The sequence below is a fragment of the Pan troglodytes genome, chromosome 14, assembly GCF_028858775.2.
Source record: "Pan troglodytes isolate AG18354 chromosome 14, NHGRI_mPanTro3-v2.0_pri, whole genome shotgun sequence".
Classification (NCBI taxonomy): Eukaryota; Metazoa; Chordata; class Mammalia; order Primates; family Hominidae; genus Pan; species Pan troglodytes.
The window spans coordinates 46,855,731-46,927,819 of NC_072412.2; positions in this window are offsets into that span (position 1 = coordinate 46,855,731).

Here is a 72,089-nt window from a genome sequence, read left to right on the forward strand (position 1 = left end):
GGAAATATCTACACCGCGATTTGTATAAACATGGAAATATCTACACCGCGATCTGTATAAACATGGAAATATCTACAAAGCTATCTGTATAAACATGGAAATATCAACACAGCTATCTGTATAAACATGGAAATAGCTACAAAGTCATCTGTATAAACATGGAAATATCTACACAGGCATCTGTATAAACGTGGAAATAGCTACACAGCCGTCTGTATATACATGGAAATATCTACACCGCTATCTGTATAAACATGGAAATAAATACACCGCTGTTTGTATAAACAAGGAAATATCTACATCACCATCTGTTTAAACATGGAAATATCTACACAGACATCTGTTTATACATGGAAATATCTACACCGCTATCTGTATAAACATGCTAATAACTACACCGCTATCTGTATAAATGTGGAAATATATGCACCGCTATGCCTATAAACATGGTAATATCAACACCGCGATCTGTATAAACATGGAAATATCTACACCATGATCTGTATAAACATGGAAATATCTACAGCGTGATCTGTATAAACATGGAAATATCTACAACGCTATCTGTGTAAACATGGAAATATCTACACAGCTATCTGTGTAAACTTCGAAATATCTACACAGGCATCTGTGTAAAAATGGAAATATCTACACGGCAATCTTTGCAAAGAGGGAAATATCTACACCGCTTTCTCTGAAAACATGGAAATATCTACACCGCTATCTGTATAAACATGGAAATATCTACACCGCTATCTGTATAAACAAGGAAATATCTACACCGCCATCTGTAGAAACATGGAAATGTCTACACCGCCATCTGTATAAACATGGAAATACCAACACCGCTTTCTCTATAAACATGGAAATATCTACATCGCAATCTCTATAAACATGGAATTATCTACACCGCCATCTCTATAAACATGAAAATATCTACACCACCATCTTCAGAAACATGGCTGTATCTACACCGCCATACGTATAAACATGCAAATATCAACACCAATATCTGTATAAACATGGAAAAATCTTCACTGCCATCTGTGTAAAGATGGAAATATCTGCACTGCGAGTTGTATAAACATTGAAATATCTACACCGCTATCTCTATAAACATGGAAATACCTACAACGCCATCTGTATATACATGTAAATATCTACACCGCTATCTGTATAAACATGGAAATATCTACACCGCTATCTGTATAAACCTGGAAAGATCTACACCGCTATCTGTATAAATATGGAAATATCTACAATGCTATCTCTCTAAACATGGAAATGTCTACACTGCTATCTGTATAAACATAGAAATATCTACATCATTATCTCTATAAACATGAAAATATCTACACTGACATATGTGTAAACATGGAAATAACTTCACATTCATCTGTATAAACATGGAAATATCTACACCACCATCTGTATAAACATAGAAATATCTACACGGAAAGCTGTATAAACATGGAAATATCTAGACAGTCATCCCTATAAACATGGAAATATCTGTACCGCTATCTGTATAAACATGGAAATAGCCACACCGCTATCTGTATAAACATGGAAATATCTGCACCGCTATCTTTATAAACATGGAAATATCTGCAACACTATCTGTGTAAACATAGAAATATCTACACGGCTATTTGTGTAAACATGGAAATATCTGCACCTCTATCTGTATAAAGATGGAAATATCTACACCACTATCTGTAAAACGTGGAAATATCTACACCGCTCTCTGTATAAACCTGGAAATATCTACACGGATATCTGTATAAACAAGGAAATATCTACACCGCCATCTGTATAAACATGGAAATACCTACACCGCTATCGGTATAAATATGGAAATATCCACACCGCTATCTCTATAAACATGGAAACACCTACACCGATTTCTCTATAAGCATGGAAATATCTACACTGCGATCTCTATATACATGGAAATATCTACACCGCCATCTCTGTAAACATGAAAATATCTACACCGCCATCTTCAGAAACATGGATGTATCTACACCGCCATCTGTATAAACATCGAAATAACTTCACTGCCATCTGTATAATCATGGAATTATCTTCACCGCCATCTGTATAAAGATGGAAATATCTACACTGCAATCTGTATAAATATGGAAATACCTACACCGCTACCTCTATAGACATGTCAATATTTACACCGCTATCTGTATAAACATGGAAATATCTACACTGCCATCTGTATAAAGATGGAAATATCTACACTGCGAGCTTTATAAACATGGAAATATCTACACCGCAATCAGTATAAACATGGAAATATCTACACCGGTATCTCTATAAGCATGGAAATATCTACACCGCTATCTGTATAAAAAAGGAAATAACTCCACCGCTATCTGTATAAACATTGAAACATCTACAAACTATATCTATAAACATGGAATTATCTACACCGCTATCTGTCTAAACATGGAAATGTCTACAACGCTATCTCTGTAAACATGGAAATATCTACACCGTTATCTGTGTAAACATGGAAATATCTGCACCACAATCTGTGCAAAGATGGAAATATATACAACGCTATCACTATAAACATGGAAATATCTGCACCGATATCTGTAAACATGGAAATATCTACACCGCTATCTCTATAATCATGGAAATATTTACACCGCCATATGTAGAAACATGGAAATATCTACAGAGTCATCTGTATATACATGGAAATATCTACAACACCATCTCTATAGACATGGAAATATCTACAACACCATCTCTATAATCATGGAAATATCTACACCGCCAGCTGTAGAAACATGGAAATAACTACACAGCCATCTGTATAAATATGGAAATATCTACACCGCCATCTGTATAAACATGGAAATAACTACACTGCCATCTGTAGAAAGATGGAAATATCTACACCGCTATCTCTATAGATATGGAAATATCACCACCGCCATCTCTATAAACATGAAAATATCTACACTGCCATCTCCATAAAGATGGAACTATCTACTCCGCCATGTGTATAAACACGGAAATATCTACACCACCATCTGTGTAAACATGGAAATATCTACACCGCTATCTGTATAAACATGGAAATACCTACACCGCCATCTGCATGTCCATGGAAATATCTATGCCGCCATCTGTATAAACGTGGAAATATCTACACGGCCATCTGTGTATAGACGGAAATATCAACACCGCCATATGTACAAACATGGAAATATGTACACCACTATCTCTATAAACATGGAAATATCTACACCGCCATCTCTATAAACATGAAAATATCTGCACTGCCATCTGTAAAAACATGGAAATACCTACACAGGAATCTGTATAAAAATGGAAATATCTACAATGCCGTCTATATACACATGGAAATATCTACAGAGCCATCTGTGTAAACATGTAAATATCTACACTGCTATCTCTATAAACATGGAAATATCTACACCGCAATCTCTATAAACATGAAAATATCTACACTGCCATCTCCATAAACATGGAACTATCTACTACGCCATCTGTATAAACATGGAAACATCTACACCGCCATCTGTGTGAATAAGGAAATATCTACAATGCCATCTGTATAAAGATATAAATATCTGAACAGCGAGCTGTATAAACATAAAAATATCTACATTACTATCTGTATAAACGTGGAAATACCAACACCGCTATCGGTACAAACATGGAAATATCTACAAAACCATCTATATAAACACGGAAATATCTACACCGCTATGTCTATAAACATGGAAATACCTACACCGCTATCTCTATAAACGTGGAAACATCCACTCCGCCATCTGCATATCCATGGAAATATCTACAACGCCATCTGTACAAACTTGGAAATATCTACACCGCTATCTGTATAAACATACAAATATCTACACTGCAGTCAGTATAAACATGGAAATATCTACACCGGTATCTGTATAAACATGGAAATACCTACACCACGATCTGTACAAACATGGAAATATGTACACCACTATCTCTATAAACATGGAAATATCTACACCGCCATCTGTATAAACATGGAAATATCTACAGTGCCATCTGTAGAAAAATGGAAATATCTACACCGCAATCTGTGTAAACATGGAAATATCTACACCGATATCGGTAAAAACATGGAAATATCTACACCGCTATCTGTAAAAACATGGAAATATCTACACCGCGATCTGTATAAACATGGAAATATCAACACCGCGATCTGTATAAACATGGAAATATCTACACCGCCATCAGTATAAACATGGAAATATCTACACAGCTATCTCTATAAACATGGAAATATCTACACCGCCATCTGTATAAACATGGAAATAACTACAAAGTCATCTGTAGAAACATGGAAACACCTAAACAGCCATCTATATAAACATGGAAATATCTACACAGCCATCTGTATATACATGGAAATATCTACACCGCTATCTGTATAAACATGGAAATAACTACACCGCTATTTGAATAAACAAGGAAATATCTACACCGTGATCTGTATAAACATGGAAATAACTACAACGCTATTTGTATAAACAAGGAAATATATACACCGTGATCTGTATAAACATGGAAATATCTACACCGCTATTTGTATAAACAAGGCAATATCTACACCGCTATCTGTATAAGCATGAACATATCTACACCGCTATTTGTATAAACAAGGAAATATCTACACCGTGATCTGTATAAGCATGGAAATAACTACAACGCTATTTGTATAAACAAGGAAATACCTACACCGTCATCTGTTTAAACTTGGAAATATATACACAGACATCTGTTTATACGTGGAAATATCTACACCGCTATCTCTATAAACATGCTAATAACTACACTGCTATCTGTATAAATTTGGAAATATTTGCACCGCTATCCCTATAAACATGGTAATATCAACACTGCGATCTGTATAAACATGGAAATATCTACACCATAATCTTTATAAACATGGAAATACCTACACCGCGATCTGTATAAACATGGAAATATCTACACCGCGATCTGTATAAACATGGAAATATCTACACCGCAATCTCTATAAACATGGAAATATATACACCCCTATCTGTATAAACATGGAAATATCCACACAAATGGCATTTTTGTATACACATGGAAATACCTACACGGCAATCTGTATATAGATGGAAACATCAACACCGCCATCTGTACAAACATGGAAATATCTACACCGCTATCTCTATAAACATGGAAATATCTACACTGCCGTCTGTATAAACATGGAAATTTCTACACCGGTATCTGTATAAACATGGAAATATCTACACCACGATATGTATAAACATGGAAATATTTACACTGCTATATGTATAAACATGGAAATATCTACACCGCTATCTCTATAAACATGGAAATATCTACAAAGCCATCTGTATAAACATGGAAATACCAACACAGTCATGTGTAGGAACATGGAAAGATCTACACCGCGATTTGTATAAACATGGAAATATCTACACAGCTCTCTGTATAAACATGGAAATATCTACACCGCAATCTGTATAAACATGGAAATACCTACAAAGTCATCTGTATAAACATGGAAATATCTACACAGCCATCTATATAAACATGGAAATATCTACACAGCCGTCTGTATATACATGGAAATATCTACACCGCTATATGTATAAACATGGAAATAAATACACCGCTATTTGTATGAAGAAGGAAATATCTTCACCACCATCTGTTTAAACATGGAAATATCTACACAGCCCTCTGTATAAATATGGAAATGTCTGCATAGGCATCTGTATAAACATGGAAATATCTGCACCTCTATCTGTATAAACATGGAAATACCTACACCGCTGTCTCTATAAACATGGAAATATGTACACCACTATGTGTATAAACATGGAAATATCTCCACTGCTGTCTGTATAAACATGGAAATATCTACACAGTAATCTGAATAAACATGGAAATATCTACACCAAAATCTGTATAAACATGGAAATACCCACAATACCATCTGTATACACATGGAAATATCTACACAGACATCTGTATAAACATGGAAATATCTACACCACCATCTGTATAAACATGGAAATATCTACACTGCCATCTGTAGAAAGACAGAAATATCTACACCGCCATCTCTATAAACATGAAAATATCTACACTGCCATCTTCATAAAGATGGAAGTATCTACTCCGCCATTTGTATAAACACGGAAATATCTACACCACCATCTGTGTAAACATGGAAATATCTACACCGCTATCTGTATAAACATGGAAATATCTACACCGCCATCTGCATATCCATGGAAATATCTACGCCGCCATCTGTATAAACATGGAAATATTTACACGGTCATCTGTGTATAGATGGAAATATCAACACCGCCATATGTACAAACATGGAAATATCTAAACCGCTATCTCTATAAACATGGAAATATCTATACCGCCATCTCTATAAACATGAAAATATCTGCACTGCTATCTGCAAAAACATGGTAATACCTATACAGTCATCTGTATAAACTGGGAAATATCTACAATGCCGTCTGTATACACATGGAAATATCTACACAGCCATCTGTATAAACATGTAAATAACTACACCGCTATCTGTATAAACATGGAAATATCTACACTGTCATCTGTATAAACATGGAAATATCTAAACTGCCATCTGTGGAAAGATGGAAATATCTACACCACGATCTGTATAAATATGAAAATATCTACACCGCTATCTGTGTAAAGATTGAAATATCTACGCAGCAATCTGTGCAAAGATGGAAATATCTACACCGCTATCTCTGTAAACATGGAAATATCTACGCCACTATCTGTATAAACATGGAAATATCTACATCGCTATCTGTATAAACATGGATATATCTACACCGTTATCTGTATAAACATGGAAATATCTACACCGCTATCTGTATAAATATGGAAATATCTACACCGCCATTTGTGTAAACACACAAATATCTACAGAGTCATCTGTATACACATGGAAATATCTACACAGCCATCTGTATAAACATGGAAATATCTACAGCGCCATCTGTATAAACATGGAAATATCTACACTGCCATCTGTACACACATGGAAATATCTACACAGCCATCTGTAAAAACATGGAAATATCTACAACGCTATCTCTATAAACATGGAAATATCTACACCGCTATCTGTATAAACATGGAAATATCTACATCGCTATCTGTATAAACAGGGAAATATTTCCACCGCTATCCGTATAAACATGGAAATATCTACACCACTATCTGTATAAACATGTAAATAACTACACCGCTATCTGTATAAACATGGAAATATCTACACTGTCATCTGTATAAACATGGAAATATCTAAACTGCCATCTGTGGAAAGATGGAAATATCTACACCACGATCTGTATAAATATGAAAATATCTACACCGCTATCTGTGTAAAGATTGAAATATCTACACCGCCATCTGTGCAAAGATGGAAATATCTACACCGCTATCTGTTTAAAGATTGAAATATCTACACCGCAATCTGTGCAAAGATGGAAATATCTACACCGCTATCTCTGTAAACATGGAAATATCTACGCCACTATCTGTATAAACATGGAAATATCTACATCGCTATCTGTATAAACATGGATATATCTACACCGTTATCTGTATAAACATGGAAATATCTACACCGCTATCTGTATAAATATGGAAATATCTACACCGCCATTTGTGTAAACATACAAGTATCTACAGAGTCATCTGTATACACATGGAAATATGTACACAGCCATCTGTATAAACATGGAAATATCTACAGCGCCATCTGTATAAACATGGAAATATCTACACTGCCATCTGTACACACATGGAAATATCTACACAGCCATCTGTAAAAACATGGAAATATCTACAACGCTATCTCTATAAACATGGAAATATCTACACCGCTATCTGTATAAACATGGAAATATCTACATCGCTATCTGTATAAACAGGGAAATATTTCCACCGCTATCCGTATAAACATGGAAATATCTACACCGCTATCTGTATAAATATGGAAATATATACAATGCTATCTGTGTAAACATGAAAATATCTACACAGCTATCTGTGTAAACTTGGAAATATCTACCCAGCTATCTGTGTAATAATGGAAATATCTACACAGCAATCTGTGCAAAGATGGAAACATCTACACTGCTATCTCTGTAAACATGGAAATATCTACACCGCTATCTGTATAAACATGGAAATATTTATACCGCAGTCTCTATAAACATGGAAATATCTCCACCGCTATCTGTATAAACATGAAAATCTCTACACCGCTATCTGTATAATCATGGACATATCTACACCGCAATCTCTATAAACATGGAAATATCTACCACACTATGTGTGTAAACATGGAAATAACTACACAGCAATCTGTGCAATAATGAAAATATCTACACCGCTATCTCTGCAAACATGGAAATATCTACACCGCTACCTGTATAAACACGGAAATATCTACACCGCTGTCTGTATAAACAAGGAAATATCTACACCGCCATCTGTAGAAACATGGAAATATCTACACAGCAATCTGTATAAACATGGAAATACCTACACCGCTATCTGTATAAATATGGAAATATCTACACCGCTATCTCTATAAACTTGGAAATACCCACACCGCTTTCTCTATAAACATGAAAATATCTACACTGGTATCTCTATATACATGGAAATATCTACACCTCCATCTCTATAAACATGAAAATATCTACACCGCCATCTTCAGAAACATGGATGTATCTACACCGCTATCTGTATAAACATGGAAATATCTACACCACTATCTGTATAAACATGGAAATATCTTCACTGCCATCTGTATAAACATGGAAATATCTACACCGCCATCTGTATAAAGACGGAAATATCTACACCGTGATCTGTATAAACATGGAAATATCTACACCGCCATCTCTATAAACATGGAAATATCTACACCCCTATCTGTATAAACATGGAAATATCCACACCGCTATCTCTATAAACATGGAAAAATCAACACCGCTATCTCTAAGAACATGGAAATATCTACACCGCCATCTCTATAAACATGGAAATATCTACACCACGATCAGTATAAGCATGGAAATATCTACATCGCTATCTGTATAAACATGGAAATATCTCCACTGCTATCTCTATAAACATCGAAATATCTACACCGCCATCTGCATAAACATGGAAATACTTACAAAGTTATCTGTATGAACATGGAAATATCTACAACGCCATCTGTATAATCATGCAAATATCTACACAGCCATGTGTATATACATGGAAATATCTACACCGCTATCTATATAAACATGGAAATAACTGCACCGCTATCTGTATAAACATGGAAATATCTACACCGCCATCTACATATCCATGGGAATATCTGCGCCGCCATCTGTATAAAAAAGGAAATATCTACACGGCCATCTGTGTATAGATGGAAATAGCAACACCGCCATCTGTACAAACATGGAAATATCTGCACCGCTATCTGTATAAACATGGAAATATCTACACCGTGGTCTGTATAAACATGGAAATATCTTCACCGCTATCTGTATAAACATGGAAATATATACACCGCTATCTCTATAAACATGGAAATATCTACACCGTGATCTGTATAAACATGTAAATATTTAAACCACTATCTGTATAAACATGGAAATTTCTACACGATTATCTGTATAAATATGGAAATATCTTCACCGCTATCTCTATAAACATGGAAATATCTACACCGCCATTTGTATAAACATGGAAATACGTATAGAGTCATCTATGGAAACATGGAAATATCTACACCACCGTCTGTATAAACATGGAAATATCTACAATGCCATCTGTATACACATAGAAATACCTATACGGCAATCTGTGTATAGATGGAAACATCAACACCGACATCTGTACAAACATGGAAATATCTACACTGCTATTTCTATAAACATGGAAGTATCTACACTGCGGTCTGTATAAACATGGAAATATCTACACCGGTATCTGTATAAACATGGAAATATCTACACCACAATCTGTATAAACATGGAAATATATACACCGCTATGTGTATAAACATGGAAATATCTGCACCGCTATCTCTATAAACATGGAAATATCTACAAAGACATCTGTATAAACATGGAATTAACTACACAGTCATGTGTAGGAACATTTAAATATCTACACTGCCATCTGTATAAACCTAGAAATGTCTACACAGCCCTCTGTATAAATATAGAAATATCTTCATAGGCATCTGTGTAAACCTGGAAATATCTGCACCACTATCTGTATAAACATGGAAATGCCTACACCGCTGTCTTTATAAACATGGAAATATGTACACCGCTATGTGTATAAACATGGAAATATCTCCACCGTTATCTGTATAAACATGGAAATACCTACACCGCTGTCTTTATAAACATGGAAATATGTACACCGCTATGAGGGTAAACATGGAAATATCTCCACTGCTCTCTGTATAAACATGGAAATATCTCCACCGTTATCTGTATAAACATGGAAATATCTACAGCGCCATCTCAATAAACATTGAAATATCTACAATGCCACCTGTAAAAACATGGAAATATCTACACAGTCATCTGAATAAACATGGAAATATCTACACCACCATCTGTATAAACATGGAAATAGCTACAAAACCATCTGTATACACATGGAAATATCAACACAGACATCTGTATAAATATGGAAATATCTACACTGCCATTTGTATGAACATGGAATTATCTACACTGCCATCTGTAGAAAGATGGAAATATGTACACCGCTATCTCTATAAATATGGAAATATCAACACCGCCATCTCTATAAACATGAAAATATCTACATAGCCATTTTCATAAAGATGGAATTATCTATTCCGCCATGCGTATAAACACGAAAATATCTACACCACCATCTGTGTAAACATGGAAATATCTACACCGCTCTCTGAATAAACATGGAAATATCTACACCGCCATCTGCATGTCCATGGAAATATCTATGCCGCCATCTGTATAAACATGGAAATATCTGCACGGCCATCGGTGTATTGATGTAAATACCAACACCGCCATCTGAAACAAGCTTGGAAATATCTACACCGCTATCTCTATAAACATGGAAATATCTGCAGTGCCATCTGTAAAAACAAGGAAATACCTATACAGTCATCTGTATAAACATGGAAATATCTACAATGCCATCTGTATACACATGGAAATATCTACACAGCCATCTGTATAAACATGTAAATATCTACACTGCTATCTCTATAAACATGGAAATATCTACACCGCCATCTCTATAAACATGAAAATATCTACACTGTCATTTCCATAAACATGGAACAAACTACTCCGCCATCGGTATAAACATGGAAACATCTACACCGCCATCTGTGTGAATAAGGAAATATCTACAATGCCATCTGTATAAAGATATAAATATCTGCACCGCGAGCTGTAGAAACATGGAAATATCTACATCGCTATCTGTATAAACGTGGAAATACCAACACCGCTATCGATATAAACATGGAAATATCTACAACGCTATCTGTAGAAACATGGTAATAACTACAACACCATCTATATAAACATGGAAATATCTACACCGCAATCTGTATAAACATGGAAATATCTACAATGCCATGTGTAGAAAAATGGAAATATCTACACCGCAATCTGTGTAAACATGGAAATATCTACACCGTGGTCTGTATAAACATGGAAATATCTACACCGCAATCTGTATAAACATGGAAATATCTACACCGCTATCTGTAAAAACATGGAAATACCTACACCGCTATCTGTATAAACATGGAAATATCTACACCGTGCTCTGTATAAACATGGAAATATCTACACCGCAATCTGTATAAACATGGAAATACCTACACCGCCATCTCTATAAACATGGAAATACCTACAAAGTCATCTGTATAAACATGGAAATATCTACACTGCCATCTGTAGAAAGATGGAAATATGTACACCGCTGTCTCTATAAATATGGAAATATCTACACCGCCATCTCTATAAACATGAAAATATCTACACTGCCATCTCCATAAAGATGGAAATATCTACTCCGCCATGTGTATAAACACGGAAATATCTACACCACAATCTGTGTAAACATGGAAATAACTACACCGCTATCTGTATAAACACGGAAATATCTACAACGCCATCTGCATGTCCATGGAAATATCTATGCCGCCATCTGTATAAACATGGAAATATCTACACCGCCATCTGTGTATAGATGGAAATATCAACACCGCCATCTGTACAAACATGGAAATATCTACATCGCTATCTCTATAAACATGGAAATATCTACACCACCATCTGTATATACATGGAAATAACTACAATACCATCTGTATACACATGGAAATATCTACACAGACATCTGTATAAATATGGAAATATCTACACGGCCATCTGTATAAACATGGAAATATCTACACTGCCATCTGTAGAAAGATGGAAATATGTACACCGTTGTCTCCATAAATATGGAAATATCTACACCGCCATCTCTATAAACATGAAAATACCTACACTGCCATCTCCATAAAGATGGAAATGTCTACTCCGCCATGTGTATAAACACGGAAATATCTACACCACAATCTGTGTAAACATGGAAATAACTACACCGCTATCTGTATAAACATGGAAATATCTACAACGCCATCTGCATGTCCAGGGAAATATCTATGCCGCCATCTGTATAAACATGGAAATATCTACACGGCCATCTGTGTATAGATGGAAATATCAACACCGCCATCTGTACAAACATGGAAATATCTACATCGCTATCTCTATAAACATGGAAATATCTGCATTGCCATCTGTAAAAACATGGGAATACCTATACAGTCATCTGTATGAACATGGAAATATCTACAATGCCATCTGTATACACATGGAAATATCTACACAGCCATCTGTATAAACATGTAAATAGCTACACTGCTATCTCTATAAACATGGAAATATCTACACCGCCATCCCTATAAACATGAAAATATATACACTGCCATCTCCATAAACATGGAACTAACTACTTCGCCATCTGTATAAACATGGAAACATCTACACCGCCATCTGTGTGAATAATGAAATATATACAATGCCATCTGTATAAAGATATAAATATCTGCACCGTGAGCTGTATAAACATGGAAATATCTACACCGCAATCTGTATAAACATAGAAATATCTACACCGCTATCTATATAAACATGGAAATATCTACACAGCTATCTCTATAAACATGGAAATATCTACACCGCCATCTGTATAAACATGGAAATACCTACAAAGTCATCTGTATAAACATGGAAATATCTACACAGCCATCTGTATAAACATTGAAATATTTACACAGCCATCTGTATATACATGGAAATATCTACATCGCTATCTGTATAAACATGGAAATAACTACACCGCTATTTGTATAAACAAGGCAATATCTACACCGTGATCTGTATAAACATGGAAATATCTTCACCGCCATCTCTATAAACATGGAAATATCTACACCCCTATCTGTATAAACATGGAAATATCCACACCGCTATCTCTATAAACATGGAAAAATCAACTCCGCTATCTCTATGAACATGGAAATATCTACACCACCATGTCTATAAACATGGAAATATCTACACCGCCATCTGTATAAACATGGAAATATCTACACCGCTATCTGTATAAACATGGAAATATCTCCACTGCTATCTCTATAAACATCGAAATATCTACACCGCCATCTGCATAAACATGGAAATACTTACAAAGTTATCTGTATGAACATGGAAATATCTACAACGCCATCTGTATAATCATGCAAATATCTACACAGCCATGTGTATATACATGGAAATATCTACACCGCTATCTATATAAACATGGAAATATCTACACCGCTGTCTGTATAAACAAGGAAATATCTACACCGCCATCTGTAGAAACATGGAAATATCTACACAGCAATCTGTATAAACATGGAAATACCTACACCGCTATCTGTATAAATATGGAAATATCTACACCGCTATCTCTATAAACTTGGAAATACCCACACCGCTTTCTCTATAAACATGAAAATATCTACACTGGTATCTCTATATACATGGAAATATCTACACCTCCATCTCTATAAACATGAAAATATCTACACCGCCATCTTCAGAAACATGGATGTATCTACACCGCTATCTGTATAAACATGGAAATATCTACACCACTATCTGTATAAACATGGAAATATCTTCACTGCCATCTGTATAAACATGGAAATATCTACACCGCCATCTGTATAAAGACGGAAATATCTACACCGTGATCTGTATAAACATGGAAATATCTACACCGCCATCTATATAAACATGGAAATATCTACACCCCTATCTGTATAAACATGGAAATATCCACACCGCTATCTCTATAAACATGGAAAAATCAACACCGCTATCTCTAAGAACATGGAAATATCTACACCGCCATCTCTATAAACATGGAAATATCTACACCACGATCAGTATAAGCATGGAAATATCTACACCGCTATCTGTATAAACATGGAAATATCTCCACTGCTATCTCTATAAACATCGAAATATCTACACCGCCATCTGCATAAACATGGAAATACTTACAAAGTTATCTGTATGAACATGGAAATATCTACAACGCCATCTGTATAATCATGCAAATATCTACACAGCCATGTGTATATACATGGAAATATCTACACCGCTATCTATATAAACATGGAAATAACTGCACCGCTATCTGTATAAACATGGAAATATCTACACCGCCATCTACATATCCATGGGAATATCTGCGCCGCCATCTGTATAAAAAAGGAAATATCTACACGGCCATCTGTGTATAGATGGAAATAGCAACACCGCCATCCGTACAAACATGGAAATATCTGCACCGCTATCTGTATAAACATGGAAATATCTACACCGTGGTCTGTATAAACATGGAAATATCTTCACCGCTATCTGTATAAACATGGAAATATATACACCGCTATCTCTATAAACATGGAAATATCTACACCGTGATCTGTATAAACATGTAAATATTTAAACCACTATCTGTATAAACATGGAAATTTCTACACGATTATCTGTATAAATATGGAAATATCTTCACCGCTATCTCTATAAACATGGAAATATCTACACCGCCATTTGTATAAACATGGAAATACGTATAGAGTCATCTATGGAAACATGGAAATATCTACACCACCGTCTGTATAAACATGGAAATATCTACAATGCCATTTGTATACACATAGAAATACCTATACGGCAATCTGTGTATAGATGGAAACATCAACACCAACATCTGTACAAACATGGAAATATCTACACTGCTATTTCTATAAACATGGAAGTATCTACACTGCGGTCTGTATAAACATGGAAATATCTACACCGGTATCTGTATAAACATGGAAATATCTACACCACAATCTGTATAAACATGGAAATATATACACCGCTATGTGTATAAACATGGAAATATCTGCACCGCTATCTCTATAAACATGGAAATATCTACAAAGACATCTGTATAAACATGGAAATAACTACACAGTCATGTGTAGGAACATTTAAATATCTACACTGCCATCTGTATAAACCTAGAAATGTCTACACAGCCCTCTGTATAAATATAGAAATATCTTCATAGGCATCTGTGTAAACCTGGAAATATCTGCACCACTATCTGTATAAACATGGAAATACCTACACCGCTGTCTTTATAAACATGGAAATATGTACACCGCTATGTGTATAAACATGGAAATATCTCCACCGTTATCTGTATAAACATGGAAATACCTACACCGCTGTCTTTATAAACATGGAAATATGTACACCGCTATGAGGGTAAACATGGAAATATCTCCACTGCTCTCTGTATAAACATGGAAATATCTCCACCGTTATCTGTATAAACATGGAAATATCTACAGCGCCATCTCAATAAACATTGAAATATCTACAATGCCACCTGTAAAAACATGGAAATATCTACACAGTCATCTGAATAAACATGGAAATATCTACACCACCATCTGTATAAACATGGAAATAGCTACAAAACCATCTGTATACACATGGAAATATCAACACAGACATCTGTATAAATATGGAAATATCTACACTGCCATTTGTATGAACATGGAATTATCTACACTGCCATCTGTAGAAAGATGGAAATATGTACACCGCTATCTCTATAAATATGGAAATATCAACACCGCCATCTCTATAAACATGAAAATATCTACATAGCCATTTTCATAAAGATGGAATTATCTATTCCGCCATGCGTATAAACACGAAAATATCTACACCACCATCTGTGTAAACATGGAAATATCTACACCGCTCTCTGAATAAACATGGAAATATCTACACCGCCATCTGCATGTCCATGGAAATATCTATGCCGCCATCTGTATAAACATGGAAATATCTGCACGGCCATCGGTGTATTGATGTAAATACCAACACCGCCATCTGAAACAAGCTTGGAAATATCTACACCGCTATCTCTATAAACATGGAAATATCTGCAGTGCCATCTGTAAAAACAAGGAAATACCTATACAGTCATCTGTATAAACATGGAAATATCTACAATGCCATCTGTATACACATGGAAATATCTACACAGCCATCTGTATAAACATGTAAATATCTACACTGCTATCTCTATAAACATGGAAATATCTACACCGCCATCTCTATAAACATGAAAATATCTACACTGTCATTTCCATAAACATGGAACAAACTACTCCGCCATCGGTATAAACATGGAAACATCTACACCGCCATCTGTGTGAATAAGGAAATATCTACAATGCCATCTGTATAAAGATATAAATATCTGCACCGCGAGCTGTAGAAACATGGAAATATCTACATCGCTATCTGTATAAACGTGGAAATACCAACACCGCTATCGATATAAACATGGAAATATCTACAACGCTATCTGTAGAAACATGGTAATAACTACAACACCATCTATATAAACATGGAAATATCTACACCGCAATCTGTATAAACATGGAAATATCTACAATGCCATGTGTAGAAAAATGGAAATATCTACACCGCAATCTGTGTAAACATGGAAATATCTACACCGTGGTCTGTATAAACATGGAAATATCTACACCGCAATCTGTATAAACATGGAAATATCTACACCGCTATCTGTAAAAACATGGAAATACCTACACCGCTATCTGTATAAACATGGAAATATCTACACCGTGCTCTGTATAAACATGGAAATATCTACACCGCAATCTGTATAAACATGGAAATACCTACACGGCCATCTCTATAAACATGGAAATACCTACAAAGTCATCTGTATAAACATGGAAATATCTACACTGCCATCTGTAGAAAGATGGAAATATGTACACCGCTGTCTCTATAAATATGGAAATATCTACACCGCCATCTCTATAAACATGAAAATATCTACACTGCCATCTCCATAAAGATGGAAATATCTACTCCGCCATGTGTATAAACACGGAAATATCTACACCACAATCTGTGTAAACATGGAAATAACTACACCGCTATCTGTATAAACACGGAAATATCTACAACGCCATCTGCATGTCCATGGAAATATCTATGCCGCCATCTGTATAAACATGGAAATATCTACACCGCCATCTGTGTATAGATGGAAATATCAACACCGCCATCTGTACAAACATGGAAATATCTACATCGCTATCTCTATAAACATGGAAATATCTACACCACCATCTGTATATACATGGAAATAACTACAATACCATCTGTATACACATGGAAATATCTACACAGACATCTGTATAAATATGGAAATATCTACACGGCCATCTGTATAAACATGGAAATATCTACACTGCCATCTGTAGAAAGATGGAAATATGTACACCGTTGTCTCCATAAATATGGAAATATCTACACCGCCATCTCTATAAACATGAAAATATCTACACTGCCATCTCCATAAAGATGGAAATGTCTACTCCGCCATGTGTATAAACACGGAAATATCTACACCACAATCTGTGTAAACATGGAAATAACTACACCGCTATCTGTATAAACATGGAAATATCTACAACGCCATCTGCATGTCCAGGGAAATATCTATGCCGCCATCTGTATAAACATGGAAATATCTACACGGCCATCTGTGTATAGATGGAAATATCAACACCGCCATCTGTACAAACATGGAAATATCTACATCGCTATCTCTATAAACATGGAAATATCTGCACTGCCATCTGTAAAAACATGGGAATACCTATACAGTCATCTGTATGAACATGGAAATATCTACAATGCCATCTGTTTACACATGGAAATATCTACACAGCCATCTGTATAAACATGTAAATAGCTACACTGCTATCTCTATAAACATGGAAATATCTACACCGCCATCCCTATAAACATGAAAATATATACACTGCCATCTCCATAAACATGGAACTAACTACTTCGCCATCTGTATAAACATGGAAACATCTACACCGCCATCTGTGTGAACAATGAAATATATACAATGCCATCTGTATAAAGATATAAATATCTGCACCGTGAGCTGTATAAACATGGAAATATCTACACCGCAATCTGTATAAACATGGAAATATCTACACCGCTATCTATATAAACATGGAAATATCTACACAGCTATCTCTATAAACATGGAAATATCTACACCGCCATCTGTATAAACATGGAAATACCTACAAAGTCATCTGTATAAACATGGAAATATCTACACAGCCATCTGTATAAACATTGAAATATTTACACAGCCATCTGTATATACATGGAAATATCTACATCGCTATCTGTATAAACATGGAAATAACTACACCGCTATTTGTATAAACAAGGCAATATCTACACCGTGATCTGTATAAACATGGAAATATCTTCACCGCAATCTCTATAAACATGGAAATATCTACACCCCTATCTGTATAAACATGGAAATATCCACACCGCTATCTCTATAAACATGGAAAAATCAACTCCGCTATCTCTATGAACATGGAAATATCTACACCACCATGTCTATAAACATGGAAATATCTACACCGCCATCTGTATAAACATGGAAATATCTACACCGCTATCTGTATAAACATGGAAATATCTCCACTGCTATCTCTATAAACATCGAAATATCTTCACCGCCATCTGTATAAACATGAAAATCCTTACAAAGTTATCTGTATAAACATGGAAATATCTACAACGCCATCTGTATAAACATGGAAATATCTACACAGCCATGTGTATATACATGGAAATATCTACACCTCTATCTATATAAACATGGAAATATCTACACCGCTACCTGTATAAACATGGAAATAACTACACCGCTATTTGTATAAACAAGGAAATATCTACACCGTGATCTGTATAAACATGGAAATATCTACACGGTCATCTGTGTAGAGATGGAAATATCAGCACTGCCATCTGTACACACATGGAAATATCTGCACCGCTATCTGTATAAACATGGAAATATCTACACCGCTGTCTGTATAAACATGGAAATATCTACACCGCTATCTGTATAAATATGGAAATATCTACACCGCTATGACTATAAACATGGAAATATCTACAGCGTGATCTGTATAAACATGGAAATATTTACACCGCTATCTGTATAAACATGGAAATTTCTACACCGTTATCTTTATAAATATGGAAATGTCTACACCGCTATCTCTATAAACATGGAAATATCTCAACTGCTATCACTATAAACATTGAAATATCTACACCGCAATCTGAATAAACATGGAAATACTTACAAAGTTATCTGTATAAACATGGAAATATCTACACCGCCATCTGTATAAACATGGAAATATCTACACAGCCATGTGTATATACATAGAAATATCTACACCGCTATCTATATAAACATGGAAATAACTACACCACTATTTGTATAAACATGGAAATATCTCCACTGCTATCTCTATAAACATTGAAATATCTACACCGCTATCTGTATATACATGGAAATATCTACACCGCCATCTACATATCCATAGAAATATCTGCGCCGCCATCTGTATAAACATGGAAATATGTACACGGTCATTTGTGTATACATGGAAATATTAAACCATGATCTGTATAAACATGGAAATATTTACACTGCTCTCTGTATAAACATGGAAATATCTACACCGTTATCTGTATAAACATGGAAATACCTACAACGCCATCTGTAGAAACATGGAAATATCTACACCAACATCTGTATAAACATGGAAATAACTACACCGCCATCTGTATAAACATGGAAATATCTACAATGGCATCTGTAGAAAGATGGAAATATCTACACCGCAATCTGTGTAAACATGGAAATATCTACACCGATATCTGTAAAAACATGGAAATATCTACACCCCTATCTGTATAAAGATAGACATATGCACAACGCTATCTCTATAAACATGGAAAAATCAACACCGCTATCCTTATGAACATGGAAATATCTACACCGCCATCTCTATAAACATGGAAATATCTACACCATGATCAGTATAAACATGGAAATATCTGCACAGCTATCTGTCTAAACATGGAAATATCTCCACTGCTGTCTCTATAAACATCGAAATATCTACACCGCCATCAGTATAAACATGGAAATACTTACAAATTTATCTGTATAAACACGGAAATATCTACACCGCTATCTCTATAAATATAGAAATACCTACACCGCCATCTGTATAAACATGGAAATATGTACACCGCTATCTGTAAAAAGATGGAAACATCTACACCGCTATCTTTATAAACATAGGAATATCTACACTGCTATCTGTATAAACATGGAAATATCTACATCAATATCTGTGTAAACATGGAAATATCTACACCGCTATCTGCGTAAACATGGAAATATGTACACCGCTATCTGTGTAAAGATGGAAATATCTTCACTGCAATCTGTGCAAAGATAGAAATATCTACACCGCTATCTCTGTAAACATGGAAATATCTACACTGCTATCTCTATAAACATGAAAATATCTACACTGCTGTCTGTATAAACATGGAAATATCTACACCACGATCTATATAAACATGGAAATATCTACACCACTATCTGTATAAACTTGGAAATATCTACAACACTATCTGTATAAACATGGAAATATCTACACTGCCATCTGTATAAACATGCAAATATCTACATAGCAATATCTATAAACATGGAAATATCTACACCACCATCTGTAAAAGCATGGAAATATCTTCACAGTCATCTGTATAAACATGGAAATATCTACACCTCCATCTGTATACACATGGAAATATCTTCACTGCCATTCGTATACACATGGAAATATCTACACAGCCATCTGTATAAACATGGAATTATCTACACCACTATCTCTATAAACATGGAAATACGTACACCGCTATCTTTATAAACATGGAAATATCTACACCGCTATCTGAATAAACATGGAAATATCTACACCACGATTTGTATAAACTTGGAAATATCTACAACGCCATCTGTATAAACATAGAAATATCTCCACCGCTATCTGTATAAAGAAGGAAATATCTCCATCGCTATCTGCATACTCATGGAAATATGTACACCGCTTTCTATATAAACATGGCAATATCTACCCCACTATCTGTATAAACATGGAAATGTCTACACCGCTATCTGTATCAACCTGGAAATATCTGCATCGCTATCTGTATAAACATGGAAATATCTACACCGCTATCTTTATAAACATGGAAATATCTACACTGCAATCTGTATAAACATGGAAAATCTACACCGCTGTCTGTATAAACATGGAAAAATCTACATGGCTATCTCTATAAACATGGAAATATGTACACCACCATCTGTATAAACATGGAAATATATCCACCGCTATCTGTATAAACATGGAAATATCTACATCGCTATCTGTATAAACATGGAAATATCTCCACCGCTATCTGTATAAACATGGAAATATCTGCAACACAATCTTTATAAACATGGAAATATCTATACCGCAATCTATATAAACATGGAAATATCTACAACAATATCTGTGTTAACATGGAAATATCTACACCGCTATCTGTGGAAAAATGGAAATATGTACAACGCTATCTGTGTAAAGATGGAAATATCTACACCGCTTTCTGTGCAAAGATGGAAATATCTACACCGCTATCTCTATAAACATGGAAATATCTACACCGTTATCTGTATAAATATGGAAATATCTACACGACGATCTCTATAATCATGGAAGTAGCCACACAGCTATCTGCATAAACTTGGAAATATCTACACCGCCATGTGTAAAAACAAGGAAATATCTACACCGCTATGTGTATAAACATGTAAATATCTACAACACTATCTGTGTAAACATCGAAATGTCTACACCACTATCAGTGTAAACATGGTAATATGTACACCGCTATCTGTGTAAAGATGGAAATATCTACACCGCAATCTGTGCAAAGATGGAAATATCTACACCGCTATCTCTGTAAACATGGAAATACCTACACTGCCATCTGTATAAACTTGGAAATATCTACACAGCCATCTCTATAAACATGGAAATATCTACAATGCCATCTCTATACACATGGAAATATCTACACTGACATCTGTATAAACATGGAAATATCTACACCGCTATCTCTATAAACATGGAAATACCTACACAGCTATCTGTATAAACATGGAAATACCTACACTGCCACTTGTATACACATGGAAATATCTACACTACCATGTGTGTAAACATGGAAATAACTACACCATTATCTCTATAAACATGGAAATTCCTACACCGCTATCTGTATAAACATGGAAGTAAATACATGGTTATCTGTATAAACATGGAAATATCTACAATGCCATCTGTATAAACATGGAAATACATACAAAGTCATCTGTATAAAAATGGAAATATCTACACCACTGTCTCAATAAACATGGAAATATCTACACTGCCATCTGTATAAACATGGAAATATCTACACAGCCATCTCTATAAACATGGAAATATCTACACTGCTATCTGTATAAACATGGAAATAGCCACACCGCTATCTGTATAAACATGAAAATATCTACACCGCCATCTGTATAAACATGGAAATATCTGCCCCGCTATCTGTATAAACATGGAAATATATACATCGCTATCTGTATAAACATGGAAATATTTCCACTGCTATCGGTATGAACATGGAAATATCTACACCGCTATCTGTAAAAACATGGAAAATCTACAACACTGTCTGTATAAACATGGAAATATCTACACCGCTATCTCTATAAACATGGAAATATCTACATCGCTATCTGTATAAACATGGAAATATCTCCACCGCTAACTGTATGAACATGGAAATATCGGCACCGCAATCTTCATAAACATGGAAATATCTATACAGCAATCTATATAAACATGGAAATATCTACAACACTATCTGTGTTAACATGGAAATATCTACACCGCTATCTATGGAAACATGGAAATATGTAGACCGCTATCTGTGTAAAGATGGAAATATCTACACCGCTTTCTGTGCAAAGATGGAAATATCTACACCGCTATCTCTATAAACATGGAAATATCTACACCGTTATCTGTATAAATATGGAAATATCTACACCGCGATCTGTATAAACATGGAAGTAGCCACACTGTTATCTGCATAAACATGGAAATAACTACACCGCCATCGGTAAAAATATGGAAATATCTACACCGCTATCTGTATAAACATGGAAATTACACCGCTACCAGTATAAAAATGGACGTATCTACACCGCCATCTGAATAAACATGGAAATATTTTACACCGCTATCTGTATAAACATGGAAATATCTACACCATAATCTGCACAAACATGGAAACATCTACACCGCCATCTGTAATAACATGGAAGTATCTACACCGTCATCTGTATAAACATGGAAATACCTACACATCCATTTGTATGAACATGGAAATATCTATACTGCCATCTGTAAAAACATGGAAATATCTCCACCGCTATCTGTATAAACATGGAAGTACCTACACCGCTATCTGTATAAACATGGAAATATCTACAACAATATCTGTGTAAACATGGAAATGTCTACACAGATATCTGTGTAAACATGGAATAATGTACATCGCTATCTGTGTAAAGATGGAAATATCTAGACCGCAATCTGTGCAAATATGAAAATATCTACACCGCTATATCTGTAAACATGGAAATATCTACACCGCTATATGTATAAACATGGAAGTATGTACACCGCTATCTGTATAAACATGGAAATATCTACACCGCTATCTATATAAACATGGAAATATCTCCACCGTTTTCTGTATAAACATCTAAATATCTGCATCGCTATCTGTATAAACATGGAAATATCTCCAACGCTATCTGTATAAACATGGAAATATCTACACGGCTATCTTTATAAACATGGAAATATCTACCACGGTATCTGTATAAACATGGAAATATCTGCAGCAGTATCTGTATAAACATGGAAATATCTACACCGCTATCTCTATAAATATGGAAATATCTACACCACGATCTTTATAAACATGGAAATACCTCCACCGCTATCTGTATAGACATGGAGAAAACTACACCGCTATCTGCATAAACATGGAAATATCTACACCGCTATCTGTATAAACTTGGAAATATCTTCAACGTTATCTGTGTAAACATGGAAATATCTAAACAGCTATCTGTGTAAACATGGCAATATCTTTAACGCTATCTTTGTAAAGATGGAAATATCTACACCGCAATCTGTGCAGAGATGGAAATATCTACAACGCTATCTCTATAAACATGGAATTATTTGCACGGCTATCTGTATAAACATGGAAATATCTACACCGCTATCTGTATAATCATGGAAATATCTACAAGGCTATCTCTATAAATATGGAAATATCTACACCGACATCTGTATAAATATGGAAATATCTACAACGTGAACTGTATAAACATGGAAATATCTACACCGCTGTCTGTATAAACATGGAAATAGCAACACCACTATCTGTATAAAAATGGAAATATCTTCACCGCTATCTGTATCAACATGGAAATATCTACACCACTATCTCTATAAACATGGAAATACCTACACTGCCATCTCTATAAACACGGAATTATCTACACTGCTATCTCTGTAAACTTAGAAATATGTACACTGCCATCTCTATAAACATGAAAATATCTACACCGCCATCAGCATAAACATGGAAATAAGTACACCGCCGTCTGTACAAATATGGAATTAACTACACCGCCATCTCTATAAACATAGAAATATCTACACTGCCATCTGTAGAAAGATGGAAATATCTTCACCGAGATCTGCATAAACATGGAAATATCTACACCTCTACCTGTATAAACATGGAAATATCTACACAGCTATCTGTATAAATATGGAAATATCTACACAGCTATCTATATGAACATGGAAATGTCTACACCGCTATCTGTATAAACACGGAAATATCTCCATGGCTATCTCTATAAACATAGAAATACCTACACCGCCATCTGTATAAACATGGAAATACCTACACAGTCATCTGTATAAACATGGAAATATCTACACCACTATCTGTGTAAACATGGAATATTTACACGGCCATCGGTGTAAACACAGAAATATCTGCACAGCCATCTCTATCAACATGGAAATATCTACACTTCTATCCGTATAGACATGGAAATAGCCACACCACTCCCTGTATAAACATGGAAATATCTACACCGCCATCTGTAAAAACATGGAAATAGATACACTGTCATCTGCATAAACATGGAAATATCTACACCTCCATCTCTGTAAACATGGAAATATCTACACCGCTATCTGTATAAACATGGATATAACTACACCGCTATCTGTATAAACATGGAAATACCTACACCACTATCTGTGTAAATATGGAAATATCTACACCGCTATCACTATAAACATGGATATGACAACACCACTATCTGTATAATCATGGATTTATCTACATGGCTATCTCTATAAACATGGAAATATCTACAACGCCGTCTGTATAAACATGGAAATACATACACAGTCATCTGTATAAACATGGAAATATCTACACCACTATCTGTATAAACATGGAAATATCTACAATGTAATCTATGTAAACATGGAGATATCTACACAGCCATCTCTATAAACATGGAAATATCAACACTGCTATCTGTATAAACATGGAAATAGCCACACCACTATCTGTATAAACAGGGAAATAACTACACTGCCATCTGTAAAAACATGAAAATACCTACAGAGTCATCTGTATAAAAACGGAAATTTCTACAACTCCATCTGTAGAAACCTGGAAATATCTACACTGCCATCTGTATAAACATGGAAATATCTACACCGCTATCTCTATTAACATGGAAATACCTACACAGCTGTCTGTATAAACATGGAAATATCTACACCGCTGTCTGTAGAAACATGGAAAAATCTACACCGCTATCTGTATAAACTTGGAAATATCTACACCGCCATCTGTATAAACATGGAAATAACTCCACCGCTATCTGTGTAAACATGGAAATATCAAAACAGATATCTGTATAAATGTTTAAACATTTACACTGCTATCTCTATGAACATGGAAATGTCTACACCAATATCTGTATAAACATGGAAATATCTACATGTCTATCTCTATAAACATGGAAATGTCTTCACCGATATGTCTATAAACATGGAAATGTCTACACCGCTATCTGTATAAACATTGAAATATCTACACCGCCATCTGTAAAAACATGGAAATATCTACACCGCTATCTGTATAAAAATGGAAATATCTACAAAGCTATCTTTATAAACATGGAAATATCTACACCGCTATCTGTATAAACATGGAAATATCTACAACACTAGCTGTTTTAACATGGAAATATCTACAGCGCTATCTGTGTAAACATGGAAATATGTACACCGCTATCTCTGTAACGATGGAAATATCTACACCGCAATCTGTGCAAATGTGGAAATATCTACACCGCTAACTCTGTAAACATGGAAATATCTACACCGCTATCTGCATAAACATGGAAATAACTACACCGCTATCTGTATAAATATGGAAATATATACACCGATATGTCTATTAACATGGAAATGTCTACACCACTATATGTACAAACATGGAAATATCTACACAGTCATCTGTATAAACATGGAAATATCTACACCTCCCTCTGTATAAACATAGAAATATGTATAAAGATGGAAATATCTACACAGCCATCTGTATAAACATGGAAATATCTACACCGCTATCTCTTTAAACATGGAAATACCTACACCGCAATCTGAATAAACATGGAAATATCTACACCGCCATCTGTAAAAACATGAAAATATCTACAGAGTCATCTGTATAAACATGGAAATATCTACCCCTCCATCGGTATAAATATGCAAATATCTACACTGCCATCTATATACACATGGAAATATCTATACTGTCATCTGCATAAACATGGAAATATCTACACCGCTATCTCAAAACATGGAAATACCTACACCGCTATCTGTGTAAATATGGAAATATCTACACCGCTATCTCTATATACATGGAATTGTGTACACCGCTATCTGTATAAACATGGAAATAACTACACTGCCATCTGTATAAATCTGCAAATATCTACACTGCAATCTGTATAAACATGGAAATAACTACACTGCTAGCTGTATAAACATGGAAATATCTACACCGCTATCTGTATAAACTTGGAAATATCTACACCGCCATCTGCATAAAGATGGAAATATCTCCACCGCTATCTGTATAAACATGCAAATATCTACATCGCTATATGTATAAACATGGATATATCTCCAGGACTATCTCTATAAACATGGATATATCTACACCACTATCTTTATAAACATGGAAATATCTGCACCGCTCTCTGTATAAACATGGAAATATCTACACCGCTATCTGTATAAATATGGAAATATCTACACCGTTATCTGTATATACATGGAAATATCTACACCGCTATCTGTATAAACATGGAAATATCTACACCGCTATCTGTATAAATATGGAAATATCTATACCGCTATCTCTATAAACATGGAAATGTTTACACCGCTATATGCATAAACATGGAAATATCTACATGTCTATCTCTATAAACTTGGAAATATCTACACAGCTATCTATTTAAACAAGGAAATAACTACACCACAATCTGTATAAACATGGAAATAACTAAACCGCTATCTGTATAAATATGGATATATCTACACCGCTATCTCTATAAACATGGAAATGTATACAAAGCTATCTGTATAAACATGGAAATATCTACATGGCTGTGTCTATAAACATGGAAATATCTACACCGCCGTCTGTATAAACATGGAAATACCTACACAGTCATCTGTATAAACATTGAAATATCTACACCGCTATCTCTATAAACATGGAAATACCTACACCAAAATTTGTATAAACATGGATATATCTACACCGCTATCAGTATAAACATGGAACTATCTACACCACTATCTGTAAAAACGTGGAAATATATACACTGCCATCTGTATAAACATGGAAATAGCCAAACCGCTATCTGTGTAATCATGGCAATATCTACACCAACATCTGAATAAACATGGAAACATCTACATAGCTATCTGTACAAATTAGGAAATAACTACATCGCTATCTGTATAAGCATGGAGATATCTACACGGTTATCAGTGTAAATATGGAAATATCTAAAGTGCCTTCTGTATAAACATGGAAATAACTGCAGAGACTTCTGTATAAACATGGTAGTATCTACACCACCGTCTGTATAAACATGGAAATACCTAAACTGCCATCTGTATAAACATGGAAATATCTATAAAGCCATCTATATAAAAACGGAAATATCTACACCGCTTTCTGTGTGAACATGGAAATAGCCACACCGAAATCTGTATAAACATGGAAATATCTACACCGCCTTCTGTAAAAACATGGAAATATCTAAACGGTCTTCTGTATAAACATGGAAATATCCACACTGCCATCTGTATACACATGGAAATCTACACAGCAGTATCTGTATAAACATGGGAAAATCTACATCGCTATCTGTATAAACATGGAAATATCTCCACCGCTATCAGTATAAATATGGAAATATCTACAACACCATCTCTATAATCATGGAAATATCTACACCGCCATCTGTATAAACATGGAAATATCTACACCGCTATCTGTATAAACATGGAAATATCTACACAGCCATGTCTATAAACATGGAAATATCCACACCGCCATCAGCATAAACATGGAAATAACTACAACGCCGTCTGTATGAATATGGAATTATCTACACCGCCATCTCTATAAACATAGAAACATCTACACTGCCATCTGTATAAACATGGAAATATCTACACTGCCATCTCTAAACACATCGAAATACCTACACCGCTATCTGTATAAGTATGGAAATATTTACACCGCTATCTTTATAAACACGGAAATTTCTACACCGCTATCTGTATAAACATGGGAATATCTGCACAGCCATCTGTAAAAACATGAAGATATCTACAGAGTCATCTGTATAAACTTGGAAATATCTACACCTCAGTCTGTATAAACATGGAAATGTCCACACCTCTACCTCTATAAACATGGAAATATCTACACTGCCATCTGTATAAACATGGAAATATCTACACTGCCATCTCTAAACACATGGAAATACCTACACCGCTATCTGTGTAAGTATGGAAATATCTACACCGCTATCTTTATAAACACGGAAATTTCTACACCGCTATCTGTATAAACATGGGAATATCTGCACCGCCATCTGTAAAAACATGAAGATATCTACAGAGTCATCTGTATAAACTTGGAAATATCTACACCTCAATCTGTATAAACATGGAAATATCTACACCGCCATCTGTAAAAACATGAAGATATCTACACAGTCATCTGTATAAACTTGGAAATATCTACACCTCCATCTGTATAAACATGGAAATATCTACAACGCCATCTGTATACACATGGAAATATCTACACAGCCATCTGTATAAACATGGAAATATGTACACCGCTATCTGTATAAACATGGAAATATCTACATTGCTATCTTTATAAACTTGGAAATATCTACACCGCCTTGTGTATAAACATGGAAATATACCCACCGCTATCTGTATAAACATGGAAATATCTCCAATGCTATCTCTATAAACATGGAAATATCTACACCGCTAACTGTATAAACATGGAGATATCTCCACCGCTATCTGTATAAACATGGAAATATCTACATCGCTATCTGAATGAACATGGAAATATCCCCAGCGCTATATCTATAAACATGGAAATATCTACACCGCTATGTTTGTAAACATGGAAATATCTACACCGCTACCTATATAAACATGGAAATATCTACAACACTATCTGTGTAAACATGGGAATATCTTCACAGTTATCTGTGTAAACATGGAAATATCTACACCGCTATCTCTGTAAACATGGAAATATCTACACCACTATCTGTATAAGCATGGAAATATCTACACTGCTCTCTGTATAAACATGCAAATACCTACACCGCTATATGCATAAACATGGAATTATCTACATCGGTATCTCTATAAACATAGAAATATCTTAAAGGCCATCTCTATAAACATGGAACTATCTACACCGCCATCAGCATAAACATGGAAATAACTACACCGCCATTTGTATAAACATGGAAATATCTACACCGCCGTCTCTATAAACATAGAAACATCTACACTCTCATCTGTAGAAAGATGGAAATATCTGCACCGAGATCTTCATAAACATGGAAATATCTACACCTCTGCCTGTATAAACATGGAAATATCTATACCACTATCTGTATAAACATGGAAATATCTACACTGCCATCTGTATAAACATGGAAATATCTACACTGCCATCTCTAAACACATGGAAATACCTACACCGCTATCTGAATAAGCATGGAAATATCTACACCGCTATCTTTATAAACATGGATATATCTACAACGCTATCGGTATAAACATGGAAATATCTACAACAACATCTGTGTAAACATGGAAATATCTACACAGCTCTCTGTGTAAACCTGAAAATATGTATTCCTCTTTCTGTGAAAGATGAAAACATGTACACCGCAATCTGTGCAAATATCAAAATATCTACACCGCTATATCTGTAAACATGGAAATATCTACCCCGTTATGTATATAAACATGGAAATATCTACACCGCTATCTGTATAAACCTGGAAATATCTACACCACGCTCTGTAAAAACATGGAAGTGTTTACACCGCTATCTTTACATACATGGATATATCTACACCGCTATCTGTATAAACTTGGAAATATCTACTCTGCAATCTCTATAAATATTGAAATACCTACAACACTATCTCTATAAACATGGAAATTCCTACAACGTTATCTTTATAAACATGGAAATATCTACATGGCTATCTCTATAAACATGGAAATATCTAAACCGCCATCTGTATAAACATGGAAATACCTACACAGTCATCTGTATAAAAATGGAAAAATCAACACCACTATCTGTATACACATGGAGACATCTACACCGCCATTGGTATAAACATGGAAATATCTACACAGCCATCTGTATAAACATGGAAATATCTACTCAGCCATCTCTATAAACATGGAAATATCTACAGAGTTATCTGTATAAACATGGAAATAGCCACACCGCTATCTGCATAAACATGGAAATATCTACAACTCCATCTGGAAAAACATGTAAATATCTACACAGTCATCTGTATAAACATGGAAATATCTACATCTCCATGTGTATAAACATGGAAATATCTACACTGCCATGTGTATAAACAGGGAAATATCTACACTGACATCTGTATACACATGGAAATATCTACACAACCATCTGTATAAACATGGAAATATTTACTCCACTATCTCCATAAACATGGAAATACCCACAACGCTAGCTGTATAAACATGGAAATACCTACATGGATATCTCTATAAACATGGAAATATCTACACCGCCATCTGTATAAACAAGGAAATACCTACACAGTCAATTGCATAAACATGGAAATATCTACACCACTATCTGTATAAACATGGAAATATCTACACTGCCGTCTATATAAACATGGAAATATCTACACCGCCATCTGTATAAACATGGAAATATCTACACAGCGGTCTCCATGAACATGGAAATATCTACACTGCTATCTGCATAAACATGGAAATATCTGCACTTCCATCTGTATAAACATGGAAATTTCTACACTGCAATCTGTATACACACGGAAATAACTACACGGCTATCTGTATAAGCATGGAAATATCTACACCGCTATCTCTATAAACATGGAATTAGCTACACCGCAATCTGTATAAACATGGGAATATCTACACCGATCTCTGTATAAACATGGAAATATCTACACCGCTATCTGTATAAACATGGAACTATCTCCACTGCTATCTGTATAAACATGGAAATATCTACACTGCTATCTGTATAAATATGGAAATATCTACACGGCTAATTCTATAAACATGGAAATGTCTACACAGCTTGCTGTATAAACATGGAAATATCTACATGGCTATCTCTATAACCATGGAAATATCTACACCGCCATCTGTAAAAACATGGAAATATTTACACAGTCATCTGTATAAACATGGAAATATCTACACCTCCATTTGTAAAACATGGAAATACCTACACCACCATCGGTATACATGGAAATATCTACACCGCTATCTGTATAAACATGGAAATATCTACACCGGTATCTGTATAAACTTGGAAATATCTGCACCGCCATCTGTATAAACATGGAAATTTCTCCACCGCTATCTGTATAAAAATGGAAATATCTCCACCGCTATCTGTATATACATGGAAATATCTACACTGCTATCTGTATAAACATGGAAATACCTGCACGTCGATCTGTATAAACATGGAAATATCTACATCTCTAGCTTTATAAAAATCTAAATATCTCCACCGCTAATTTAATAAACATGGAATTATCTACACCGCTATGTTTATGAGGATGTAAATATCTACACCGCTATCTGTATAAACATGGAAATATCTACAACACTATCTGTGTAAACATGGAAATATCTACACAGCTATCTGTGTAAACATGGAAATATGTACGCCGCTAGCTGTGTAATGATGGAAATATCTACACGGCAATCTGTGCAAATATGGAAATATCTACAGCGCTATCTCTGTAAACATAGAAATAACTTCACCGCTATCTGTATATACATGGAAATATCTTCAAAGCTATCTGTATAAACATGCAAATATCTACACTGTTATCTGTATAAACATGGAGATATGTACACTGCTATTTGTATAAATATAGAAATATCTACACCGCTATCTCTATGAACATCAAAATATCTACACCGCTATCTGTATAAACATGTAAATATCCACATGGCCATGTTTGTAAACATGGAAATGTCTACACTGCCATCTGTACAAACATGGAAATATCTACACAGTCATCTGTATAAACGTTGAATTATCTACACCACTATCTGTATAAACATGGAAATATCTACAATGCCATCTGCATAAATTTGGAAGTATCTACACAAACATCTGTATAAACATGGAAATATCTACACAGCAATCTCTATGAACATGGAAATATCTACACAGCCATTTCTATAAACATGGAAATATCTACAAAGCTATCTATATGAACATGGAAATATTCACACCACTATCTGTATAAACATGGAAATATCTACACCACCATGTGTATAAACATGGAAATATCTACACTGCCATCTGTATTCACATGGAAATATTTACACAGACATCTGTGTAAACATGGAAATATCTACACCGCTCTCTCTATAAACATGGAAATACCTACACCGCAATCTGTATAAACGTGGAAATATCTACACCGCTATCTGTATAAACATGGAAATATCTACACCGCTATATGTACAAATATGGAAATAACTACACAGCTATTTCTATAAACATGGAAATGTCTACACCGCTAGCTGTATAAACATGGAAATATCTACATGGCTATCTCTATAAACATGGAAATATCTACACCGCCATCTGTATCAACATGGAAATACCTACACAGTCATCTGCATAAACATGGATATATCTACAACACTATCTGTATAAACATGGAAATACCTACGCTGCCATCTGTATAAACATGGAAATATCTACACAGCCATCTCTATAAACATGGAAATATCTACAACGTTATCTGTATAAACATGGAAATATCTACACCGCCATCTGTAAAACATGGAAATATCTACAGTGCCATCTGTATACATATGGAAATACCTACACAGCCATCTGTATAAACATGGAAATATCTTCACCGCTATCTCTATAAACATGGAAATAACTGCACCGCCATCTGTATAAACATCGAAATATCTACACTGCTATCTCTATAAACATGGAAATATCTACACCGCTATCTGTGCATATATTGAAATATCTACAGCTCTATCTCTGTAAACATGGCAATATCTAAACCGCTATCTGTATAAACATGGAAATATCTACACCGCCATCTGTAAAAACATGGATACACCTACAGAGTCATCTGTATAAACATGGAAATATCTACACGGCTGTCTGTATAAACATGGAAATATCTACATCGCCATCTGTATTAACATGGAAATATCTACACTTCCATCTTTATAAATATGTAAATATTTACACCGCGAACTGTATAAGCAAGGAAGTATCTACACCGCTATCTGTATAAACATGGAAATTACTACACCGCTATCTGTATAAACAGAAATATCTACACCGCTATCTGTATAAACATGCAAATATCTACACAGTCATCTGTATAAACATGGAAATATCTTCACTAGCGTTTCTATAAACATGGAAATATCTACACTGCCATCTGTATATACATGGAAATATCTACAAAACCATCTGTATAAACATGGAAATATCTACACCGCTATCTCTGAAAACATGGAAATATCTGCACCGCTATCTGTAAAAACATGGAAATATCTACATTGCTATCTGTTTAAACATGGAAATATTTCCACCGCTATCTGTGTAAACATGGAAATATCTAAAATGCTATCTATGGAAAAATGGAAATATCTACACAGCTGTCTGTGTAAACTTGGAAATATGTACACCGCTATCTGTGAAAAAATGGAAATATCTACACCGCATTCTGTTCAAAGATGGAAATATCAACACCGCTATCTCTGCAAACATGGAAATATCTGCACAGTTTTCTGCATAAACATGGAAATAACTTCACCGCAATATCTAAAAACATGGAAATTTCAACACTGCCATCTGTACACACATGGAAATATGCACACAGCTATCTGTATAAACATGGAAATATCTACACCGCTACCTGTATAAACATGGAAATATCTACACCGCCATCTCTGTAAACATGAAAATATCTAAACCGTCATTTCCATAAACATGGAACTATCTACATCGCCATCTGTATAAACATGGAAATATCTACACCACTCTCTGTATAAACATGGAAATATCTACAATGTCATCTGTATAAAGATGGAAATATCTACACCGCGAGCTGTATAAACAAGGAAATATCTACACCGCTATCTGTATAAACATGGACATACCAACACCGCTATCTGTAAACATGGAAATATCTACACCGCTATGTGTATAAACATGGAAATATCTACACCGCTATCTCTATAAACATGGAAATAATTACACCGCAATCTGCATAAACATGGAAATATCTACAATGCCATCTGTATAAACATGGAAATATCTACACCGCCATCTGTATAAATAGGGAAATATCTACATTGCTATCTTTATTCACATGGAAATATCTATACCGCTATCTGTATAAACTTGGAGATATCTACACCGCTATCTCTATATACATGGAAATATCTACACCGCCATCTGTAAAAACATGGAAATATCTTCACAGTCATCTGCATAAACATGGACATATCTACACCACCATCTGTATAAACATGGAAATATCTATACTGCCATCTGTATAAACGTGGAAACATCTACACAGCCATCTCTATAAACATGGAAATATCTACACCACTACCTGTATATACATGGAAATAGCCACACCACTATCTGTATAAACATGGAAATATATTCACTGCTATCTGTATAAACATGGAAATATCTACACCGCTATCTGTATAAACATGGAAATGTTTACACCGCTATCCGTATAAACAGGGAAATATCTACATGGCTATCTCTATATACATGGAAATATCTCTATCACCATCTGTATAAACATGGAAATACCTACACAGTCATCTGTATAAATATGCAAATATCTACACCATCATCTCTATAAACATGGAAATATCTACACCGCCATCTGTATAAACATGGAAATATCTACACCGCCATCTGTATAAACATGGAAATATCTACACCGCCATCTGTATAAACATGGAAATATCTACACCGCCATCTCTATAAATAGGGAAATATCTACACCACAATCTGAATAAACATGGAAATATCTACACAGCCATCTGTATAAAGATGGAAATATCTCCACCGCTATCTGTATAAACATGGAAATATCTACACCGCTATCTCTATAAACATGGAAATGTTTACACCTCTGTCTGTATAAACATGGAAATATCTTCATGGCTATCTCTATATAGATGTAAACATATATACCTCCATCTGTATAAACATGGAAATATCTACACAGTCATCTGTATAAACATGGAAATATCAACACAGCCATCTCCATAAACATGGAAATATTTACACCGCTATCTGTATAAACATGGAAATAGCCACACCGCTATCTGTATAATCATGGAAATATCTACACCGCCCTCTGAATAAACATGGAAATATCTACACTGCTATCTATATAAATATGGAAATATCTACACCACTATCTCTATAAACATGGAAATATCTACACCGCTATCTGTATAAACATGGAAATATCTACACCGCCATCTCTATACACATGGAAATACCTCCACCGCTGTCTCTATAAACATGGAAATATCTACACTGCCATCTCTATAAACTTGGAAATATCTACACCGTCATCTCTATAAACATGAAAATATCTACACCACCATCTCCATAAACATGGAACTATCTACAACACCATCTGTGTAAAAATGGAAATATCTACGCCACTATCTCTACAAAGATGGAAATGTCTACACCGCGATCTGTATAAACATGGAAATATCTACACCGCTACCTGTATAAACATCGAAATATCTAAACCGCTATGTGTATAAACATGGAAATATCTACACCACGATCTGTATAAACATGTAAATATCTACACCGCTATCTGTAAAACATGGAAATACCTACACCGCCATCTGTATAAACATGGCAATATCTACACCGCTAATTATATAAATATGGAAATATCTACACCGCCATCTCTATAATCATGGAAATAGCTACACCGCTTTCTGTATAAACATGGAAATATCTTCAGCGTTATCTCTATAAACATGGAAATATCTACACCGCCATCTGTATAAACATGGAAATAACTACACAGTCATCTGTATAAGCCTGGAAATATCTACACCACCATTTCTATAAACATGGAAATATCTACACTGCCATCTGCATACACATGGAAATAGCTACACAGCTATCTGTATAAACATGGAAATATATACATCGCTATCTGTATAAACATGGAAATATCTCCATCGCTATCTGTGTAAACAAGGAAATATCTACACCGCTATCTGTATAAATATGGAAATATCTACACCGCTATCTCTATAAACATGGAAATGTCTTCACCGCTATCTCTATAAACATGGAAATACCTACACCACTATCTGTATAAATATGGAAATATCTACACCGCTATCTGTATAAACATGGAAGTATCTACACCGTTATCTGTATAAACATGGAAATAACTACACCACTACCTGTAAAAACATGGAACTATCTACACCAGTATCTCTATAAACATGCAAACATATACAATGCTATCTGTGTTAACATGGAAATATCTACACCGCTCTCTGTGTAAACATGGAAATATCTACACCACTGTCAGTGTAAACATTGAAATATCTACAGCGCAATCTGTGCAACGATGGAAATATCTACACCGCTATATGTGTAAAGGTGGAAATAACTACACCGCAATCTGAGCAAATATGGAAATAGCTACACCACAATCTGTGTAAACTTGGTAATATCTACACCGCTATCAGTATAAAGATGGAAATAAATACACTTCTATCTGTATAAACATGGAAATATCTACACCGCCATCTGTATAAAGATGGAAATATCTACACCGACATCTGAATAAACATGGAAATATCTACAACGAAATCTGTATAAATATGGTAATATCTACACCGCTATCTGTATAAACATGCAAATATATACAACGCTATCTGTGTAAACATGGAAATATCTACACCGCTGTCTGTGTAAACATGGAAATATCTACACCACTATCTGTATAAACATGGAAATAGCCACACAACTATCTGTATAAACATGGAAATATATTCATTGCTATCTGTATAAACATGGAAATATCTACACCGCTATCTCTATAAACATGGAAATGTTTACACCGCTATCCGTATAAACAGGGAAATATCTACATGGCTATCTCTATATACATGGAAATATCTGTATCGCCATCTGTATAAACATGGAAATACCTACACAGTCATCTGTATAAATATGGAAGTATCTACACCATCATCTCTGTAAACATTGAAATATCTACACCGCCATCTGTATAAACATGGAAATATCTACACCGCCATCTGAATAAACATGGAAATATCTACACCGCCATCTCTATAAATAGAGAAATATCTACACCACAATCTGAATAAACGTGGAAATATCTACACAGCAATCTGTATAAAGATGGAAATATCTCCACCGCTATCTGTATAAAAATGGAAATATCTACACCGCTATCAGTATAAACATGGAAATATCTACACCGCTATCTCTATAAACATGGAAATGTTTACACCTCTATCTGTATAAACATGGAAATATCTTCATGGCTATCTCTATATACATGTAAATATCTATACCGCCATCTGTATAAACATGGAAATATCTACACAGTCATCTGTATAAACATGGAAATATCAACACAACCGTCTCCATAAACATGGAAACATTTACACCGCTATCTGTAAAAACATGGAAATAGCCACACCGCTTTCTGTATAATCATGGAAATATCTACACCGCCCTCTGAATAAACATGGAAATATCTACACTGCTATCTATATAAATATGGAAATATCTACAGCACTATCTCTATAAACATGGAAATATCTACACGGCTATCTGTATAAACATGGAAATATCCACACTGGCATCTCTATACACATGGAAATACCTCCACCGCTGTCTCTATAAACATGGAAATATCTACACTGCCATCTCTATAAACTTGGAAATATCTACACCGTCATCTCTATAAACATGAAAATATCTACACCGCCGTCTCCATAAACATGGAACTATCTACAACACCATCTGTGTAAAAATGGAAATATCTACGCCGTTATCTCTAGAAAGATGGAAATGTCTACACCGCGATCTGTATAAACATGGAAATATCTACACCGCTACCTGTATAAACATCGAAATATCTACACCGCTATCTGTATAAACATGGAAATATCTACACCACGATCTGTATCAACATGTAAATATCTACACCGCTATCTGTAAAACATGGAAATATCTACACCGCCATCTGTATAAACATGGAAATATCAACACCGCTAATTATATAAATGTGGAAATATCTACACCGCCATCTCTATAATCATGGAAATAGCTACACCGCAATCTGTATAAACATGGAAATATCTACAGCGCTATCTCTATAAACATGGAAATATCTACACTGCCATCTGTATAAACATGGAAATAACTACACAGTCATCTGTATAAGCCTGGAAATATCTACACCCCCATTTCAATAAACATGGAAATATCTACACTGCCATCTGCATACACATGGAAATAGCTACACAGCTATCTGTATAAACATGGAAATATGTACATCGCGATCTGTATAAACATGGAAATATCTCCATCGCTATCTGTATAAACATGGAAATATCTACACCGCTATCTGTATAAATATGGAAATATCTACACCGCTATCTCTATAAACATGGAAATGTCTACACCGCTATCTCTATAAACATGGAAATACCTACACCGCTATCTGTATAAATATGGAAATATCTACACCGCTATCTGTATAAATATGGAAGTATCTACACCGATATTTGTATAAAGATGGAAATATCTACACCACTACCTGTAAAAACATGGAACTATCTACACCACTATCTCTATAAACATGCAAACATATACAATGCTATCTGTGTAAACATGGAAATATCTACACTGCTCTCTGTGTAAACATGGAAATATCTACGCCACTGTCAGTGTAAAGATTGAAATATCTACAGCACAATCTGTGCAATGATGGAAATATCTACACCGCTATATGTGTAAAGGTGTAAATAAGTACACCGCAATCTTAGCAAATATGGAAATATCTACATCGCAATCTGTGTAAACTTGGTAATATCTACACCGTCATCTGTAGAAAGATGGAAATATCTTCACCTCTATCTGTATAAACATGTAAATATCTACACCGCCATCTGAATAAAGATGGAAATATCTACACCGACATCTGAATAAACATGGAAATATCTACAACGAAATCTTTATAAACATGGAAATATCTACACCGCCATCTGTATAAAGTTGGAAATATCTACACCAACATCTGTATAAACATGGAAATATCTACATGGCTATCTCTATAAACATGGAAATATCTATACCGTCATCTATATAAACATGGAAATACCTACACAGTCATCTGTATAAACATGGAAATATCTACACCACTATCTGTATAAACATGGAAATATCTACACTGCATCTGTATAAACATGCAAATAGCCACACCGCTATGTGTATAAATGTGGAAATATCTACATCGCCATCTGAATAAACATGGAAATACATACACCGCTATCTTTATAAATATGGAAATATCTACACCGCTATCTCTATAAACATGGAAATATCTACACAGCTATCTGTATAAAAATGGAAATATCTACACCGCTATCTGTATAAACATGGAGGTATCTGCACCGATATCTGTATAAACATCGAAATATCTACAACGCAACCTGTATAAACATGGAGCTATCTACACCACTATCTGCATAAACATGGAAATATCTACACCTCTATCTGTATAAACATGGAAATATCTCCATCACTATCTGTATAGACATGGAAATACCTACACCGCTATCTCTAAAAACACGGAAATATCTACACCGCAATCTCTATAAACATGGAAATATCTACACCGCCATCTCTATAAACATGAAAATATCTACACCACCATCTCCATAAGGATGGAACTATCTACATCACCATTTGTGTAATCATGGAAATAACGACACCGATATCCGTATTAACATGGAAATATCCACACTGCTATCTGTATAACGATGGAAATATCTACATCGTGAGCTGAATAAACATGGAAATGTCTTCAACGCTATCTCTATAAACATGGAAATACCAACACCGCTATCTGTATAAACATGGAAATATCCACTCCGCTATTTCTATAAACATGGAAATACCAACACAGCTACCTGTATAAACATGGAAATATCGACACCGCTATCTGTATAAACATGGAAATATCTACACCACTATACCCATAAACATGGAAGTACCTAAAACACCATCTCTATAAACATGGAATTATACACTACTATGTCTATAAACATAGAAATATCTACACCGCCATCTCTATAAACATGGAAATATCTACAAAGCTATCTGTATAAACGTGGAAATATCTACACCGCTATCTGTATAAACTTGGAAATATCTACACCAAGATCTGTATAAACATAGAAATAACTACACCACTATCTGTATAAACATGGAAATGTCTACACTGATATCTCTATAAACATGGAAATGTCTACACCGCTATCTGGATATACTTGGAAATAATTAAATCGCTCTCTCCATAAACGTGGAGATTTCTACAATGCTATCTGTGTAAACATGGAAATATATATACCAGTATCTCTATAAACATGAAAACATATACAACGCTATCTGTGTAAACATGGAAGTATCTACAATGCTATCTGTATAAACATGGAAATATCTACACTGCCATCTGTATAAACATGGAAATATCTACACTGACATCTGAATAAACATGGAAATATGTACATCGCCATCTGTAAAAATATGGAAATGTCTACAACGTTATCTCTATTAAAATGGAAATATATATACCGCTATCTGTATAAACATGGAAATATCTACACCAGTATCTGTATAAATTTGTAAATATATACAACGCTATCTCTGTAAATATGGAAATATCTACACCGCTATCTGTATAAACATGGAAATATCTACACTGCTGTCTCTATAAGCATGGAAATATCTACACCTCTATCTGTATAAACATGAAAATATCTACAAGGCTATCTCTATCAACACGCAAATATCTACATCAGTGTCTCTATAAACATGGAAATATCTACACCGCTATCTCTATGAACATGGAAATATCTACACTGCTGTCTCTATAAGCATGGAAATATCTACACCTCTATCTGTATAAACATGGAAATATCTACAATGCTATCTCTATAAACACGCAAATATCTACATCAGTGTCTCTATTAACATGGAAATATCTACACCGCTATCTCTATGAACATGGAAATATCTACACCGCTGTCTCTAGAAACATGGAAATATCTAAACCGCTATCTCTATAAACGTTGAAATATATACACCGCTATCTCTAAAAACATGGAAATATCTACACCGCTATGAATATAAACGTGGGAAGATCTACACCGCTAACTCTATAAACCTGAAAATATCTACACCGCTATAAGTATAAATGTGGAAATATCTACACCACTATCTGTATAAACATGGAAATATCTACACCGCTATCTCTATAAACATGGAAATAGTTACAGCGCTATCTGTATAAACATGGAAATATTTACAAAGCTATCTCTATAAACATGGAAATATCTACACCACTATCTGTATATACATGCAAATATCTACAGCGCTATCTATATAAACCTGGAAATATCTACACCACTATCTGTATAAATATGAAAATATCTACACCGCTATCTCTATAAACATGGAAATATCTACACAGTTATCTGTAGAAACATGGAAATATCTACACCGCTATATCTATAAACATGGAAATAAATACACCGCTATCTCTATAAACATGGAAATAACTACACCGCTATCTCCATCAACATGGAAATATATACACCGCTAAGTCTTTAAACATGGAGATATCTACAATTCCATCTACATAAACAAGAAAATATCTACACTGCCATCTATATAAACATGGAAATATCTAAACCGCCATCTCAATAAACATGGAAATATCTACAGTGCCATGTGTAGAAAGATGGAAATATCTACACCGCCATCTGTATAAACGTGGAAATATCTACACCACTATCTGTATAAACATGGAAATATCAACACCGCAATCTGTATAAACATGGAAATATCTACAGCGCTATCTGTATGAACATGGAAATATCCTCACTGCTATCTCTATGAACATGGATATATCTACACCGCTATCTAAATAAACATGGAAATATCTACAGTGCCTTCTCTATAAACATGGAATTATCTACATCGCCATCTGTATAAACATGGAAATATCTACACCTCTATCTGTATAAACATGGAAATATCTACACCGCTATCTGTATAAACATGGAAATATCTACACCGTGATCTGTATAAACATGGAAATATCTACACCGCGATCTGTATAAACATGGAAATATCTACACCGCAATCTGTATAAACATGGAAATATCTTCACCTCGATCTGTATAAACATGGAAATATCTACACCGCTATCTGTATAAACATGGAAATATCTACAATGCCATCTGTAGAAAGATGGAAATATCTACACCGCAATCTGTGTAAACATGGAAATATCTACACCGATATCTGTAAAAACATGGAAATATCTACACCGCTATCTGTATAAACATGGAAATATCTACACCGTGATCTGTATAAACATGGAAATATCTACAATGCCATCTGTACAAACATGGAAATATCTACACAGTTATCTGTAGAAATATGGAAATATCTACACCGCTATCTCTATAAACATGGAAATAACTTCACCGCTATCTCTATAAACATGGAAATATCTACACCGCTATCTCCATCAACATGGAAATATATAAACCGCCATATCTTTAAACATGGAGATATCTACAATGCCATCTACATAAACAAGAAAATATCTACACTGCCATCTATATAAACATGGAAATATCAACACCGCCATCTCTATAAACATGGAAATATCTACACTGCCATTTGTAGAAAGATGGAAATATCTTCACCGCCATCTGTATAAACGTGGAAATATCTACACCGCTATCTGTATAAACATGGAAATATCTACACCGCTATCTGTATAAAAATGGAATATCTAAACCGCTATCTCTATAAAAATGGAAATATCTACACTGCTATCTGTATAAACATGGAAGTATCCTCACTGCTATCTCTATGAACTTGGATATATCTACACCGCTATCTAAATAAACATGGAAATATCTACACTGCCATCTCTATAAACATGGAATTATCTACACCGCCATCTGTATAAACATGGAAATAACTACACCGCTATCTGTATAAACATGGAAATATCTACACCACGATCTACATAAACATGGAAATATTTACACCGCTATCGGTATAAACATGGAAATATCTGCACCGCTATCTCTATAAACATGGAAATATCTACAAAGCCATCTGTATAAACATGGAAATAACTACACACTCATGTGTATAAACATGGAAATATCTACACCGCAATCTGTATAAACATGGAAATATCTACACAGCTATCTGTATAAATACGAAATATCTAAACCGCTATCACTATAAAAATGGAAATATCTACACTGCTATCTGTATAAACATGGAATTATCCTCACTGCTCTCTCTATGAACATGGATATATCTACACCGCTGTCTCTATAAACATGGAAATATCTACACCGCCATCTCTATAAACATGGAAATATCTACACCGCCATCTGTATAAACATGGAAATATCTACTGTGCTATCTGTATAAACATGGAAATATCTACACTGCTATCTGTATAAACATGGAAATATCTGCACCGCTGTCTCTATAGACATGGAAATATCTACAAAGCCATCTGAATAAACATGGAAATACCTACAGAGTCATGTGTAGGAACATGGAAATATCTACACTGCCATCTGTATGAGCATAGAAATATCTACACAGCCCTCTGTATAAATATGGAGATGTCTGCATAGGCATCTGTATAAACATGGAAATATCTGCACCGCTATCTGTATATATATGGAAATATCTACACCGCTGTCCATATAAACATGGAAATATGTACAGCGCTATGTGTATAAACATGGAAATATCTCCTCTGCTGTCAGTATAAACTTGGAAATATCTCCACCATTATCTGTATAAACATAGAAATATCTACAGCGCCATCTCTATAAACATTGAAATATCTACACTGCCATCTGTAAAAACATGGAAATATCTACACAGTCATCTGAATAAACATGGAATTATCTACACCACCATCTATATAAACATGGAAATACCGTCAATACCATCTGTATACACATGGAAAAGTCTACACAGACGTCTGTATAAATATGGAAATATCTACACTGCCATCTGTATAAACATGGAAATATGTACACTGCCATCTGTAGAAAGATGGAAATATCTACACCGCTATCTCTATAAATATGGAAATATCTATACCGCCATCTCTATAAACATGAAAATATCTACACTGCCATCTCCATAAAGATGGAAGTATCTACTCCGCCATCTGTATAAACACGGAAATATCTACACCACCATCTGTGAAAACATGGAAATATCTACAAAGCCCTCTGTATAAACATGGAAATAACTCCACAGCCATCTGTATATACATGGAAATATCTACACCGCTATCTGTATAAACATGGAAATAACTACACCGCTATTTGTATAAACAGGGAAATATCTACACCGCGATCTGTATAAACATTGAAATATCTACACCGTGATCTGTATAAACATGGAAATATCTACACCGCTATCTGTATAAACATGGAAATATCTACACAGCTATCTCTATAACATGGAAATATCTACACGGCCATCAGTATAAACATGGAAATACATACAAAGTCATCTGTATAAACATGGAAATATCTACAAAGCCCTCTGTATAAACATGGAAATATCTCCACAGCCATCTGTATATACATGGAATTATCTACACCGCTATCTGTATAAACATGGAAATAACTACACCGCTATTTGTATAAACAGGGAAATATCTACACAGTGATCTGTATAAACATGGAAATATTTACACCGATATCTGTATAAACATGGAAATTTCTACACCGTTATCTGTATAAACATGGAAATATCTACACCGCTATCTCTATAAACATGGAAATATCTACACCGCCATCTGTACAAACATGGAAATACCTATAGAGTCATCTGTGTAAAAATGGAAATATCTACACCACCATCTGCATAAACATGGAAATATCTACAATGCCATCTGTAAAAACATGGAAATATCTACACAGTCATCTGAATAAACATGGAAATATCTACACCACCATCTGTATAAACATGGAAATATCTACAATACCATCTGTATACACATGGAAATATCTACACAGACATCTGTATAAATATGGAAATATCTACACCGCCATCTGTATAAATATGGAAATATCTACACTGCCATCTGTAAAAAAAATGGAAATATCTAAACCGCTATCTCTATAAATATGGAAATATCTACACCGCCATCTCTATAAACATGAAAATATCTACACTGCCATCTCCATAAAGATGGAAGTATCTACTCCGCCATCTGTATAAACGCGGAAATATCTACACCACCATCTGTGTAAACATGGAAATATCTACACCGCTATCTGTATAAACATGGAAATATCTACACCGCCATCTGCATGTCCATGGAAATATCTACGCCCCCATCTGTATAAACATGGAAATATCTACACGGCCATCTGTGTATACATGGAAATATCAACACCGCCATCTGTACAAACATGGAAATATATACACCGCTATCTCTATAAACATGGAAATATCTGCACTGTCATCTGTAAAAACATGGAAATACCTATACAGTCATGTTTATAAACATGGAAATATCTACAATGCCATCTGTATACACATGGAAATATCTACATAGCCATCTGTACAAACATGTAAATATCTACACTGCTATCTCTATAAACATGGAAATATTTACACCGCCATCTCTATAAACATGGAAATATCTACACCGATATCTGTATAAACGTGGAAATACCAACACCTCTATCGGTATAAACACGGAAATATCTACAACGCCATCTATATAAACATGGAAATATCTACACCGCCATCTGTATAAACATGGAAATACCAACACAGTCATGTGTAGGAACATGGAAATATCTACACCGCGATCTGTATAAACATGGAAATATCTACACCGCTATCTGTATAAACATGGAAATATCTACACAGCTATCTCTATAAACATGGAAATATCTACACCTCAATCTGTATCCACATGGAAATACCTACAAAGTCATCTGTATAAACATGGAAATATCTACACAGCCATCTGTATAAACATGGAAATATGTACACAGCCGTCTGTATATACATGGAAATTTCTACACCGCTATCTGTATAAACATGGAAATAAATACACCGCAATTTGTATAAACAAGGAAATATCTACACCCCCATCTGTTTAAACTTGGAAATATATACACAGACATCTGTTTATACATGGAAATATCTATACCGCTATCTCTATAAACATGCTAATATCTACACCGCTATCTGTATAAATGTGGAAATATTTGCACCGCTATCCCTATAAACATGGCAATATCAACACCGCGATCTGTATAAACATGGAAATATCTACACCATGATCTGTATAAACATGGAAATATCTACACCACAATCTGTATAAATATGGAAATATCTACACCGTGATCTGTGTAAACATGGAAATATCTACACCGCCATCTCTATAAACATGGAAATATCTAGACCCCTATCTGTATAAACTTGGAAATATCCACACCGCTATCTCTGTAAACATGGAACAATCAACACCGATATCTCTATGAACATGGAAATATCTACACAGCCATATCTATAAACATGGGAATATCTACACCGAGATCTGTATAAACATGGAAATATCTACACCGCTATCTGTATAAACATGGGAATATCTCCACTGCTATCTCTATAAACATCGAAATATCTACCCTGCCATCTGTATAAACATGGAAAAACTTACATAGTTATCTGTATAAACATGGAAATATCTACACAGCCATCTGTATAAACATGGAAATATCTACACAGCCATCTGTATAAACATGGAAATATCTACACAGCCATGTGTATATACATGGAAATATCTACACCGCTATCCATATAAACATGGAAATAATTACACCGCTATCTGTATAAAAATGAAAATATCTACACCATCATCTACATATCCATGGAAATATCTGCTCCGCCATCTGTATAAACATGGAAATATCTACACGGTCATCTGTGTATAGATGCAAATATCAACACCACCATCTATACAAACATGGAAATATCTGCACCGCTATCTGTATAAACATGTAATTATGTACACCGCGGTCTGTATGAACATGGAAATATCTAAACCGCTATCTGTATAAACATGGAAATATCTTCACCGCTATCTCTATAAACATGGAAATAACTACACCGTGATCTGTATAAACATGGAAATATCTACACTGCTATCTGTATAAACATGGAATTACCTACACCGTTATCTGTATAAATATGGAAATATTTACAACGCTATCTCTATAAATATGGAAATACCTACACTGCCATCTGTATAAACATGGAAATATCTACACTGCTATCACTATTAACATGGAAATATCTACAATGCCATGCGTAAAAACATGGAAATACCTGTACAATCATATGTATAAACATGGAAATATATACGCCACCATCTGTATAAACATGGAAATATCTACAATGCCATCTGTATACACATGGAAATACCTACATGGCAATCTGTGTATAGATGGAAACATCAACACCGCCATCTGTACAAACATGGAAATATCTACACCGCTATCTGTATAAACATGGAAATATCTACACTGTGGTCTGTATAAACATGGAAATTTCTACACCGCTATCTGTATAAACATGGAAATAAATACACCGCAATTTGTATAAACAAGGAAATATCTACACCGCCATCTGTATAAACTTGGAAATATATACACAGACATCTGTTTATACATGGAAATATCTATACCGCTATCTGTATAAACATGGAAATATCTACACCGGCATTTGTATAAACAAGGAAATATCTACACCGCTATCTGTATAAACATGGAAATAACTACACCGCTATTTGTACAAACAAGGAAATATCTACACCGTGATCTGTATAAACATGGAAATATCTACACCGCTATCTGTATAAATATGCAATAACAAAACCGCTATCTCTATAAAAATGGAAATATCTACACTGCTATCTGTATAAACATGGAAATACCGTCACTGCTATCTCTATGAACATGGATATATCTACACCGCTATCTCAATAAACATGGAAATATCTACACCGCCATCTCTATAAACATGGAAATATCTACACCGCCATCGGTATAAACATGGAAATCTCTACACAGCCATGTGTATATACATGGAAATATCTACACCGCTATCTACATAAACATGGAAATAACTACACCGGTATTTGTATAAACATGGAAATGTCTCCACTGCTATCTCTATAAACATCGAAATATATACACCGCCATCTGTATAAACATGGAAATACTTACAAAGTTATCTGTATAAACATGGAAATATCTACACCGCCATCTGTATAAACATGGAAATATCTACACAGTCATCTGAATAAACATGGAAATATCTACACCACCATCTGTATAAACATGGAAATAGCTACAATACTATCTGTATACACATGGAAATATCTACTCAGACATCTGTATAAATATGGAAATATCTACACCGCCATCTGTATAAAGATGGAAATATCTACACTGACGTCTGTAGAAAGATGGAATTATCTACACCGCTATCTCTATAAATATGGAAATATCTACACCGCCATCTCAATAAGGAGGAAAATATCTACACTGCCATCTCCATAAAGATGGAAATATCTACTCCACGATGTGTATAAACACGGAAATATCTACACCACCATCTCTGTAAACATGGAAATATCTACACCGCTATGTGTGTAAACATGGAAATAACTACACCGCCATCTGCATGTCCATGGAAATATCTATGCCGCCATGTGTATAAACATGGAAATATCTACACGGCCATCTGTGTATACATGGAAATATCAACACCGCCATCTGTACAAATATGGAAATATCTACACCGCTATCTCTATAAACAAGGAAATATCTGCACTGCCCTCTGTACAAACATGGAAATACCTATACAGTCATCTGTATAAACATGGAAATATGTACAATGCCCTCTGTATACAGATGGAAATATCTACACAGCCATCTGAATAAACATGTAAATATCTACAATGCTATCTCTATAAACATGGAAATAACTACATCGCCATCTCTATAAACATGGAAATATCTACAGTGCCATCTCCATAAACATGGAACTAACTACTCCGCCATCTGTATAAACATGGAAATATCTACACCGCCATCTGTACACACATGGAAATAACTACACAGCCATCTGTATAAACATGGAAATATCTACACTGCCATCTGTACACACATGGAAATAACTACACACCCATCTGTATAAACATGGAAACACCAACACCGCCATCTGTACAGACATGGAAATATCTCCACCGCTATCTGTATAAACATGGAAATATCTACACCGCTATCTGTATAAACATGGAAATATCTACACCGCTATCTCTATAAACATGGAAATATCTACAACGCTATCTCTGTAAACATGGAAATATCTACACAGCTATCTGTGTAAACTTGGAAATATCTACACAGCTATCTGTGTAAAAGTGAAAATATCTACAGAGCAATCTGTGCAAAGATGGAAATATCTACATTGCTATCTCTGTAAACATGGAAATATCTACACCGCTATCTGTATAAACATGGAAATATCTATACCACAGTCTCTATAAACATGGAAATATCTCCACCGCTATCTGTATAAACATGAAAATATCTACACCGCTATCTGAATAAACATGGAAATATCTACACCGCTATCTTTATAAACATGGAAATTTTTACAGCGCTATCTTTTTAAACATGGAAATATCTCCACCGCTATCTTTATAAACACGGAAATACTTACACCGGTATCTTTATCAACATGGAAATACCTACACCGCTATCTCTATATACAACGAAATATCTACAACGCTATCTGTGTAAACATGGAAATATCTACACAGCAATCTGTGTAAACTTGGAAATATCTACACTGCAATCTGTGTAAGCATGGAAATATCTACAATGCTATCTGTGTAAACATGGAAATATTTACAACGCTATCTGTGTAAACAGGGAAATATCTACACAGCTATCTGTAAAACGTGAAAATATCTACACCGCTATCTGTATAAATGTTGAAATATCTAAACCGCTATCTGTATAAATGTGGAAATACCTACAACGCTATCTGTATAAACGTGGAAATATCTACACTGCTATCTGTATTAACATGTAAATAACTACACCGCTATCTGTATAAAAATGGAAATATCTACAATGCTATCTCTGTACACATGGAAATATCGACACAGGTATCTGTGTAAACTTGGAAACATCTACACCGCTATCTGTGTAAAGTTTGCAATGTCTACACCGCAATCTCTGCAAAATTGGAAATATCTTTACCGCTATATCTGTAAACATGGAAATATCTACAACGCTATATGTATAAACATGTTAATATCTACACCGCCATCTGTAAACACCTGGAAATATCTACACAGCCATTTGTATAAACATGGAAATATCTACACCGCTATCTCTATAAACATGGAAATATCTACACCGCTATCTGTATAAACATGGAAATATCTACATCGATATCTGCATAAACAGGGAAATATCTACACCGCTATCTGTATAAACATGGAAATATCTACACTGCCATCTGTATAAACATGGAAATATCTACACCGCTATCTGCGTAAACATGGAAATATCTACACCGCTGTCTTTATAAACATGGAAATATCTACAACGCTATCTGTGTAACCATGGAAATATCTACACAGCAATCTGTGTAAACTTGGAAATATCTACACAGATATCTGTTTAAAAATGGAAATATCTACATGGCAATCTGTGCAAACATGGAAATATCTACAACGCTGTCTCTGTAAACCTGGAAATATCTACACCGCTATCTGTATAAAAATGGAAATATCTACACCGCTATCTGTATAAACAAGGAAATACCTACACCGCCATCTTTAGAAACATGGAAATAACTACACCGCCATCTGTATAAACATGAAAATACCTACAGCGCTACCTGTATAAATATGGAAATGACTACACCGCTATCTCTATAAACATGGAAAAACCTACACCCCTTGCACTATAAACATGGAAATATCTACTTCGAAATCTCTGTAAACATGGAAATATCTACACCGCCATCTGTGTAAACATGAAAATATCTACACCGCCATCTTCAGAAACATGGCTGTATCTACACCGCCATCTGTTTAAACATGGAAATATGTACACCACTATCTGTATAAAGATGGAAATATCTTCACTGCCGTCTGTATAAAGATGGAAATATCTGCACTGTGAGCTGTACAGACATGAAAATATCTACACAGCTATCTGTATAAACATGGAAATACCAGCACCGCTATCTGTATAAACATAGAATTATCTACACCTCTATCTGAATAAACATGGAAATACTTGCACTGCTATCTCTATAAACATGGAAATACCTACACCACCATCTCAATAAACATGGAAATATCTACACCACTCTCTGTATAAACATGGAAATATCTACACCGCTACCTGTATAAACCTGGAAAAATCTACACCGCTATGAGTATAACTATGGAAATATCTACACCGCTATCTCTGTAAACATGGAAATGTCTACACCGCTATCTGTATAAACATGGAAATGTCTACTTCGCTATCGATATAAACATGAAAATATCTACACCGACATCTGTATAAACATGGAAATACCTACACAGTCATCTGTATAAACGTGGAAATATCTACACCACCATCTGTATAAACATGCAAATATCTACACGGAAATCTGTATGAACATGGAAATATCTAGACAGTCATCTCTATAAACATGGAAATATCTACACCGCTATCTGTATAAACATGGAAATACCGACACTGCTATCTGTATAAACATGGAAATATCTGCACCGCTATCTTTTTAAACATGGAAATATCTGCAAATCTATCCGTGTAAAGATCGAAATATCTGCACGGCTATCTGTGTAAACATGGAAATATCAGCACCGCTATCTGTATAAAGATGGAAACATCTACACCACTATCGGAAAAACTTGGAAATATCTACACCGCTCTCTGTATAAACGTGGAAATATCTACACCGATATCAGTATAAATATGGAAATATGTACACCGCTATCTTTATAAACAAGGAAATCTCTACACCGCCATCTGTATAAACATAGAAATATCTACACCACAATCTCTATAAACATGGAAATATCTAAACCACTATCTTCATAAACATGGAAATATCTACACCGTTATCTGTATAAACATGGAAATATCTACGCCGCCATCTGTATAAACATGCAAATACCTACACAGTAATCTGCATAAACATGGAAATATCTACACCAGCATCTCTATAAACATGGAAATATCGGCACCACTATATCTATATACATGGAAATATCTACACAGCAATCTGTACGAACATGGAAATAACTTCACCGCTGTCTCTATAAACACGGAAATATCTATACCGCTATCTGTGTAAACAAGGAAATATCTACACCGCTATCTTTATAAACATAGAAATATCTCCACCGCTATCTGTGTAAACATGGATATATCTCCACCGCTATCTGTATAAACATGGAAATACCTACACCTGTAACTGTATCAACATGGAAATACCTAAACCGCTATCTGTATAAACAATGAAATATCTAAAACGCTATCTGTGTAAACATGGAAATATCTACACAGCTATCTGTGTAAACTTGGAAACATGTACACCGCTATCTGTGTAAACATGGAAATATCTACAACACTATCTGTGTAAACATGGAAATATTTACAACACTATCTGTGTAAACATGGAAATATCTACACAGCTATCTGTAAAACGTGGAAATATCTACACAGCTATCTGTATAAACGTGGAAATATCTAAACCGCTGTCTGTATAAATGTGGAAATATCTTCAACGCTATCTGTATAAACGTGGAAATATCTACATCGCTATCTGTATAAACGTGGAAATACCTTCACCGCTATCTCTATAAACCTGGAAATATCTACACCGCTATCTGTATAAACATGGAAATAACTACACCGCTATCTGTATAAACATGGAAATATCTACAATGCTATCTCTGTAAACATGGAAATATCTACACAGCTATCTGTGTAAACTTGGATATATCTACACCGCTATCTGTGTAAAGTTGGCAATATCTACACCACAATCTGTGCAAAGATGAAAATATCTACTCCGCTATCCCTATAAACAAGGAAATATCTACTCCGCTATCTGTATAAACATGGAAATATCTACACTGCCATCTGTCTAAACACGGAAATATCTACAGCGCCATCTGTATGAACGTGGAAATATCTACAGCGCTTTCTCTGTAAACATTGAATTATCTACACTGCCATCTTTAAAAATATGGAATTATCTACCCAGTCATCTGTATAAACATGGATATATCTACAACACCATCTCTACAAACCTGGAAATATCTACAATGCGATCTGTATTCACATGGAAATATCTACACAGCCATCTGTGTAAACATGTAAATATCTACACCGCTATCTCCATAAACATGGAAATACCTACATCGCTATCTCTATAAACATGGAAATATTTTCATCGCTATCTGTATAAACATGGAAATATCTACAACGTCATCTGCATAAACATGGATATATCTACACCGCTATCTCTATAAACGTGGAAATATATACACAGCCATCTCTATAAACATGGGAAAATCTACACCGCCATCTACATAAACAAGGAAATATCTACACCGCCATCTATATAAACATGGAAATATCTACACCGCCATCTGTATAAACATGGAAATATCTACACTGAAAACTGCAGAAACACGGATATATCTACACCGCGGTCTGTATAAACATGGAAATATCTACACCGCTATCTAGATAAACATGGAAATATCTACAACGTTATCTGTATAAACATGGAAATATCTACACCATGATATGTATAAACATGGAAATATGTACAGCGCTCTCTGTGTAAAGATGGAAATAACTACACCGCTATCTGTATAAATATGGAAATATTTACACCGGTATCTCTATAAACATGGAAATATCTACACCGCTATCTCTATAAACATGGAAATATCTACACCGCCATCTGCATATCCATGGAAATATCCACGCCGCCATATGTATAAACATGGAAATATCTACGCGGCCATCTCTGTATAGATGGAAATATCAACAACGCCATCTGTACAAAAATGGAAATATCTGCACGGCTATCTGTATAAACATTGAAATACCTACACCGCGGTCTGTATAAACATGTTAATATCTACACTGCTATCTGTATAAACATGAAAATATCTACACCACGATCTGTATAAACATGGAAATATCTACACCGCCATCTATATAAGCCTGGAAATATCTACACCGCCATCTTTATAAACATGAAAATATCTACACCGCCATCTCCATAATCATGGAACTATCTACTCCACCATCTGTGTAAAAATGGAAATATCTTAACCGCTATCTCTATAAACATGGAAATATCTACACTACCATCTGCATAAAGATGTAAATATCTACACCACGAGCTGTAGAAACATGGAAACCTCTACACCGCTATCTGTATAAACATGGAAATATCTACACCACTATGTCTATAAACATTGAAATACCTACACCGCCATCTCTATAAACATGGAATTATCTACACCGGTATCTCTATAAAGATAGAAATATCTACACAGCAATCTCTATAAACATGGAAATATCTACGCCCCCATCTGTATAAACTTAGAAATATTTACACTGCCATCTGTGGATAGATGGAAATGTCCACACCGCGATCTGCATAAACATGGAAATATCTACACAGCTATGTGTGTAAACATGGAAATATCTAAACCGCTATCTGTATAAAAATGGAAATATCTACACGGCTAAGTCTATAAATATGGAAATATCTAAACTGCCTTCTGTATAAACATGGAAATAACTACACAGTCATCTGTATAAACATGGAAATATCTACACCGCCATCTCTATAAACATGTAAATATCTCCACCGCTATCTGTATAAACATGGAAATTTCTCCACCACTATCTGTATAAACATGGAAACATCTACACCGCTATCTGTATAAACATGGAAATATCTACACCGCTGTCTGTATAAACATGGAAAAACCTACAACACTATCTGTGTAAACATGGAAATATCTACACATCTATCTGTATAAACATGGAAACATATACACCACGATCTGTATAAAAATGGAAATATCTACACCGCCATCTGTATAAACATGAAAATATCTGCACCGCCCTCTGTATAAACATAGAAATATCTACACTGACATCTGTATAAACATGGAAATGCCTACACAGTTATCTGTATAAACATGGAAACATCTCCACCACTATCTGTGTAAACATGGAAATATCTACACCGCAATCTGTGTGAACATGGAAATATCTACACCGCTATCTTTGTAAAGATGGAAATATCTACACCGCAATCTCTGCAAAGATGGAAATATCTAAACCGCTATCTGTGTAAACATGGTAATATCTACACCACTGTGTGTATAAACATGGAAATATCCACATTTCTATCTGTATATACATGGAAATATCTATGCCGCCATCTGTAAAAACATGGAAATATCTACACCGCAATCTGTATAAACATGGAAATACCTACACAATCATCTGTATAAACATGGTGACATCTACACAGCTATCTGTATATTCATGGAAATATCTACACCGCTATCAGTATAAACATGGAAATATCTACAACGCTATCTGTGTAAACATGGAAATGTCTACACAGCTATCTGTGAAAACATGGAAATATCTACACCGCTATTTTTGTAAAGATGGAAATATCTGGACCACAATCTGTGCAAACATGGAAATATTTACACCGCTATCTCCATAAACATGGAAATATCTGCACCGGTATCTGTATAAGCATGGAAATATCTACACCGCTATCTCTATAAACATGGAAATATGTACACCGCTATCTGTATAAACATGAAAATATATACAACACTATCAGTGTAAACATGGAAATATCTAGACAGCTATCTGTGTAAACATGGAAATATCTACAGCGCTATCTGTGCAAAGATGTAAATACCTACACCACAATCTGTGCAAAAATGGAAATATCTACATGGCTATCTCTATAAACATGGAAATATCTGCACTGCTATCAGTATAAACATGGGAATATATGCACCGCTATCTCTATAAACATGGAAGTATCAACACCGCTATCTCTATAAATATGGAAATAGCCACATTGCTATCTGTATAAACATGGAAATATCTACACCACCATCTTTTGAAACATGGAAATATCTACAAAGTCATTTGTATCAACATGGAGATATGTACACCTCCATCTGTATAAACATGGAAATATCTACACTGCCATGTGTATACACATGGAAATATCTACACAGTCATCTGTATAAACATGGAAATATCTACACTGCTATCCCTATAAACATGGATATACCTACACCGCTATCTGTATAAACATGGAAATATTTACACGGCTATCTGCTTAAACATGTAAATACATACACTGCCATCTGTATAAAGATGGAAATATCTACACCGTGAGCTGTATAAACATGGAAATATCTGCACCGCTATCCGTATAAACATGGACATACCAACACCACTATCCCTATAAACATGGAACTATCTACACCACTATCTGTATAAACATGGAAATATCTGCACCGCTATTTCTATAAACATGGAAATACCTACAACGCCATTTTTATTCACATGGAAATATCGACACGGCTATCTCTATAAACATAGAGATATCTACACCGCCATCTCCACAAACATGGAAATATCTACACCGCCATCTGCATAAACTTGGAAATATCTTCACCGGCTTCTGTATAAACATGGAAATATCTGCACCGCCATCTGTATAAACATAGAAATGTCTACACTGCCAACTGTATAAACATGGAAATAACTATACAGTTATCTGTATAAACATGGAAACATCTACACCACTATCTGTGTAAACATGGAAATATCTACACTGCTATCTCTGTAAATATGGAAATATCTACACCGCTATCTTTGTAAAAATGGAAATATCTACACCGCAATCTGTGCAAACATGGAAATATCTAAACCGCTATCTGTGTAAACATGGTAATATCTACACCGCGGACTGTAAAAACATGGAAATATCCGCACCGCTACCGGTATATACATGGCAATACCTTCACCGCCATCTGTAAAAACATGGAAATATCTACACCGCAGTCTGTATAAACATGGAAATACCTACACAGTCATCTGTATAAACATGGTAACGTCTACACAGCTATCTGTATAGTCATGGAAATATCTACACCGCTATCAGTACAAACATGGAAATATCTACAATGCCATCTGTGTAGACATAGAAATGTCTACACATCTATCTGTGTAAACATGGAAATATCTACACCGCTATTTGTGTAAAGAGAGAAATATCTGCACTGCAATCTGTGCAAACATGGAAATATTTACACCGCTATCTCTAGAAACATGGAAATAACTGCACCGCTATCTCTACAAACATGGAAATATCTACAACGCTATCTCTGTAAACATGGAAATATCTACACTGCCATCTGTATAAACATGGAAATATCTACACAGTCATCTGTATATACATGGAAATATCTACACCACCATCTCTATAAACATGGAAATATCTACACTGCCATGTGTATGCACATGGAAATACCTACACCGCTATCTCTATAAACATGGAAAGATCTACACTGCTATCTGTTTAAACATGGAAATATCTACACCGCGATCTGCATAAACATGGAAATACCTACACTGCCATCTGTAAAAACATGGAAATATCTACACCGCGAGCTGAATAAACATGGAAATGTCTACACCGCTATGTGTATAAACATGGAAATATCAACAACACTATCTGTATAAACATGGAAATATCTACACCGCTATCAGAATAAACATGGAAATATCTACACCACTATCTATATAAACATGGAAATACCTACAACACCATCTCTACAAACATGGAATTATCTACACCGCTATGTCTATAAACATAGAAACATCTTCACCGCCATCTCTATAAATATGGAACTATCAACACCGCCATCTGCATAAACATGGAAATATCTACACCGCGATCTGTAAACATGGAATTATCTACACCTCTACCTGTATAAACCTGCAAATATCTACACCGCTATCTGTATAAACATGGAAATATCTACACTGCTATCTGCATAAACTTGGAAATATCTACACTGCCATCTGTAAAAGGATGGAAATATCTCCACGGTCATCTGTATAAACATGTAAAGATTTCCACCGCTATCTGTATAAACATGGAAATATCTAAAACGCTATCTGTATAAACATGGAAATATCTACAACACTATCTGTGTAAACATGGAAATATTTACACAGCTATCTGTGTAAACATGGAAATATGTACACCGCTGTCTGTGTAAAGATGGAAATATCTACACCGCAATCTGTGCAATTATGGAAATATCTACACTGCTATCTCTGTAAACATGGAGATATCTTAACTGCAATCTGTATAAACATGGAAATATCTACACCAATATCTGTGTAAACGTGGAAATATCTACACCACTATCAGTATAAACATAGAAATATCTACACCACCATCTGTATAAACATGGAAATATCTACAACACGATCTGAATAAACATGGAAATATCTACACCGCTATCTGTATAAATATGGAAATATCTACACCGCTATCTGCATAAACATTGAAATATCTACACCACTATATGTATAAACATGGAAATATCTCCACCGCTATCTGTATAAACATGGAAACATCTACACCGCCATCTCTATAAACATGGAAATATCTCCACGGCAATCTGTATAAACATGGAAATATCTACACCGCCATCTCTATAAACATGAAAATATGTACACCGCCATCTCCATAAACATGGAACAATCTACACTGCCATCTGTGGAAACATGGAAATTTCTACACCGCTATCTGTATAAACATGGAAATACCAACACCACTATCTGTATCAACATGGAAATATCTACAGCTCTATCTGTATAAACATGGAAATATCTACAGCACTATCTCTATAAACATGGAAATACCTTCACCGCCATCTCTATAAACATGGAATTATCTACAATGCTATCTCTACAAACCTTGAAATATCTACACTGCCATCTCTATGAACATTTAAATATCTACAACGCCATCAGCATAAACATGTAAATAACTTCACCGCGTTCTGTATAAACATGGAATTAACAACACTGCCATCTGTATAAACATTGAAATATCTACACTGCCATCTGTAGAAAGATGGAAATACCTACACCAACATCTGCATAAACATGGAAATATCTACACCTTTATCTGTATAAACATTTAAATATCTACACAGCTATCTGTATAAATATGGAAATATCTACAACGCTATCTCTATGAACATGGAAATGTCTACACCGCTATCTTTATAAACATGGAAATATCTAAACCACCATCTGTATAAACATGGAAATAACTACACAGTCATCTGTATAAACATCGAAATATCTACACCACTATATGTCTAAACATGGAAATATTTACACTGCCATCTGTATAAACATGGAAATATCTACAAAGCCATCTCTATAAACATGGAAATATCTACACCGATATCTGTATAAACATGGAAATATCGACACCACGATCTGTATAAACATGGAAATATCTACACCGCTATCTGTATAAACATGGAAATATGTACAACACTATATGTGTTAACACGGAAATAAATACACCTCTATCTGTGTAAACATGGAAATATGTAAACAGCTATATGTGTAAAGATGGAAATATCTACAGCGCAATGTGTGCAAACATGGAAATATCTACACCACTCTCTCTGTAAACATGGAAATATCTAAACTGCCATCTGTATACACATGGAAATAACTACACAGCTATCTTCATAAACATGGAAATATGTACACCGCTATCTCTATAAACATGGAAATACCGACACCACTATCTTTATAAACATGGATACATCTACACTTCCATTTCTATAAACATGGAAATATCTACACCGCCATCTGTAAAAACATGGAAATATCTACACAGTCATCAGTATAAACATGTAAATATCTACACCACCCTCTGTATAAACATGGAAATATCTACACTGCCATCTGTATACAAATGGAAATATCTACACGGCCATCTGCATGAAAATGGAAATATCTTCACCGCCATCTGTATAAACATGGAAATATCTACACCGATATACGTATAAACATCGAAATATCTACAACGCTATCCCTATAACATGGAAATATCAACACCGCTATCTGTATAAACATGGAAATATTTACAGCGCTATCTGTATAAACATGGAAATATTTACATCGCTATCACTATAAACATGGAAATACCTACAAGGCTATCTCTATAAACATGGAAATATCTACACCGGTATCTCGGTAAACCTGGAAATATATACACCACCATCTCTATAAACATGGAAATATCTGCACAGCCATCTACATAAACAAGGAAATATCTACACCATCGTCTATTTAAACATGGAAATATCGACACAGTCATCTGTATCAACATGGAAATATCTACACCTCCATCTGTATAAACCTGGAAATATCTACACTGCCATCTGTATAGACATGGAAATATCTACAAAGCCATCTGTATAAAAATGGAATATCTACACCGCTATCTCTGTAAACATGGAAATACCTACACCGCTATCTCTATAAACATGGATATATCAACACTGCCATCTGTAAAAACATGGTAATGTCTGCAAATTCATCTGTATAAACATGGAAGTTTCTTCACCACCATCTGTATAAACATGGACATATCTACACTGATATCTGTATACACCTGGAAATATCTACACAGCCATCTGAATAAACATGGAAATATCTTCACCGCTATCTCTATAAACATGGAAATATCTACACCGCCGTCTGTATCAACATGGAAATATCTACACCGCCATCTCTATAAACATAGAAATATCTACATTGCCATCTGTAGAAAGATAGAAATATCTACACCGCGATCTGTATAAACATGGAAATATTTACACCGCTATCTCCATAAACATGGAAATATCTACAACGCTATCTGTATAAACGTGGAAATATCTACACCACGATCTGCATAAACATGGAAATATCTACACCACTATCTGTATAAACATGGAAATATCTACACCGCTATTTGTATAAACATGGAAATATCAACACCGTGATCTCTATAAACATGGAAATATCTACACGGCACTCTGAATAAACATGGAAATATCTACGCCGCTATCACTACTAACATGGAAATACCTACACTGCCATCTGTAAAAACATGGAAATATCTACAAAGTCATCTGTATGAACATGGAAGTTCCTACACCACCATCTCTATAAACATGGAAATATCTACACTGCCATCTGTGTACACATGGAAATATCTACACAGCTATCTGCATAAACATGGAAATATCTACACCGCTATCCCTATAAACATGGGAATACCTAAACCGTTATCTGTATAAACGTGGAAATATCTACACCGCTATCTCTATAAACATGGAAATATCTTCACTGCCATCTCCATAAACTTGTAAATATCTACACCGCCTTCTGCCTAAACATGGAAATATCTACACCGCCATCTGCATAAACAAGGAAATATCTACAACGCCATCTGCCTAAACATGGAAATATCTACACCGCCATCTGTACAAACATGGAAATAACTACACTGCCATCTGTATAAACATGGAAATATATACACCGCGAGCTGTAAAAACATGGAAATATCTACACCGCTATCTGTATAAACATGGAAATACCTACACCACTATCTGTATAAACACGGAAATATCTACAACGCTATCTGTGTAAACATGGAAATATCTACACCACTATCTGTGTAAACATGGAAACGTCTACACCGCTATCTGTGAAAAGATTTAAATATCTACACCGCTATCAGTGTAAAGATGGAAATATGTACTCCCCTATCTGTTTAAAGACGGAAATATTTACACCGCTATCAGTGTGAAGATGGAAATATCTACACCGACATTTGTGTAAACATGGAAACATCCACACCGCGATCTCTATAAACAGGGAAATATCTACACCTCCGTCTGCATAAACATGGAAATACCTTCACCGCCATCTGTATATACATGGAAACACCTACACGGCCATCTGAACAAATATAGAAATATCAACACTGCTATCTCTATAAACATGGAAGTATCAACACCGCGATCTCTATAAACATGGAAATATCTACACCCCTATCTGTATAAACATGGAAATATCCACACACCCATCTCTCTAAACATGAAAATATCTACACTGGCATCTGCATAAACATGGAACTATCTACACCGCCATCTGTATAAACATGGAAATGTCTACACTGCCATCTGTATAAATATGTAAATATCTAGAACGTGAGCTGTATAAACCTGGGAATATCTACACCGCTATCTGTATAAACATGGAAATAACAACACCGCTATCTGTACAAACATGGAAATATCTACACCGCTATCTGTATAAACATGGAAATATCTACACCGCTATCTGTGTAAACAAGGAAATATCTACACCGATATCTGTATAAATATGGAAATATCTACACCGCTATCTCTATAAACATGGAAATGTCTTCACCGCTATCTCTATAAACATGGAAATACCTACACCACTATCTGTATAAATATGGAAATATCTACACCGCTATCTGTATAAACATGGAAGTATCTACACCGTTATCTGTATAAACATGGAAATAACTACACCACTACCTGTAAAAACATGGAACTATCTACACCAGTATCTCTATAAACATGCAAACATATACAATGCTATCTGTGTTAACATGGAAATATCTACACCGCTCTCTGTGTAAACATGGAAATATCTACACCACTGTCAGTGTAAACATTGAAATATCTACAGCGCAATCTGTGCAACGATGGAAATATCTACACCGCTATATGTGTAAAGGTGGAAATAACTACACCGCAATCTGAGCAAATATGGAAATAGCTACACCACAATCTGTGTAAACTTGGTAATATCTAAACCGCTATCAGTATAAAGATGGAAATAAATACACTTCTATCTGTATAAACATGGAAATATCTACACCGCCATCTGTATAAAGATGGAAATATCTACACCGACATCTGAATAAACATGGAAATATCTACAACGAAATCTGTATAAATATGGTAATATCTACACCGCTATCTGTATAAACATGCAAATATATACAACGCTATCTGTGTAAACATGGAAATATCTACACCGCTGTCTGTGTAAACATGGAAATATCTACACCACTATCTGTATAAACATGGAAATAGCCACACAACTATCTGTATAAACATGGAAATATATTCATTGCTATCTGTATAAACATGGAAATATCTACACCGCTATCTCTATAAACATGGAAATGTTTACACCGCTATCCGTATAAACAGGGAAATATCTACATGGCTATCTCTATATACATGGAAATATCTGTATCGCCATCTGTATAAACATGGAAATACCTACACAGTCATCTGTATAAATATGGAAGTATCTACACCATCATCTCTGTAAACATTGAAATATCTACACCGCCATCTGTATAAACATGGAAATATCTACACCGCCATCTGAATAAACATGGAAATATCTACACCGCCATCTCTATAAATAGAGAAATATCTACACCACAATCTGAATAAACGTGGAAATATCTACACAGCAATCTGTATAAAGATGGAAATATCTCCACCGCTATCTGTATAAAAATGGAAATATCTACACCGCTATCAGTATAAACATGGAAATATCTACACCGCTATCTCTATAAACATGGAAATGTTTACACCTCTATCTGTATAAACATGGAAATATCTTCATGGCTATCTCTATATACATGTAAATATCTATACCGCCATCTGTATAAACATGGAAATATCTACACAGTCATCTGTATAAACATGGAAATATCAACACAACCGTCTCCATAAACATGGAAACATTTACACCGCTATCTGTAAAAACATGGAAATAGCCACACCGCTTTCTGTATAATCATGGAAATATCTACACCGCCCTCTGAATAAACATGGAAATATCTACACTGCTATCTATATAAATATGGAAATATCTACAGCACTATCTCTATAAACATGGAAATATCTACACGGCTATCTGTATAAACATGGAAATATCCACACTGGCATCTCTATACACATGGAAATACCTCCACCGCTGTCTCTATAAACATGGAAATATCTACACTGCCATCTCTATAAACTTGGAAATATCTACACCGTCATCTCTATAAACATGAAAATATCTACACCGCCGTCTCCATAAACATGGAACTATCTACAACACCATCTGTGTAAAAATGGAAATATCTACGCCGTTATCTCTAGAAAGATGGAAATGTCTACACCGCGATCTGTATAAACATGGAAATATCTACACCGCTACCTGTATAAACATCGAAATATCTACACCGCTATCTGTATAAACATGGAAATATCTACACCACGATCTGTATCAACATGTAAATATCTACACCGCTATCTGTAAAACATGGAAATATCTACACCGCCATCTGTATAAACATGGAAATATCAACACCGCTAATTATATAAATGTGGAAATATCTACACCGCCATCTCTATAATCATGGAAATAGCTACACCGCAATCTGTATAAACATGGAAATATCTACAGCGCTATCTCTATAAACATGGAAATATCTACACTGCCATCTGTATAAACATGGAAATAACTACACAGTCATCTGTATAAGCCTGGAAATATCTACACCCCCATTTCAATAAACATGGAAATATCTACACTGCCATCTGCATACACATGGAAATAGCTACACAGCTATCTGTATAAACATGGAAATATGTACATCGCGATCTGTATAAACATGGAAATATCTCCATCGCTATCTGTATAAACATGGAAATATCTACACCGCTATCTGTATAAATATGGAAATATCTACACCGCTATCTCTATAAACATGGAAATGTCTACACCGCTATCTCTATAAACATGGAAATACCTACACCGCTATCTGTATAAATATGGAAATATCTACACCGCTATCTGTATAAATATGGAAGTATCTACACCGATATTTGTATAAAGATGGAAATATCTACACCACTACCTGTAAAAACATGGAACTATCTACACCACTATCTCTATAAACATGCAAACATATACAATGCTATCTGTGTAAACATGGAAATATCTACACTGCTCTCTGTGTAAACATGGAAATATCTACGCCACTGTCAGTGTAAAGATTGAAATATCTACAGCACAATCTGTGCAATGATGGAAATATCTACACCGCTATATGTGTAAAGGTGTAAATAAGTACACCGCAATCTTAGCAAATATGGAAATATCTACATCGCAATCTGTGTAAACTTGGTAATATCTACACCGTCATCTGTAGAAAGATGGAAATATCTTCACCTCTATCTGTATAAACATGTAAATATCTACACCGCCATCTGAATAAAGATGGAAATATCTACACCGACATCTGAATAAACATGGAAATATCTACAACGAAATCTTTATAAACATGGAAATATCTACACCGCCATCTGTATAAAGTTGGAAATATCTACACCAACATCTGTATAAACATGGAAATATCTACATGGCTATCTCTATAAACATGGAAATATCTATACCGTCATCTATATAAACATGGAAATACCTACACAGTCATCTGTATAAACATGGAAATATCTACACCACTATCTGTATAAACATGGAAATATCTACACTGCATCTGTATAAACATGCAAATAGCCACACCGCTATGTGTATAAATGTGGAAATATCTACATCGCCATCTGAATAAACATGGAAATACATACACCGCTATCTTTATAAATATGGAAATATCTACACCGCTATCTCTATAAACATGGAAATATCTACACAGCTATCTGTATAAAAATGGAAATATCTACACCGCTATCTGTATAAACATGGAGGTATCTGCACCGATATCTGTATAAACATCGAAATATCTACAACGCAACCTGTATAAACATGGAGCTATCTACACCACTATCTGCATAAACATGGAAATATCTACACCTCTATCTGTATAAACATGGAAATATCTCCATCACTATCTGTATAGACATGGAAATACCTACACCGCTATCTCTAAAAACATGGAAATATCTACACCGCAATCTCTATAAACATGGAAATATCTACACCGCCATCTCTATAAACATGAAAATATCTACACCACCATCTCCATAAGGATGGAACTATCTACATCACCATTTGTGTAATCATGGAAATAACGACACCGATATCCGTATTAACATGGAAATATCCACACTGCTATCTGTATAACGATGGAAATATCTACATCGTGAGCTGAATAAACATGGAAATGTCTTCAACGCTATCTCTATAAACATGGAAATACCAACACCGCTATCTGTATAAACATGGAAATATCCACTCCGCTATTTCTATAAACATGGAAATACCAACACAGCTACCTGTATAAACATGGAAATATCGACACCGCTATCTGTATAAACATGGAAATATCTACACCACTATACCCATAAACATGGAAGTACCTAAAACACCATCTCTATAAACATGGAATTATACACTACTATGTCTATAAACATAGAAATATCTACACCGCCATCTCTATAAACATGGAAATATCTACAAAGCTATCTGTATAAACGTGGAAATATCTACACCGCTATCTGTATAAACTTGGAAATATCTACACCAAGATCTGTATAAACATAGAAATAACTACACCACTATCTGTATAAACATGGAAATGTCTACACTGATATCTCTATAAACATGGAAATGTCTACACCGCTATCTGGATATACTTGGAAATAATTAAATCGCTCTCTCCATAAACGTGGAGATTTCTACAATGCTATCTGTGTAAACATGGAAATATATATACCAGTATCTCTATAAACATGAAAACATATACAACGCTATCTGTGTAAACATGGAAGTATCTACAATGCTATCTGTATAAACATGGAAATATCTACACTGCCATCTGTATAAACATGGAAATATCTACACTGACATCTGAATAAACATGGAAATATGTACATCGCCATCTGTAAAAATATGGAAATGTCTACAACGTTATCTCTATTAAAATGGAAATATATATACCGCTATCTGTATAAACATGGAAATATCTACACCAGTATCTGTATAAATTTGTAAATATATACAACGCTATCTCTGTAAATATGGAAATATCTACACCGCTATCTGTATAAACATGGAAATATCTACACTGCTGTCTCTATAAGCATGGAAATATCTACACCTCTATCTGTATAAACATGAAAATATCTACAAGGCTATCTCTATCAACACGCAAATATCTACATCAGTGTCTCTATAAACATGGAAATATCTACACCGCTATCTCTATGAACATGGAAATATCTACACTGCTGTCTCTATAAGCATGGAAATATCTACACCTCTATCTGTATAAACATGGAAATATCTACAATGCTATCTCTATAAACACGCAAATATCTACATCAGTGTCTCTATTAACATGGAAATATCTACACCGCTATCTCTATGAACATGGAAATATCTACACCGCTGTCTCTAGAAACATGGAAATATCTAAACCGCTATCTCTATAAACGTTGAAATATATACACCGCTATCTCTAAAAACATGGAAATATCTACACCGCTATGAATATAAACGTGGGAAGATCTACACCGCTAACTCTATAAACCTGAAAATATCTACACCGCTATAAGTATAAATGTGGAAATATCTACACCACTATCTGTATAAACATGGAAATATCTACACCGCTATCTCTATAAACATGGAAATAGTTACAGCGCTATCTGTATAAACATGGAAATATTTACAAAGCTATCTCTATAAACATGGAAATATCTACACCACTATCTGTATATACATGCAAATATCTACAGCGCTATCTATATAAACCTGGAAATATCTACACCACTATCTGTATAAATATGAAAATATCTACACCGCTATCTCTATAAACATGGAAATATCTACACAGTTATCTGTAGAAACATGGAAATATCTACACCGCTATATCTATAAACATGGAAATAAATACACCGCTATCTCTATAAACATGGAAATAACTACACCGCTATCTCCATCAACATGGAAATATATACACCGCTAAGTCTTTAAACATGGAGATATCTACAATTCCATCTACATAAACAAGAAAATATCTACACTGCCATCTATATAAACATGGAAATATCTAAACCGCCATCTCAATAAACATGGAAATATCTACAGTGCCATGTGTAGAAAGATGGAAATATCTACACCGCCATCTGTATAAACGTGGAAATATCTACACCACTATCTGTATAAACATGGAAATATCAACACCGCAATCTGTATAAACATGGAAATATCTACAGCGCTATCTGTATGAACATGGAAATATCCTCACTGCTATCTCTATGAACATGGATATATCTACACCGCTATCTAAATAAACATGGAAATATCTACAGTGCCTTCTCTATAAACATGGAATTATCTACATCGCCATCTGTATAAACATGGAAATATCTACACCTCTATCTGTATAAACATGGAAATATCTACACCGCTATCTGTATAAACATGGAAATATCTACACCGTGATCTGTATAAACATGGAAATATCTACACCGCGATCTGTATAAACATGGAAATATCTACACCGCAATCTGTATAAACATGGAAATATCTTCACCTCGATCTGTATAAACATGGAAATATCTACACCGCTATCTGTATAAACATGGAAATATCTACAATGCCATCTGTAGAAAGATGGAAATATCTACACCACAATCTGTGTAAACATGGAAATATCTACACCGATATCTGTAAAAACATGGAAATATCTACACCGCTATCTGTATAAACATGGAAATATCTACACCGTGATCTGTATAAACATGGAAATATCTACAATGCCATCTGTACAAACATGGAAATATCTACACAGTTATCTGTAGAAATATGGAAATATCTACACCGCTATCTCTATAAACATGGAAATAACTTCACCGCTATCTCTATAAACATGGAAATATCTACACCGCTATCTCCATCAACATGGAAATATATAAACCGCCATATCTTTAAACATGGAGATATCTACAATGCCATCTACATAAACAAGAAAATATCTACACTGCCATCTATATAAACATGGAAATATCAACACCGCCATCTCTATAAACATGGAAATATCTACACTGCCATTTGTAGAAAGATGGAAATATCTTCACCGCCATCTGTATAAACGTGGAAATATCTACACCGCTATCTTTATAAACATGGAAATATCTACACCGCTATCTGTATAAAAATGGAATATCTAAACCGCTATCTCTATAAAAATGGAAATATCTACACTGCTATCTGTATAAACATGGAAGTATCCTCACTGCTATCTCTATGAACTTGGATATATCTACACCGCTATCTAAATAAACATGGAAATATCTACACTGCCATCTCTATAAACATGGAATTATCTACACCGCCATCTGTATAAACATGGAAATAACTACACCGCTATCTGTATAAACATGGAAATATCTACACCACGATCTACATAAACATGGAAATATTTACACCGCTATCGGTATAAACATGGAAATATCTGCACCGCTATCTCTATAAACATGGAAATATC